A 72,089-nucleotide genomic window follows, 5' to 3' on the forward strand; every position below is an offset into this window, starting at 1 on the left:
CAAAAAACAAAAATATGAGACAAAGTAATTACTTTCTGCTGCCAATGAAATCGTCTTTTGTATTGCTGTTCCAAACTGCAACACTTATCTCTCTAAGGCCTTCAATTAACGAAAACACAAACTTCTCTTGGAATACCGGAGTATTATGACCATCTATACATACACACACACAAAAAACAAAATCAGCATAACTCACTATAACTCTATAAAAGCCTCAAAAATATAAAGAGAAATTAAAGGGGTTGAATTTGATATTTATGTTTGGAGAGAGAGAGTTTGTAGAAACTGTGGTTTTATATTTCTTAACATGAGAGAGGGGTAAGGTTGCTAGGGTTTTGAGGTGTTATAATGTTTTTATTTTTATTTTTTAAATATTGTGTTGACGTGGAAAATTGTGGTGTCAGCAGAGACTTCGGTTTTATATATATATATATAGATTATAAATATAACTGAAGTCTTTAATTTTTTTTAAAAAAATTCTTTTTTCAGCGTCACATAGGCTTTTAAAAATCTAGATTCTTTCAAGCCATTATATATATATATATATATATATATATATATATATATATATATATATTGTAGGTACTCAAGAATTTTTGCCTTTGACTTTGACTTTTTTGGCTTGATTGTCTTGCTTTGTCTTGGCTTGAATTCTTTTGTCCCACATTGAAAAGATAGCTTTCCTCTTTCTACTTTATTAGGGATGAGCCAATGAGAAAAAGTATCATTAGTTTTTCTTGAGTACCTACAATTATATATATATATATATATATATATATATTTTACTTTTTCATTTTTTATATAAAGTAAAATCAAGAAGACTCATTGTTTATTAGAATAATACAAGCCAATTTTTTTTTAAAAAAATTATAATTAAATTATGTTAAAATTTTCTAAATAAATATTAATTTAATTATGCAAGTTATTATTTTACTGATTTGTTTTATTATTTATGAACATATATATATATATATATTAACTATAATAATTTTTTTTGATAAACTTTATTGTGAACCACACAAATTAATGAGTAGTTAAATAAATAACTTTAGCTTAGTTTATAAGGGAGAGATATATTGTCTTACTTACCCAACATGAGATGAGATGATGGCAGCAAATGTTGCTAATTGGAATTACGGTTGGCCTCTTTACTCTTACCAAGATGCGGCTCAAAAGTCAAAAGGCATCACAGTCCAAATTTGTCAACCTCAATTTGTGTCTTCTAATTTGGTTTTCGTAAAAAAATTGTTAGTTGAAAAAAAAAAAAAAAAAAGTTTTTAACTTTCTTTTTACCGCTTGTCCCCAAAGACATCCTAATCAAGTCACGTGTAATAATATTCGTTTATGGATAATTATCTTCTTAATTCTTGTTAGATCTAATTTCCTAAGTATAATCATCGATGTAAATATCTTTCATGTCATGAGTGCTTCTTGCCCAATAGGCAATAGTGCTATATCTATATCTATCTATCTATATATATATATATATATATATATATATATATATATATATATATAAAGAGGTAAAGTTCAGAAAAAGTTGAATTAGAATTTGTAAAAATAGAATCTAATTTTGGACTATGTGTCTAAATTTATATAAACACTACACTAGAATTATCCATTTGATTTTGTGTCATGTGTCTGCTTAACTTTTTTATTTTTATTTATTTTTGTATCAAGTGAGTAAATGAGTACAAAATACTAAGAATCTAGTATTAATGAATTAAAAAAAAAAATCACATATACTCCATAAAAATCACCACACATTCTACCTTATTAAAAATTAGAAGAAAAAAATGATCATAAGTAGTATTAAATTTAGGTAAGAATTTTAATATGCAACTAATTACGTTTACTTTTTTTTAAAATATAATTTAACTAATTATTTATATTTTTATGATAAAATTAAATTGTATTTAATTTTAAATATATCTATATGTATGCATATGTTATATGCTATTTGTTTTTTAACAATTTGACTAAATATTTATATTTTTATAATAAAAATTATATTTAATTTTACATACATTCATGTGTTTGTATGAGTTATATGCTAGTTATTAATAATAATAAAAAGTGAGAGATAAATCAATGTGTCACAAACTTAAAAGTTTAATAAAGCTCTTTTTGCTCCCTATATTTAGAAACAAATGTTTTTCGTTTAAATTGATAAAAATAAAACAAAAAACCATGAATAAGTGAATAACCCGCTGTCAATTTGTTTTCTAAGAGGCATTAGTTACTCTTGAAAATATCATGTTTCTAACTTTGTCCCTTTTATTTTTGTTTTCATATATAATTCTTAGAAACTATTTTTTTAAATACAATAAAAAGCACTTAATTAACCTCAAAGTAAGCACCAAATTGGAACATACTCATTTGAATTATAATTTTATACCGTCATATAATTACCACGTAGATCTATTTTGACTTGGCACAACTTGGGTTGGGTAAACACTAAAGACAACAAAAACTTATATATAGAGAGAGTATTTTGCACTTGAAGACTATTTTGACCTACGTCACATCACTGTCAAATCTGTTTTGTTAGTCTAACCCACTTAAGTTAATCTATCATAATTACTTTATACACAAAAGATAGCCATGTTCATTCATTCTTGACTTTCTTTGTCTCTCTCTAATGGGACTTATCCAACTACTGTTATTGATAAAATGGTATATTTTCATTGATCATGTGAGCGATGCGATGACTATATGATTTTCTTGAGACAATTCGTGTAATCTGTCTTTGATTATTATAATTAATAGGGTATAAGATTGCTTTTGCGAGAAAGGGTACTTTATTATTTGTCAAAAGCACAAGGAATGCACATTTGAATCGTAATTTTACATCAACGTTTGAAAATGAAGCATATATAGAAGAACCTTTGAGATAGTATGTGTGCATTATGTTTATGTAGCTTCAACAAGCTCGACAGCAAAATGCCAATTCCAAATCTTCATATTCTTTCCTCGTCATAATTTAACTATAACATTAAATGCACCTCTTACTAGCAATTTCCGATATGGATTTACATTTTCTATACTTTTTTTTTTTCTTCCAGTTCATTAATAGTTTCTATGTAAGTTCGTCCTTTTTCTTCTACTTTTTTTTTTCTTCACATAATAGAAGGTAATTATCTCTCATCTTAAACAAACTATTTACTCTAGATTATGAGGTTGTAAGAGAGCATGTTGTATACAATGGGTACAAGATATTATTTCACCTATATTATAGGTAATAGGTGATATAAATTCCTAGTATTGTAAATTAAACTAGTTAACCCAAATATCTCACTAATTCTAAAACAAAAAGAAACTTCACCAACTAATTTAGCTAATGCATGGGTTGCACTTAGTTCAATTACTAAAATCCCTTTTTATTGAATAAGATATTTGAGGTTTGAACCTACTTATACAAAAAATCAATTAATATCTTACCTAACAATGAAATGCAAGTATTATGAAACAGATGTCATAGATTTAAACTTTATCTTATCTAAAAACTATAAATAAATAACTAATTTAGCTAATGCACAACTTGCTTTTTTTCCTTTTATCTTTTCCCCGGTTGCTCCCGAAACAGCTATTCAGCTAACAATTAGAGAATAGAGAGTTGCAAACTTTCAATTCCTATTTTCCCAACAATTGCAGGCCCAATCCAAAATGGGATAACTATTAGACTAACATCAGCGTTAACTCAAAATATACCTAAAGTTTGAATAGAGGGCCCAAAGCCTCTTAGGCCAGATTTAGTTTCCAAGCCCACATTCGAAGAGAAACAAAACAAGATTAAAAGTAAGATGCTCGAACCTCCATGTTCGAAATTATCCTTTTATAAAAATTGGTCGGGCCTAAAAGCGTTAGCATCGGACTATCTAGCCCAGCTAAAGTTTACCTAAATAACTAATACATTAAAAAGGCAATAGTCAAAACTAGCCTTAAACACGTGCTAATGTGTGTGTTCAAAAGCTCATCATATTTTTTATTTTTTTTTTGTCTACTGATACTTTCATTCATTAGGGATTACTACATTTTCTTCCTAAGATATTTTTGTAATTAGAAAATGTAGTAATTCTGAATTATAATGAATGAAAATTATTAATCTTTACCAAAAATAAAAAATAAAAAATGAAGAGCCTTTAAGTATACACATCCATAACAAAAATTTCAAATGTCTAAAAAAAAAATTAAAATTAAATAAGAAAGGCTCTCACTTTTTTTTTATAACAAGAGTTATCAAGTTTTTTTTTTAATCTTAAAAGTAGCAACTTAGTCCAATAATATAGCCACTAAGTAGACATTCATAGCAAAAATTTCAAATGCCTAAAAAGCCAAAAATAAAAAATAATTAAATAGGAAAGTTTGTACACGTTGATTTGTTTTGTTATCAAGTTTTTTTTTCTTTCTTTTAATGAGAGTTATCAATTTTTTTTTTTAATCCTAAAAGTTAGCCACTAGTACACATCCATAACAAAAAAATTCAAATGCCTAAAAAACCAAAATTAGTGAAGCTAAACCATAGGAGTTTCAATTAATGAATCTAACGTAGAATTACAATCCAACAAAATTATTGACATGCGACCCCTTAAAAAAGATACAAAAAAGAGAGAGCGTGTATTAAATATAAGAAAAACAAACATTAAGGGTCCGTTTGGTTAGAAGAGTGAAAAAGTGGGAGGATAAAAAATTAGTGGAATGATGGAAAAGGAGGAGAATAGAAAAGATTTAGTTTTCCCTTTTGCGTATTTGGTTGGAGGGGTGGAAAAGTGGGAGGGTGAAATAATCTTTTGTTTGGTTGAAGAGAAAAGTGGGAGGATAGAAAATGTAGTTTATATAAATTTGTAAAGTTGTGATTTATAACTATGTTTTATGTTGGTTTTATTCCATGACAAAAAGTATTGTATTTGCTTTAATTTTGTTCCTTGTATTTTGTGGGATTTTATTGTATTGAGTTTAGTATTATGTTGGTGAAGAATCGAGCATGTATTGGATGAGTAAGTGGATTTTATGAGTGTCTTGCGAGAAGCCTACCCGCGAAAGAGCTACATAAGAAGTACCTGCTAGTAGTTGAAGAGTCATGCCAAACTATCAGTTTTGTGAGTGTCTCGTGAGAAGGGCCAACCCGCAAGATACTCACGAAACTCTTTGCCTAGAGAATTTTAAATGTGACTTTCTTACCCTTCACCTTTACTATATATACCCTCATTACCCACAAAAGTATGAGAAGCCATTTAGAGAGAAAAACCCTAGATAGGTTTTCTACAACACACACACACCCATCTTTTAGAAAGAGAGCTACTTATCCTTAATGAGAAATCATTGTAGCCTCTTCTTATTCCCTCTCCTATTGCCATATCTTGAAAGGAGAGTTGTACCCAAACATAATCCACACCTATTCGGAGCGTAGAGAGTGTTTTGGAGCTTGGGAAGTTTTGGGGATTTGCCAAAAGAAGTCGGTGAGGCTTGGTGGATGCAATCGGGTGTATTGCAGGATTCGGAAAGTTAGAGAAGATATGACTCCGAGAAGTTTATTGGTAGCAGGAGCTTGGAGGACTCAAGTACATTGGGTAAACTAGGCTTTGAGGGTCTTTTATTATTTGTGTACTCTAATTTTATTCTCTAGTGAATCTGTAATACTTGGTTCCAAAAAATAAATAAACAAATAAAAAATGAGATTTATTTTTAGGGGTAATTTAGTAATTTTCAATATTGAAGTTAGTAATATTTATACCCTAATTGTATCATGTAAACCCTAGCCACCCTAAGGATTTTTCTTTTTGCGCCTAAAGATTTTCTAAGAGGAGTTGCCGTCCACCCCCCCCCCCCCCCTCCTCATCTTTTCTCCTATCTAAGAAGCCAACCAGTATATGTCCAGTTAAGCAAAAATTTCACCACCAAAAGCACGTCACTTTTATTCCATGATTCTTATTGGGGGCAATGTAACTAGATGTGTGTTCGCCACTATGGGCAATACTAACTTGTCATTAAGGTTCCTTATTGATAGATAAAGGATGAAGCCAATACCAATTATTTGAAGGTTTCCAAAGATTTAGTCTTTTCACGTGTAAAGCATCTTTGCCTTGTTGTCTCTGTGGTGTTGAGTGGCATTGAGATTTGAGGTCCAAGGATCTAAGTGACAAATTTGTTTGGAGTAAATTCTTTATTTAGTTTGCTAAAAGGTTTACATTGGATCGGTCTTGGGAAACTGTAAGGATTTTTGAATAGGCTTTGGATTGAGGTAAGTAACCTTATCCTAATTGGTTTTATTTTGCGTAATTTTAACTACTGAAAATTGTTTACAGTTGTTACAATTTTATTTCTATTGTATTATTGATTTCAAGTAAAGAATTATCACAAATATATCTGATTACTGAATATATGATGTATTTTATTTAACTGTTTTTAGCTATACTGATTCAAAGTAAAGAATAAAGAATTTTCACAAATATATATGAACATTGAATATAAGATTTATTTTAGTTAATTGTTTTTTGAGCTATATTGATTTAAAGTAAAGAATATAGAAATATCGCAAACATATTTGAATATTGAATATATGATTATATATATATATATATGTATTTGAATAAGATATATTTTTGTTAGAAACTATGATTTCATATATATGATTATGGACAACCTGACTATGAATTGATTTTGATATCCAAACCAATGGGGGTTATTTATTAGTATTCTGATACCCAAACCAATGGGGGTTATTTATTGGTACTCTGATACCCAAACCAATGGGGATTATTTATTGGTACTCTGATGTCCAGTCACGGGGATATAGCGTGACCATAGTCATAAGATTGTTAAGAATATGAATTTCATTTGAACATTTGAACTATTTTGAGTCCTTAAAACTACATATGTGATTTTGAAAATGTTTGAGTATTTGAACTATTTTGAGTCATTAAAACTGCTTATGTATTTTTAGAACCTATTGTAAGTTATAGCTTTTGATATTTGAAAAAAACTGACTACTTTCTAAACTATCTATGATATATTTATAAGGTTAAAGTATGTGATCTATTTGCAACTTATTATTTTAAGACTATGAAACTTCATTAGTTATTTTTGAAAACCCATAGCATATTATGACTTTTGAAGGCTCATACTACATCTTATTACTTTACAAATCTATTGCTTGATAGAACTTATTAGGATTTTGGTTACTTATTGAGTTGTCAGCTCACCCCCCTTTTTCCCCTCTAATTTCAGATTATGAAGAATAACAAGTTTTGGGAGCTTTGATGATTGTGTTGTGAGCGGGAAAAGAAGTTTAGTGATTTTGGGATTGGATGGTCTTCTAATAGTTTTATATTTATTGGCCAATTGGCATTATGTACGTAAGGTTTGGATTTTATTACTATTAAATTATTGGAGATCTATTCATAAAGAAATTGTTGAGGTATTTTGGATTTAATTGATTTAGTTTTTTGAGGATAAATTTTAGTTGCTAAGAAGGCCTTGCACACTTGTAGGGTGCTTACTTTATAAGCCTGCAGCAATTGTCACATGCCTATCTTTATAGTTGGGTTCGGGGCGTGACAGAATCGATTTTAACTTAGAGGGTTGCGGAGAGGTTTTTCGCTGAGTTCTTTGGTTTCCTCTTCGATAACATGTCTTGGTGTTATCTTGTGTTTGCAACTCTCTTCCCTACTCTTAAGCTTTACTTTATATCGTCGATAATGGATGAATATGGTTTAGGGTAGTGTTATTGGTTGTTTGTGCTCATTTACTCTTATTCCGCACTTAGTCTAAGTTAGAGTAAAAGCAATCTAGCCATAATTTTAATTTGGGGGTCTAAACAAGCTCTTGTGGTTTCACACAAATTCGAGCTTTCAATTGGTATCAGAGTGGGTACACTTGTTTTGATTTCATTACCTAAGTGTGATCCTTGACCCCTTGTGTGTTTTGCCATGGGTAGTGCTTTGTATGCTTCTATGGATATTATTGATTGTAACATGTCATGTGTTTGTGAAAATGCCTCTATGAGTGTTAATCCTCATAATTGGGATGACATATTACATGATCTATGGATGTTGTTGATGTTCCAAATGTCAAACTCTTGAAGAAAAATGCTAAGAAGTTTCATGAGAATTTTAGCAAGTTCATTTGTGAAAAAGATGATTTGATTGCTAAGCTCAATGAATCCAATAAATTGGTTGAAAAGTATAAGAAACTTGATGAATATTCTCTTGAAAAATTAAAGGAGTTTGAATGTTTGGATATGGACTTGGATGCTAAACTTGTTTTGTCTAACAAACTTGTTGATGATCTTAAATGTGAAAATGAATCTCTTAAGATGTATGCCAAGTGTTTGATTGTTGAACCTACTGCTAAAAAGGAAGAAAATCTTTGTTGCAATCATGTTGTGTTGTCCGATTTTGTGCCTAGCATAAGTTCTACCTCTAAAGACAAATCGGTGTACATTCCTCCACATAAAAGAAGCCAAAAAATGGAAAGAAATGCTCTTAAGCCTAAGCGTTCTTTTAGGTCTCATCCTAGGGATTTGAGTGGATCTAAGTTTGTTCTTACTTGCCACCATTGTGATGTGATTGATCATATTAGACTACAATATTCCATGTTGATCTGATTTTCTTGGGATCCGTGAATATGTCTTTGGGCTTTCTTTTCTCCTAACCCTAGACATATAAAAGGATTGTTTTAAAGGCCGTCAAACAGTTCACAAGTTGCACAAGCATTGAGCAAACTCTGTTCAAGCAAATTATGACCAGAGACGAAGTTCTTGCCCTAGTTCATCTCTTTCTCTTGAAGAAGTTGCTGTGTATGTGCACCGTAGGGTTTTGTGACCAAGCATCTTCTTGATCTTTATCGTGTCGATGAACTGAAGAACTTTGCAACCAACAATCTTCTTAGTTGGTGATTGAAGTCGCGTACTGGGATCCACACAATTGGTTAGTTACGTACTTGGGAATCGTGCATTAGAAAGGGGAACTGTCACTACAGAACAAGTCCAATTGTGTATTGGGGTAAGGGTTCAACTGTAGGTTGGTAAGGTACTTGGGATTCCTTTACTTGTAACTGCTTGTTATGATAATAGTGGAGTTTCAAGAGTGGTGACCTGAAAATCACTCGGTTGGGTTTTTGCCGTTAGGTTTTCCCCATTCGTAAACAAATCACCATGTTATTTATTTTCCGCTGCATAATTAGTTTATTGGTGATTTGTTTGTGCTACCACGCATTTGCATGATAAATTGATTAATTAATAACTTGACTAATTAATTAATTAATTTCTATCACAAGGGGTCATTCAGTTTGTGGCCTATCAATAGTTAATGAGGATAAAAATGATAAAGGCAAATCCATTCTAGGAGCACCTCCTAAAACTGTTAAGAAGGAGACTAAGTAGAATAATCATCACTCCTCTAATTAGAAGTCTTAACCAAAGAAGCCACACTTCTGTCATCACTGTGGAGCATCGGGACATACTCATCCAAATTGCTATAAGTGGTTTACTACTTAACAAAACAATAATGTATCATCCTTTGGAGGTCAAAATCAATTTCAAAACACTTTAGCTCCTTTTCAGACAAATTTCAATGGGTGCAATCCTCCCTCTTATCCACATAAGTAGTGGTCTGAGAAAAAGAAAACTTCTCCTTCCTCCAAATCTCCTATTTGGAAGGAAAAAGACTCCTCTAAGTGATTCATTTACTTATCTTGCATCTCTTGTGTGGTTTTGTTGTTTTTGAGTTAGTCTAGTTTTTATTGCTTTTTAATATGCTTGTTTGTTTGTGTTGTTTTTTTTCATTAAAAAATTTTGAAAAATATAAAAAAGTGTGTTTGTGTATACTGGTACTTATGTACCTTGGATGGCATTTGAAACAAAGTTTCCTAACTTTGTATCTCTTGTAGCTTAGATGAGCATCTTCATGCACAATTAAGCAATGTGAGCTTTGTGGCTCGTTATGTGATTTGTATGATTTGTTTAATCTTTTATCATCCATATATATATATATATATATATATATATATCACTCTTTTTGACGGGAATGACTAAAACATCCTAAGAGAAAGGCATAAATAGCTATCTCACCACTAAAAACTCTCTAATCATACAACATCTGTGTGCAATTCATAAAAGTCGTGCTCGTTAAGTTGTAGCACTTGTATAGCAAGAACAAGATGTTTGGCTAACATAAATAGGTATTTCTTTTCTCTCTTTTATATGTCCATGCATGATATGCCTTTTTATACTTAAAAGAAAAATATGCAAAGAACATCAAAAGCAAAAAGAATCAAAATGCTTTTATATAGTTGCAAGCATGTTTCCAAGAGATGTGGGAGTTATATGATGTGCCTCAAAGGTGATGGTCCCCATCAAAAGGTTATGATTATGTCTGAGTGTTCTTGATTCACTTATATCACTATTTTCATATGATGAAAACTTATGCTCTCTTGAAAAAGTTTCACACACAACATGCAATTCTTTGCTACTCTTGATACTATTATATAGGTACAATGTGATTTAGCCATCATAAGAAATACACACGGTAGTATAAGCTTACTAAACTATCTTAACTTGTTTTTGAAAATAAAATTGGTTAGACTTGTTTAGTGTTTATGGTTCTAAGAATGCTTTGCATCTAGATTTTTTGTTTTGTTTGAGTGCCTAACATGCTACTTTGATGTTTGGTATGCTGTTTATCTTGCTTGCATCATTTCATGTTGTTTCTCCCTTGAAATTTCATGTTTCTAGTTGCTCAATACTAGCTCGATAGCAGGCTCAATACCTTCTCAATACTTCTTAACACAAGCCTCTTCTATCAAGGTTTTCTAGGTTTTCTTGATACCTCTTGACACGTAGCCCGATCTATTATGCCATATTTCTAAACTTTTTGCTTTCTTGATAGAAGCTCAACACGTAGCCCGATCTATTATGTCATTTCTATGTGACTGTTGTGTACATCCTTAGGGGGAGAAATTCTATTTCTCGTGCACATTTGTAGGGGGAGAGATATTCCATAGGGGAAATGCATATACCAAAGGGGAGAAGACATTGTGTTAATTAGAAAACTTTGTTCTGTTTATTTTCTTGTTAGCTTTATGGTACTTTGAGTTATGCTTTGTTGTTCTCATTGCATCATGTTGTGTTTTGGACATGCATATATCCCTATGCTATTGTGCTTTATTGAATGCATGTTCAGATGATCATTTTTTTTGCTATCTGATCATTGTAGTCATTTCTATATGACTGTTTTGGTGTATGATCAAGTTGCTCACATGTTTCACATCATGTTTACTTGATCGCAATTTACTTGTTACATTATACTTGTCCTTTTATTACTTGCTTTACCTTGAGGGTCTAACGTGTTTTGTGCAAGTGTTTCAAGTTACAAGTATATATGTTCCAAGTGCATCACAACTTCTCATCATTTTGAAGGGGAGAAACTTTAAGCACTTTTAGTTTATATTTTTTAAGTTTATATTCAGTATTTTATATTCTGTGCCCATGTTGCTTTTGTAAGCTTTTAGGGTTTATTTCCATATGTTTTGTGGGCTTTTATGATTTGTACCATACTTATGCAGCCTTTATGTTTTGTTGCCTTGTACTTATAGCTAAATGTTACGTTTTTAGTATTCTCACTCTTGTGCCCTTGTAGGATTTTGTTCCTAGATACATATACTTTATGTATTGTGCATTGGTTGAGTGTTGGGCATGTAAGTGATTTGCATTGAGCTTATTGGCTTGTATGTTCGGATGTTCATTCCAAGTGTGAATGAGCATTGTGGTCATTATTTTATAGTGATTGCCTGTTTGGTCAAGCCATAATTTATTTCTCAATCCATTTTGCTTGATCGCGTTGTGCTTGCCTTATATGCAATTACAAGTTTTTCTACATACAATGATCATACTGTGTTGTTATGTTTCAGGAGATTCTTGTTCATATGATTCAAGAGCTTATCAGATTCTAGAGTTAAGTGTGAGTGAGTTTTGTTCAACTGTTCCCAACTCACATATTAAGTCTAGAGTTTGTTTTAGGGTTTTGTCACGGAATAGCCAAAGGGAGAGATTGTAAGGTTGAATTTTATCAACCATCTTGTTGGCTTTATTCAGTGTCAAATTTGCTTATATTTTAGCAATTAGTAACTCTGTATTTAGGTGGGAATCATGTAAGGATAGTGAGTGAGAGAGTGTGAAGAAATTCTTAAGATTGTGCAAGGATGCAGAGATTTGCGTTTGGGACTCGCGGCTAACTCACAACTGGCAATCCGCTAACTGCAGCACACGTGTGAAGCATGCAGGGGAGCTGAAGAGTCATGCCAGCTGTTGCACTACAGGACAAAAGTCCGAGGCTGGCCAGGCCGTTAACTCTTGACTTGAACTTGCGACTCAGTCCAGTCGCGAGGCCAAGTCACTAGACCACCCTGTTTGGGAAAAACTGACTCTTCGCATTCCTTTCTCACCTCACTATATATAGACCCTTATACCCACGAAATATAGAAAGCTTCTCGAGAGAATTTTGAGAGAGAAACCCTAGAGAAAAACAAGATTGATTTATCCCCAATCTTCACATAGAGACTCTTCAAATTCCTATACTCTCTTCCTCTCCATTGTCAAATCCTTGAGAGGTACATTACCAAAACCTTTTCTCACCATACCCATATCTATGAGAAGACCATTTAGTGTTTGGGAAGCAGTTAAGAAGGGACCAATTTCATATTGGTTGATACTATAGTCAAGTAGCGGAATCCGGTAAGCTAAAGAAGAGATAGGTTCGGTTACCCCTTCCTCGTTGGAGTAGGAGCTTGAAGGGCTTAGGTACATTGGGTAGATTAGGCTTGAAGGGTCTTCTTCTATTCATGTATCTCAACTATATTCTTTAGTGGATTGTTTACCACTTGGAGGGCGGCGGAGAGGTTTTACGCCGAAGGCTTCGGTTTTCTCTTCGATAACACATCGTGTGTTCTCCTTGTATTTTCATCTCTCTTCCCTTAATCTTTTCCATTTAATTTCTGCTGTGGATGTGATTTTATTTGATTTAGATTATTTATCAATTCCGTTTTAACCTTATGTTCATATTCCGCACATTAATTGTTTGACATTAAGCTTGAATTAGTAATTTGTAAATTGGGGGTCTAAACGCTCATAGTGTTTTATACACTAATTGAACTTTCACTGGAAAAGTGAAATTTTGAAAAACAGAGCAAGTTAATGCAGAAACTCCTCAAAGCACATTATTTTATGAATAAAGTACATGAGTATGAGATGAAAAGTTTTTCAACAACACTTTAATTCAACCAAGATCTTCAAAAAACAAGTTTTTCAATCAAATTGTCCTCAAAAACTTAAACATTAAGCACATTTTGCATCAAAATTAAGGAACTTTAATGTTGGATGGCCACAACAAGATTACACACAATATAATGTATCAAGTTTAGTAAAGAGTAACTTGTGTAGTGTGTGCAACTCGCTAAAACTTGAGATACATGTGAGGTGATATGTAAATAGAAATCAATTACAAAGTCTATAAAATTCATCACATAAAATTCGAAAGAGACTATCACCTAAAGAGTTACATCATATAACTCTCACATCTCGTAGAAAACAAGCTTGCAATCATGTAAGTTTCTTGATTTGCCTCATATTATACACACCAATTTTTAATTGTTCAGAAACTTATTAAAATAGCCGGGATAATGTACACACCAATTTTATTTATTTGATTTAGCTTTAAGTCCAATAATGTACACACTAATTTTAACATTTAAACTGAGGCTACACCTTATGTTTTTTTTGTGCATGTGCTACACTTTTTCGAGCACAAAATCTTACGATATGCACTAAGATGTCCATGATTGGCTAGTGAACAGTGGTAAGATTGTTATTTATGCCTTTTTCAAAAGGTTCAAGTCTGAAAGTCAAAGACATGTGACTTCAAAATCAAGACAGTGATCAAAACCATAAACATCTTTCCCACACAACATGCATTACAAAGTTTCAACTAGTAAAGTGTAATAAGTAAGCTTATCAAATCTAAACAAGGTACAAAAGACATGTTATGTAAAGATAATATGGCCAAACCTTGATTATAAATCCAAGATATGAAATACAAAACACAAAAATCTTTTTGGTTTTAAAAAATTTATGACCAAAAACAAAAAGCACACATTATGCTAAATGAACAATGCAAATGTAATGCATGACAGTGCTTAACTAAGTTATAGAGAGTACACAAACAAAAAATATCAATTTCTTAATTAACCCTTGAGTACATGTACAAACTAGTACATACTCACATAAAATTAAAAATAGCTTAGAACTTATATAACACATACTATTCAAGTTCCTCCACAATGTCAAGTATGTTCTAAATCAAGAGAAAGATATCATAATTTGTGTAATCCTCAAGAAAAATAAAACTAGACACAAAATAAAATATTTTTGTCTTTTTGAAATTTTCAATGTTTTTTTTTTTTTTTTTTAAAACAACCTAAAAAACAAAACAACCAAAAAAAAAAAAAAAAAACAAAATATGTTCACAAACAATTGAAAGAATTAAATCAGGGACAAGTCAGCAATACTCACCTTAGAGAATTTTTTCTCACCCATATAGCACGAGTCTTCGACTTTGTAGGTGAAAATCCATGTGAAGCAGAGTGTATTTGAAGGATTACACCAATCTTCTGAGAAAGACTAAAATCCTGCAAATTCCTTTCACAAGCCAACAAGCTCAAATTTTTCAAAAGAATATGAAACAATTTATATGGACTTATGGCAGGAGAAATATCATCACAAATCCTAGACTGAAACACAAAATGCTTAAATTTCAGTTTATGACAATTAGGACGAATGTGACCGGAAACACCACAAAAGTGACAAACAGAAACAAATTTAGGAATATCAGTATTCCTAACAACAAATCTAGTCTCAAATTTTGGTTTTTGCCTCAACAAAGAACAATTTGGTCTAATATGACCAACAACACCACAAAGATGACAGGTAGGCATAAAAACAAATTTGTTATGCTCTCTAATAGTAAGTTTAGACTTAGGTTTAGAAATTTCAGCATCTATATCAGAACTTTTACCTTTGTCTAACCTAGTAAAATAAGCCTTTTCTTTATTATTCCTCTTAAAATGAGGGATATAAACTTTCTCAGTTTTAGGCTTAAAAGAAACAGAAACATTTCTGTTATCAACAGCAGACTTCGTACAAGTCAAATTTTCAATTTTAGCTTTAGATTCAACTAACTCTTGTTCCAAGCTTTTCATCTTCTCATCTTGAGAGGAAATTTGATTTCTCAAAAATTCATTCCTTTTATTAGATTCATCTAATCTAACAATCAATTCATCTTTTTCAAGATTAGCCAATTTTAACTCTTCCTTGAATTTCTTAGCAAATTTCATAGATTTCAATAATTCCTTACGGAGAGTTTCATAGGCATCAATAAAATCAACAGAAGTATGAGTAGAAACATGATCAGAAAAACACTTCAAATTATCCATGACAACAGGGGTCAAGGATCAGCTCTTAGATCAAAAGAACTACCCGCTCTAACACCACTTGTATGTTCTTAGACCCCTTAAAACACAATTGGATTAATCTAGTTAATTAGCCAAGTTATTACTTAGTCCAAATTCTAGATCTTGGTTATCATAATCAAACAATCATATCATGCATAGCAGTGGAAATATAAATAACACAACGATATGATAACCTAGGAAAACCAAACGGGTAAAAAACCTAGGGAGGATTTAACCTAGCTATCCTCATGGTAAAAAGCAAATCCACTAGAAAGAATCGAAGTTTTACAATAGCAACTTAGACCACTAACATCCTATTGCTACCCACCAGTAGAAACTTATTGACACGACCACGTGCAAACTCCAAGACCACGGACTCCTTCTTTCTTTAGCCTTTGCAAAACACAAACACCCACATTTGTGACTTTGAGATCCCACTTAAAGGTTTAGCAATACAAACTCTCCTGTTTATGACTCCAAGACCACCCTTGAAGGTTTAGATCATCAGCACCTTTGATGACTAGAGAAGTCAGCAACTTCTACAATACCGGATTTTTAGATTCTTCAAGTAATAACACTGGTAGAAGATATGAGAGAGTTTTTTAGGACCAAAGCCCTAAATACAAAAGAGGCACTCTCTTCTCTCTTTGAAAAGCCTTATAAAAACGTGCTTAGGGTTTCCTTTATATATTGGGAGAAGTAGATCTGAAACCTTAATCCTTAATAGGCTTGAACTGCTATTTGGGCTTAATTAAAAATCTGCAGATACGACTTTCGATCGATCAAGCCTATCTTTCGATCGATCGAACCAGACAGATTATGAAATCTTCTTCCTGTAGCTTGTATGTTTTTGAATTTTGACTTGAATCACCTTGAGCATTGTCTAATAATACCTATAGACTCTAAGATCTATATCTAGACAAGTTTGTGTTCACGATTTGCCAATTGTTCTAAATATTTAGAACCTAACACCTATAGATGAACTCACAGCAGAAACCTTCTATCGCTTCAGAACCTCTGAACTCTTCAATATATGAACGCCACCCTTTTTGCACGGATCCCAGTATGTGACTAATTAATGATGCACGACTCCCAGTACGTGGCTAACACACCAACTTGAAGAAGATGTTGGCTACAAAGTTCTTCACTTCATCAACAATGAAGATCAAGAAGCACTTGGTTACAAAATCCTAAGGTGCAAAGACCCAGTAGCTTCTTTTAAAGTGAATAAGGCATCGGTCACCTTTTGCATTCATTCTCCTTGTATTCTCTTATGTGACAGTCTTTAAAATAAGCCTTATATATGTCTAGGGTTGTGAAAAAAGAAACCCTACACAAATACATATAAGCATGGGCCAAAAATCAGATTTGAAAAACTGATTTTCGTAGATCTCAATAGATTCTCGATTTGTCGAGAATCTGTGGAGCTTCATTCAATAAATCTCTATAGATAGCTATCTGTCGAGCATCTGTCGAGATATCTGTCCAGCTTTAATGAACAGCTTTTCTTCACTTGTTTCTTGGTCCAATCTTCATGGCTTTAATAATAGACTTGAACAACATGTTTCTTGAAGTATTAAACACATCCTAGATCTACCCAATTACAAATAAAGTGCGTTTTGTCAAAGGATTAGCCAATTACATAAAATGTTGACATATGTTCTTAATATAAATCATATATGTCCTAACAATCTCTCCCTTTGGCAATTCGTGGCAAAACCACAACAAACAAATGAACATATGAGAGAAGTCATAAATCACTTAACTCATAGTCACTTGTTGAATACAATAAAATCTATCCTAGCACAAACTCTCGAAAAACTTTGCAAGAAGAGAGTTCATGGCAAGGTAGACTTTGACAACCTGTATTTCTGAAATACTTTAAACAAAACTCATCAAGGCATCTTTGTGTGAAATAGAAATAATATATTGCATACAAGTAAAGAAACATGTGTATAAAGAGAGAAAAGAAACAACGCATGTAGAGTTAGGTGAAGAAAACATACATCATATATATATATATATATATATATATATATCAAAGATAAGCACAATGTATGAAAATATGGTCACATGACTAGTGTACAAGAAGAAGAAGCTAAAAGAAGCTCCCCCTAACAAGATGAAATACATCTCCCCTTTACAAAGGCATGTATTTCTCCCCCTAACATGTAGAATCTTAAAAAAAGAAATCACAATTTCTCCACAATTTCTCCCCCTTTTTGTCATGATTGACAAAGGGTATAGGAAGCTATAAAGCTTCACCTAAGAAACATAAAGATGATCAAAGATGATCAAGGGGCTACAAGGAATCCATAAAAATGCATGAATGTAATGAAACAAGATGCTATGGATGACAAGATAATAGAAAGATGCAAAACATGTGAAAAACAATGTATGCAAGAGGATCTCGATGGATTGAGAGGTGTCGAGAAGCTATCAAGTAAAAGCCAACCTTGATGGATCGAACAGCTATCGAGAAACTATCGAGGGAACAGAAAGTTTCTCAATCGATCCACCTACCTATTGAGAGGTGTCGAGATTGCGATAAAAAGCAACTAAAGAGCTCGATAGATAAGCTAGGTGTCAAGAGGTATTGAGGAGCTGCCAGGATTGCTTAAAAACAGTTTTTCAAGAAAAGAAAAACATAGATATGAATACAATCAAACATGCAACTCAACCAATGATCCAAACAGCATTTTGAACCCTCAAAATCATCTCTTAACCAAAAAATTAAGCATCTAGATCCCAAAACACACACATATACTAAATAAGTCTAACCAATTTTATATTTTAAAAACAAGTCAAGACAGCTTAGTGAGCATACATTAACACATGTAAACCTTGTGATGGCCAAATCACATTGTACCTGTACATGTATCAAGAGTAACAAAGAATATTGCGTGTTATGTGTGAAAAACATCGCAAGATTGCAAAGGTGTGTACATGTTATGATGATTTGAGATATGAAAAAATCACTTTAATTCACATACAATCATAACTGTTTGATGGGAACTCTTACCTTTGAGGTACATCCTATAACTCCCACATCTCCTAGAATACATGCTTGCAATCAAATTTAAAGCATTTTATTCTTTTTGCTTTTTAATTTTTCTTTGCATATTTTTCTTTTAAGCAAACCATGCATGGGCATATAAGCGATAGAAAAGAAATACCCAACGATGTTAAGCTTTTGACATTGCACTTTTGCTATGCCGAAGTATACAGATGTCATTTTATGATCGGCGGGCAACAGTGGTGAGATGGTTATTCATGCCTTTCTCTTAGGATTTTCTAGTCCTTCCCATCAAAAAGAGTGATACGAGTGTTAAGTACAAGAGATTACTTAATCTTACTTATCACAAATACGAGCCACAGAACTCACTTGCTTAGTTGTGCATAGAGATGCTCATCTAAGCTACAAAATATACAAAGTTTAGATTGTTTTAATGGCCATCCAAGGTACACAAGTACCAATGTACACAAACACACTGTTTTTGTATTTTTATAATTTTTCCTTTTTATTTTTATTTTGAAAACAAAACAAAATAAAAACTAAATAACCAAACAAAAACAGACAAACAACATGAAAGCATGAAACAAAGATGCATATGCATGAAAGCATGATTACAAAGCAGATAAGAAATCAAGCAAAAAGAGTCCTACTTTAGATAGAAAGAATTAAAGTAGAGGACACACAAAAAAGACAATGAAGTCTTAGGCTCATTTCTCACCCACACAGCACGAGTCAGTCCCTGATCTAGAAGCCGTGGAAGAGGAGGGGCCAGAGGAAACAGCTTATCCTAAGTCAGACATATTAGAACTAGGCTTTTGAGCACTCAATACCTCATCAAGCTTTGCACTAGACATCCTCTCTATTTGAGTTCTAGCTTGACTGAGCTCAACCTTAAGATTCTTGACCTTCTCTTCTAAGGAGGTGTTCTCCACAACAAGAGTCTTAACTAACTTTGTAGTCTCATCTAGTTCGACTAACAGATCAGTTTTTTTAGTTTTTACCTCATTAAGCTCTTTTCTACAAAGGCGAAAAGACTTTTCAGATTTTATGAATTCAATGCATAGCTTATCATATGCTTCCTGAAGGATTAATTTCTTGGGTACTTCATCATTAGAAGAATCCTCACTGTCACTAGCACTCTCCACAATTACCTTATTGGTTGAGGCAGTAAAAGCCTTAAAGTCACCACATTCATCCACACATTCATCAGAAGAGTCATCCTCAATATCACTCCAGGTAGCAACCAACCCTTTATCTTTTGACTTCTTGGTCTTTTCCTTCATAAGGTAGTTTGGGCACTCTATCCTCATATGACCAAAAACTTTGCACGCATGGCATTGGATGATGGGTTTCTCATTCTTGCCCTTACTTGAGGATTTAGATTTCCTAGGAGGTTTGCCCTTATCATTTTTCCTAAATTGAAAAAGCTTAATAATCTCATTAGTTATGAAGGTTAGATCCTCATCCTCATCATCATCTTCATCTTCATCTTCAGAGTCCTCAATCTCTTCCTTTATACCCTTAAAAGCCAAGTTTCTACTCTTTCTACCTTTTCCCATTAAGCCTAATCCCATCTCATAGGTTTGAAGGTTCCCCACAAGCTCAGTCAAAGGAATTTGATCAATGTCCTTTGTTTCTTCAATGGCAGTGATCTTGGCATGGTATCTTTTAGGTAAGGACCTAAGGATTTTCCTAACAATTTTGGATTCTGCTATAGATTCTCCAAGGTTGAAGGCAGAATTCACAATATCCTTGAGTTTAGCATAGAATTCATCAAAGGTCTCATCCTTCTCCATCCTTATTACTTCAAAACTACTAGTGAGTCTTTGAAACTTCACAGTCTTTATTGCCTTGGTACCTTCATAGGTGGTATCAAGAATGGTCCATGCTTCCTTGGCAACTTCTATGGATGATATTTTCTTGAATTCCTCATTGGTCACCCCACAAAACAAAGCATTCAAGGCCTTACGGTTGAAATTTTCCGCTTTGATTGTTTCTTCATCCCAATCCACCGGCACTTCTTTAGGCTTAATCCAGCCAACTTCAGCAGCTTGCCATACTTGTTCACCTAGAGTCGGCAAAAATACTTTCATACGAACTTTCCAATACATATAATTAGTGCCATCAAATAAAGGAGGGATCAAAAGAGATCGTCCACGATCCATGACAACAGGGGTCAAGGATCACACTCAGGAAATTAATCCAATTAGAGTGAACTTGCTCTGATACCACTTGTTAGGAAATTTAGACTCTGGTTGATAGAATTAACAAATTTTAAACCCAAGTTGTTAATTAGATTAATTATGAATAAACCTTGTTAAAACAAACAAACATCAAATATCATGTCAAAATCATGCATAACGGAAAATTAAATAAGACAAGATATGATAACCTAGGAAAACCAATGAAATAAACTAGTTTCACAGTAAAAAACTTGGGGGGAAGCCTTCCCGAAAATAAATTCACTATACTAAAGAGAAGTTTCAAATATAGTACAAAACCTTTGTCCCTAGACTCTACAATCCCCGTAGATGAACTTACAGCAGAAACCTTCTACCACTTCAGAACCTCTGAATTCTTCAATATATGAACGCCAGCCTTTTTGCATGGATCCCAATACATGACTAACCAATGATGCATGGCTCCCAGTACGTGACTAACACACCAACTTGAAGAAGATGTTGGCTGCAAAGTTCTTTACTTCATTAACAATGAAGATCAAGAAGCACTTGATTACAAAACCCTAAGGCACAAAGATGCAGTAATTTCTTTTAGAGAGAATAAGGCATTGGTCACCTTTTGCATTTGTTCTCCTTGTTTTCTCTTATGTGACGGCCATTAAAATAAGCCTTACATATGTCTAGGGTTGTGAGAAAAGAAACCCTATACAAATACATAAGCATGGGCCAAAAATCAGATCTGAAAAACTGATTTTCGTAGATCTCAATAGATTCTCGATCTGTCGAGCTTCATTCATTAAATCTCGATAGATAGCTATTTGTCGAGTAGTTGTCGAGATATCTGTCCAGCATTAGTGAACATTTTTTCTTCACTTGTTTCTTGGTCCAATCTTCATGGCTTTAATACTAGACTTGAACAACATGTTTCTTGAAGTATTAAATACATTCTAGATCTACCCAATTACAAGTAAAGTGCGTTTTGTCAAAGGATTAGCCAATTATATAAAATGTTAACATATATTCCTAACATAAATCACATATGTCCTAACACACTATCAGATAAAATTTGGTGTGTACAGCATCTTTGCTATTTTAATAAGTTTCAAATCAAATAAAATTGGTGTGTACATTATGAGGCAAAACAAGAAACTTACATGATTGCAAGCTTTTATTCTAGGTAATGTGAGAGTTATATGATGTAACTCTTTAGGTGATAGTCACTTTCAAACTTATGTTATGAATTTTGTGGAAATTGTGATTGATTACTATGTACATATCACCTTACATGTATCTCAAGCTATTGCTTGTTGCACACACTACACAAGTTACTCTTTGCTAAACTTAGTACATTATATTGTGTGTGATCTTGTTGTGGCTATCCAAGATTAAAAGTTTCTTGATTTTAATGCAAAATGTGTTTTTAATATTTTAGCTTTATGGACAAATTGATTGAAAATTTTGTTTTTGGAAGATCTGGGTTGAACTCAAGGGTTTTTGAAAAACTTTTCATCTCATACTCATGCATTCTGTTCATAAATCATTGTGCTTTGATGAGTTTATGCATTAAAATGCTCTGTTTTCAAAAAAAGAAAAAAATCCAGATTTTCGATCGATCGAACTTGTTACTCGACCGATCGAAATTGCGATAAAAAACTTGGTTTGAATCTGGCTGGCTCGATTGATGCTGGATCGATCGAATGTGATTTTCAATTGATCGAATCTAATTTTCTACCAATCAAAAATCGTTAAGAGAGTTTTTTAAAACAAGCTTTTTCACGTGTTCTTCATTGTTTCAAACTTTTCAAAAGGCTTCTCTCTCTCTCTCTCTCTCTCTCTCTCTCTCTCTCTTCGACTGATCCAAATTTAAATCAAATTTTGGTCGTTTTCCTTCCAAATTTTTCTCAAGGTTTTTGTCTTCTTGTGCCGGTAATACATTTCTACCCCTTCTTTTTCATTTTATTCTCATATTTCATGCATTTTAAGGGATATTTTCAAACCTATAGGAATTTGGGGTCTTTGATTTTTGAGTGGGTTCCTTTCCAAATTGATCATTGGGTTTTTTTTCTAAGATGATGTAAACATGTTTCCCTTGCTTTAATTTTATTAATTTGGTGATTTGAGAACAATTTGAAATTCTAGGGCTTGTAACTACATGAATTTGGGGATTTTGTTCAATTAGGCTTAATCGGGTAAAATTGACTTGTGAAATTGATTAATTATGTCATTATATGATGATTTCTATCTAGTGTAATGATTAATTACTCAATTTGGTTATGTTTTTGAAAGTGGGTTTTTCAAAATTTGGGGTTTTTTTTTTCGACTCTATGTTCAAGTCAAGTTCTTGGTTTATGAAGTACAATTAAACTGTTCTCAATGAATTAGAGCATGCATCATTTGTTCATTCTATTCATGCATCATATAGATTGCTCTTTTCTATATTTTTGTGCTCTAACTCTGTCTGATGCAGTCTGCCCTTGGTTTTCTTTGTTTTCTGTCTTTTGGTTTTTGTTTTGGTCTTTCTTTCCTTCCTTTAGCATCATGGTTAGGAAGACTAGAGCCAATAAGAAAACCACCTCCACCTTTGCCCCTACCTTTGATAGTGAGCGGTTTTGGTTTGAGAAAAACCAAGAAGCCTATGAGAAGTTGAACATCTTTAGGTTTGTTTGGGCTGAGAGGAAGGTAGTGTTAGATGAGCTAAATCCGAAAATTAGGAGGAACTTTGAGCATAGGGGTTGGCTTCCTTTGTTAGATATTTCTCATCCCCCTCCAGCTGCCTTGATTAGAGAGTTCTACTCGAACCTTTCTGTCTACTCCGATGACTCCAACAATCACTATGTGATGAGTTGGATAAAGGGTGAAGAGTATATCATTACTCCTTTAGTAGTGGCCTTTGCTTTTGGGGTACCTTTGGTATGATAGCCAGTCTAGCCTTATGATGAGACCCCTCCTTTTGATGACATTATGTCATATTTCACCGGTACTTCCATTCAGTGGGGTACTGATATTTACCTCCCATGAGATTACCAAGATTCATTATTTGTTTTTCTAGATTTCTTGTCATTCCATCTGGCCCATCTCTCACTTGCACACCATTCCTATTGAGAGATGTGCATTTTTGTATACCCTTGTGACTGATGCTCCTGTGAGTTTTCCTACTCTTTTTATTCAATCCTTGGTTGAGGTTCATAGGAGTAGTTCTACAGCACATGGTCTTTTCTTCCCTATTTTTATTCATCGGATTTTGTTACATCTAGGATTACATCGATGCCATCTTCCATAGGCAAAGAGCTACTACTCAGATGAAAGCTAGCTCTAAACGCCCTAGAGTAGAGTCTTCCTCTGGTGCTGCACCTCCTCTTCCTCCTTCTTCAAGTGATCCTACAGCTAAGGAGTATGCTGATCCGACGGTCACTGTTGATCCTCCACCTTCTGTTTCGGATGATTCTAGCATTCGGAGTATGTTGGATATTGTCATGACCATTCAGGCGACTCATGGTTAGCTTTTGGTGGATGTACTCACGGAGCTTCAGGTCTTACGTGCGGATTTGGCGAGCATTCGGTGGTCACCTCCACCACCTCCTTTTGATGATGAGTCTTGATTGCCCTTTGGCAATTTGTCACAAAAAGAGAGAGTACATATGGATGAGGATAGGGGGAGATTTTTGAGTTTTTGGAGTTTTGGAGCTTTAGATTGTATCTAGGTGCTTCATATTGTAATTATTTTTTTGGCTCATAATGTATTTATCTTGATGTATTTTTTTTATGGGATGTGTAAGGTTGAATTTAATCAACCATCTTGTTGGCTTTATTCCATACCGAATTTGCTTGTATTTCAGCATTTAGTAACCCTGTATTTAGGTGGGATTGTTGTAAGGGTAGTGAGTGAGATAGAGTGTTGAAATGCTCAAGAGTGTGTAAGAAAACAGAGAGTCGTGACTTGATCTCGCAGGTTACTCGCGGCTTCAAGCCGCCAGATGCAGCACACGTGCCAAGCATGCTAGAAGTTGAAGCGTCATGCTAGCTGGAGCACTACAGGACAAAATAGGACAACTGGCCGTTCTGTTATCTCGCGGTTGGATCTCGCGACTCAGTTAAGCCGCGAGGCTAAGCCGCGAGCCACCCCTGTTTTGTAAAACTTGACTCTTCATATTCCATTCTCACCCCAGTATAAATACCCCTTATACTCATAAAAGAAAGAGAGCTTCCAGAGAGAAACCCTAGAGAAAAACAAGATTGATTCATCTACAATCTTTACATAAGAGTCTCTTCAAATTCCTCAACTCTCTTCCTCTTCATTGTTAAACCATAGAGAGGTCTTTTACCAAAACCTTTTCTCACCATATCCATTACTGGAGAGGGCTGTTTGGTGTTCTGGGAAGCAGTTAGGAAGGAACCAATCTGCATTGGTTGATGCTATGGTCAAGTAGCGGAATCCAGGAAGCTAGGAGGGCTTAGGTGTACTACGTAGATTAAGCTTGGAGAGTCTATTGCTGTCCATGTATCCCAACTATATTTTCTAGTGGATTACTTACCGCTTGGAGGGCGGCGGAGAGGTTTTACGCCAAGGGCTTCAGTTTCCTCTTCGATAACACATCATGTGTTTTCCTTGTGTGAAAGTTCAAAAACGTGTACAAAAACACTTTTGAACGTTTAGACCCCCAAAAACCAATTTAATCAACACATGCAATATGTTAAACAACTAGTGTGCGGAAACTTAACATATGCTATAACATGGAATTGATTAAACAACTATCTAAGCCACATCAAAATAAACCACAGCAGATTAATGTAAAGGCAGAGATAGAGAGGAAGGAAGATGCAAACACAGCGATAACACCAGATATGTTATCGAAGAGGAAACCGAAGACCTCGGCGAAAAACCTCTCCGCCGCCCTCCAAGCGGTAATCAATCCACTAGAAAATACAGTTGGGATACAAGGACAGCAATAGACCCTCCAAGCCTAATCTACCCAATGCACCTAAGCCCTCCAAGCTTCTTGCTCCAACGAGGTTGCGCCGAACCTTTTTCTTTTCTAGCTTTCCGGATTCCGCTACTTCACCGTAGCATCAACCAATGAATATTGGCTCCTTCCTAACTGCTTCCCAGAACTCCAAACGTCTGTCTCACAGAGATGATAATGGTGAGAACCAGGTTTGGTATAAAGGCCTCTCAAGGATTTGACAATGGAGAGGAAGAGAGTGAGGGAATTTGATGAGACTCTAAGGTAGAGATTGTGGGTGAAACAATCTGGTTTTTCTTTAGGGTTTCTCTCTCAAAATTCTCTCTGGAAGCCCTCTTTCAATCGTGGGTTAAAAGGGTATTTATACTGAAGAGGAGTGGAATGCGAAACGTCAGGTTTTTCCAAAACAGGGGTGGCTCGCGGCTTGACCTCGCGGCTTGACTAAGTCGCGAGTTAACCGTATGGCCAGTTGTCCTGTTTTGTCCTGTAGTGCTCCAGCTAGCATGACTGTTCATCTTCCAGCATGCTTGGCACGTGTGCATCTTCTGGCGGGTTGAAGCCGCGAGTCCAGTCGCGAGTCCCAGCCGCGACACTCTGTTTTCTTGCACACTCTTGAGCAATCTTCACACTATCTCACTCACTACCCTTACAACAATCCCACCTAAATACAGGGTTACTAAATGCTGAATTACAAGCAAATTTGGCACGGAATAAAGCCAATTAGATGGTTGAATAAATTCAACCTTACAATCTCCCCCTTTGGCTATTCCGTGACAAAACCCTAAAACAGACTCTAGACTTAACATGTGAGTTGGGAACAGTTGATCAAAACTCACTCACACCTAATTCTAGAAGCTGTGAAGCACTTGAATCATATGAACATAAACTCCTGAAACACAACAATACACCATGATCATTGTAAGCAGAAAATTATAAATGCATATGAAACAGGCAATATAAGATCAAGCATAAGATGGAGTTAATGAACAAACCATGGCTTGATCAACCAAGTGAACACCACAAGGTAGTGATCACAGTGTTCATTCACACTTGGAATGAACACAAGGACATACAAGTTAACAAGCACAAGGCAAGACACTTGTATGTACAACACTCAACCAATGCATAGCACACAAGGCATATGCATCTAGGAACAATCCTACAAGGGCACAAGAGTGACAGTACATAAACCACAATGCAGAACATTTAGATTTAAAATACTGATTTCACATAGCATAAAGGTTGCACTTAAGCATGGTACATACCACAAGGCCTACAAACTATGCATAAAACATAAACCCTCAAAGCTTACAAAAGCATATGGGTACAAATTAACAAATACCTGAATAACAGTTTTACAAAACATAATATATCAACTTAAAGAGAAGAAGGAAACAAAAAAAATAAAGACACTCCCCCTTAGATAGTGACACTCCCCCTTAGGGTAATATCCTCCCCCTCTGATTATGCCTATCACTCCCCCTTTTTGTCATGGAATAGGCTAGTCATCCTCTTCTAGTTTTCTCTGAATTTGATCCAACTGAGTCTGAAGAGAAGTAAACTTCATATCCCATCGGTTGCTTTGATGGTGTAGAGAAGCAGTGAGTCCAGACATCTTTGTATTCACCTCGTGGACAGAGGAAACAATGCGATCAAGTTTCTCATCGAGGGAGAGATTGCTGAACTGAGAGTCACTGTGAGATGCAGAAGTTTCTGGTTTGGCTCTCTTCCGACTATGTCCAACACTTGCATTGTATGTACGCATGTTGATCGGACTCGGTTTGGGGATAGGAGACTCATCAGCCGTTGGATAGATCCCCTTGAGCTTCAAGATCCGTGAAATGAGACTGCAGAAAGGAATGCAGATCCGAGACTCACTGCGAAGAACCGTTTTGCGCAGAACATGAAAGATGTGAGCACAAATGTCGATTTCTTCATCAGAGACCAGATCATGAAGAAGCAAAGCTCGTCCGAGATTCATATACCCAGTACTTGATAAAGGGTACAAATTGTGAAACATCACAATTGTAAGCACTCGCAGTTTCGGAGAAAGGGAGGAAACACTGATGGATTTGCCATTGGGTGAGAACTCCAAGTCTTGACCAAGACTTTGTTTGAGAAGCTCCTCATCAGGACATAGATCATCATAGACTGGTGAATGACGAAAAATGGGTCTGTTGATGTGAAGAATTTCTGCCAGGTATGTAGGAGAAACAGAAAAGCTCTTTTGCCGAACCCAGCACTTAAGTTCATCTCCCTCCACAATTGCATTAGCATAAAATTCTTTAACCAACTCTTCATACACGATATCCGGATCCGAGAGAAGGTAATTCCAATCCTTGTGAGCAAAGCATATCGGAATGTCAGTGTTATGAAGTGAAGGCAGATCCACCGCTCTCTCTAGTAGTGGTGTGGCATGAAGAAAGAAGTTCTCATATGACTGATATGCTGAATAGGATCTGAACTTATTGGGATCGAATCGCTGTGATGAAGAGCGAGTCACTTTCGGGAGAGGTGTGTCTTCATCAACATCAATTACGGGTTCCTTCCCTTTGGAAGAACCTCCTTTCACAGCAGCCTTTTTGAATGGAGACATGACCAGTCTGTATTATAAACAAGGGAAATGACAAAAACACAATCCAACAGACTATATCAGCAGAGGGTTAGTGAAAATGTAGGAACAATGAAGAAACCCTAACAGCTGGATGAGGATGGACAGAAAGTAACAATGAGGGACACTAAAGGCCTAAATTAGAACAACACAGTAGAGAGATCAAATATGCCCACAAAAACAGCTGTAAAGGGACCAAAATCAACACCACATCAACAAGATACCACACAAGATCAAAGTGAAATATGATAGCAACAACAGATCAGACAAAAATTAGCTAACCCTAGCTAAGCACATGATGAAGAACACAGCCAACAAAATAACTTAGCTCAAAACCAGAAACACAGGTTACCATAAGCTAAGAAAGGACAACTATGACAGCAAAAACCATCACAAAACCCACACTCAAAAGAGAATAATCCAGAGGAAAGACCATAACAACAGGAAAATTAGAGTGCAAGACAAGGAACCATACCTGTGAGTCGACGATTTTTAGCTGAGAAGAAGCAAACAATGGAGATCGACAATGGAGGCACGGTGAGAAAGGGAAAGTGCAGAAGAAAAAGACAATGAACAGTCACAAAAAGATCGAGGGAAAAACAGAAAATTTTAAAAACTGCCCCTGTATGACCAAAACACGCGATTTTCGCGACTGAGACAAGTCGCCACACAGTCGCCAGATTAAGCCGCCAAAGAACACAAAAACAAAATTTTGAGAAATTTTTCTAAGTGTTTTTCGCGACTGGAAGGTCTACCCGCGAGTGAGTCGCGAGCTGAGCCGCGAAAATCTCTGAGTGAATCTCGCGACTGGACCTTCCACTCGCGAACAAGTCGCCAAAACTGACCAGCGAAGATGCGACTGAGTCTCGCGACTTGACATACCCGCGACTGAGCCGCCAAAACAGGGCAAAAACTGGATTTTTTTTTTTTTTTTTTTGAAATTTTCAGATTTTTCAACAAAATACTTTCCAAAACCACCTAAAACACTCAAAAATCTTTTTGTGCTTGAATTAACAAAGATTGAGCATGTGGAATCACATTTTATCAAGTACAATTACACAAATGAATATGGCAATTATTGAACATAAACTTGTGTGTTGTGTGTGGATATCAACAATGAGATAGTCCTTTGTCTAATGTGAAGCTTCAATGATCAATTCAACCAAGACATACACAATTAGCACTAGGTCATGTGACCAATCTCAATTATAGAAATATGAATATATGACCTCCCACACAACTTGATAACATAACCTGGAGCTTTTCATTGGACTCCACTTTCAGCCTTAACATTTGATCTTTTGAGGCAATCATCTCTCATTGTGAGAGGGATATATAACATTTCTCTTTTGAAGAGCAGGCCTTTGGCCTTTTTGAAAGAAATTTCACTTTTGATATAAGGTCGCTTACCCTTTTTCCTAGTCAAATACTAGAATGTGCGACAGGCTTTTGCAACTCAATATCTCTTTTCATTTGGAGATTTACATTTAGTGAGCTCTTTTTAGCAAAAAAAATAAAAAATGGGAAGAGTTCACTAATCATTCATGACAAGCTTGAAGATCTATTTACAACAATCACATGGATTTCCAGATTTTTCCCATAGTGATATGAGTGCATGAAAACAAGCAATGCTCGAAAATGCACAAAGCCATTAGCACAAAGGTACAAGGCAAAACGAGTTTTAAGACAAAACTCAACAAAGTCAAACAAGCGTTTTGATTTTCAAATTCTTTATGTAATTTTTGGATTTTTTGACTCAAGAAACAAAAAGAATGAAACAAACACAAACATAATCAGCAGCAAACACAAAAGAACAAGCAAACAAGAAACAAGTTGCAAAAAGAAGTGTGTGCTCCAACACAGACAGATATATAAACAGTGAAGCACACAACACACAAGAGAGTCAAGGAATTGTACCGACACCAATGGTCTTACGGAGGAATTCAAACCGTGGACCATCGAGAGGCTTGGTGAAGATATCCGCCTTTTGATTGTCAGTGTGTATGAACTCAAGACACACAACTCTTTCCTCTACCAAATCCCGAATGAAATGGTAACGTATCTCTATGTGTTTGGATTTTGAATGCTGAACAGGATTTTTGGAAAGATTGATGGCACTGGTGTTGTCACAGAAGACACACATCGTTTCTTGAGGAATTCCATAGTCATGAAGTAATTTCTTCATCCAAAGAAGCTGAGTGCAGCAACTTCCAGCAGCTATGTACTCTGCTTCTGCAGTAGATAGAGACACTGAATTCTGCTTCTTGCTCATCCACGAAACAAGATTGTTACCAAGATAAAAACAGCCACCTGAAGTGCTTTTCCGATCGTCTACACTTCCAGCCCAGTCAGCATCCGAATACCCAGCAAGACACGCATTTGAGTCTTTTGAATACCACAGACCATAGTTTGCAGTACCACTCACATATCGAATGATTCGCTTAGCAGCTGTCAGATGAGATTCCTTCGGATTAGCTTGGTACCTGGCACAAACGCCCACACTGAAAGCAATGTCCGGTCTACTTGCTGTAAGGTAGAGCAAACTTCCAATGATGCTCCTATACAATGTGGGACTTACTTCAACTCCTGATGAATCCACATTCAGTTTAGTGGCAGAGCTCATGGGAGTGGAGGCATGTTTTTTGGATTCTAGGCCAAACTTCTTGACAATATTTCTGGCATACTTCTCTTGAGATACAAATATACCCTCCTTCTGTTGTTTGACTTGAAGACCCAAAAAGAATGTGAGCTCCCCCACCATGCTCATCTCAAACTCCTTCTTCATCTCCTCAGAAAATTCAGTAGCACGATCTTCGATAGTTGCTCCAAACACTATGTCATCAACATAGACTTGTGCCACAAGGAGATAATCTTCATCATTTTTGACAAATAGAGTTCGATCAGCATACCCTCTCTTGAAGCCTCTATCTAGAAGATAATGTGTAAGACGATCGTACCAGGCTCTAGGCGCTTGTTTTAAACCATACAGTGCTTTCTTCAATCTTAATACATGATCTGGAAAATGAGGATCCTCAAATCCTCTTGGTTGCTCAACAAATACCTCTTCATTTAGATATCCATTCAGAAAAGCACACTTAACATCCATTTGATAAAGTTTGAACTTCAAAGTGCACGCAATGGACATGAGGATTCGAATGGATTCGAGTCTTGCCACCGGAGCAAATGATTCATCAAAATCCACCCCTTCGACTTGTGTGTAGCCTTGAGCCACCAACCGAGACTTGTTTCGAATTATCTCTCCATCTTCATCAGTTTTGTTTTTGAAAATCCACTTTGTGCCTATAACATGAACGTTCTCAGGCCGTGGAGCAAGTTCCCACACGTCATTCCTCACAAACTGATTCAGCTCGTCATGCATTGATTCAACCCAATTCTCATCTAGAAGAGCCTCTTCAACCCTCTTTGGTTCAAACTGTGCAAGATAACAGTGATATGTTACATGATTGGCTAGCAGAATATTTCCTTTCCTGAGGCGAAGACCGTCATCAAGTGATCCGATGATATTACTTTCCGGATGATTCTTGAGAATTCTTGAGGAAGGCCTTTTTGAAGTGGAAACTTCATCACTACGAGAGATAGGAGGATGAACTTCTGGAGGAGTAAGAGGACTTGAAGTTCTAGACATCGATCTCGTTTCCCTTCTTGGTTGATGGGAGTAGATTCTACTTCTGGTATAGGTTCTTCACCTTCTATATCCAAAGCTTCTACCTCAACATCAGGCTCTTCGGTGCTTGGCCCTTCTACATCATCAATCATTTCCACCTTAGGTAAGGCATCATCAATCTTGACATTTATGGATTCCATCACAGTCTTTGTTCTCTTGTTGAACACTCTATATGCTTGACTTGTAGTAGAGTAGCCAAGAAAAATACCCTCATCACTTCTTGCATCAAACTTCCCAAGATTCTCTCGATCATTTAAGATATAACATTTACTTCCAAATACCCGGAAATACTTCACTTTAGGCTTCTTCTCATTCCATATCTCATATGCAGTCTTCATTGTACCAGCTCGAAAGAAAATCCTATTGCCAATATGACACGAGGTGTTGACAGCTTCTCCCCAAAAATTTTGAGGTATTTGCTTATTAAGCAACATGACTCTTGCCATCTCCTGAATCACACGATTTTTCCTCTCTACCACTCCATTTTGTTGTGGAGTTTTAGGAGCTGAAAACTCTCTTTTAATACCATTCTTCTCACAGAAGGACTCGAATCTTGCATTCTCAAATTCTCTCCCATGATCACTTCTAACTTTGGCTATCGGAATCCCCTTTTCATTTTGTAGTTTCTTGCACAGAATCTCCAGCCTCTCACAAGCTTCTGATTTTTCTCTAAGGAATTCAACCCAAGTGTATCTTGAGTAGTCGTCCATAATGACCATAATATATCTTTTTCCCCCTAGGCTTTCAGTTCTGGTGGGCCCCATCAGATCAACATGAAGTAACTCCAAACAACGAGAGGTGGCTATCACATTTACCTTGTGATGACTTGCCTTAGTTTGCTTCCCCATTTGACATGCACCACAAATGGTCTTCTTTACTTTTCGAAACTTAGGAAGTCCCTCGACTGCTTCAAGTTTGGAGACTTTGGCTACTTGTTTGAAGTTGACATGCCCAAATCTGTGATGCCACAGCTCCAACATATCCACCCGAGCACTTCTACATGATATTGATGCCGTGGGAACTATTCCATAACAGTTATCCGTAGTCCGATTTCCTTCCAAAACCTGAATCCCCTCTTTATTGATGATCAAACATCCTTTCTTGGAGAATTGTACCAGGAAGTCGTCATCACAAATTTGAGTGATGCTCAGCAAATTCGCCTTCAGCCCTTTTATGAACAGCACATCTTTCAACAGAGGCAAACCGGGTATCTCGATGGTTCCTTTGCCTAGGACTTGAGCATGGCTTCCATCCCCAAAGGTCACATAGTCACCCACCTTTTCTTTGAGTGACTTAAACAATGACTTATCCCCTGTCATATGGCGAGAACACCCACTATCAAGATACCACAAACATGCATTAAACACCTTTAATGAGGTATGCACAAATAGGTTCACATGTGACAGACAATCTTGACCTTCAAACACAAACTCATCATCAGGTTTCATGCTAATTTTAGATTGATTTTTCATTTTCAGATTCTCAATCATCTCACACAACATTCTATTCTTTCTTTTATATTTCTTAATCAATGATTTTGATTCAGATATGCTACTGTGTAAGACAAGATTCTGATTCTCAAGAACTTTCAGCATGTGAACAAAAACTCTAGCATGTTTCTTAGTTTTTAATAACTCTACAAGGTCATCAGTAAGACACCTTTCAGTCGTATGCATAGAGACATTTTCACAAACACTTGAGCTACAGTTCAGCATGGTATAAACCAAAAATAACAACCACAACTCAGGGGTCTAGGATCACACAAATGGTAATGAAACCAAACAGATGTGTACCCGCTCTGATACCAATTGAAAGTTCAAAAACGTGTACAAAAACACTTTTGAACGTTTAGACCCCCAAAAACCAATTTAATCAACACATGCAATATGTTAAACAACTAGTGTGCGGAAACTTAACATATGCTATAACATGGAATTGATTAAACAACTATCTAAGCCACATCAAAATAAACCACAGCAGATTAATGTAAAGGCAGAGATAGAGAGGAAGGAAGATGCAAACACAGTGATAACACCAGATATGTTATCGAAGAGGAAACCGAAGACCTCGGCGAAAAACCTCTCCGCCGCCCTCCAAGCGGTAATCAATCCACTAGAAAATACAGTTGGGATACAAGGACAGCAATAGACCCTCCAAGCCTAATCTACCCAATGCACCTAAGCCCTCCAAGCTTCTTGCTCCAACGAGGTTGCGCCGAACCTTTTTCTTTTCTAGCTTTCCGGATTCCGCTACTTCACCGTAGCATCAACCAATGAATATTGGCTCCTTCCTAACTGCTTCCCAGAACTCCAAACGTCTGTCTCACAGAGATGATAATGGTGAGAACCAGGTTTGGTATAAAGGCCTCTCAAGGATTTGACAATGGAGAGGAAGAGAGTGAGGGAATTTGATGAGACTCTAAGGTAGAGATTGTGGGTGAAACAATCTGGTTTTTCTTTAGGGTTTCTCTCTCAAAATTCTCTCTGGAAGCCCTCTTTCAATCGTGGGTTAAAAGGGTATTTATACTGAAGAGGAGTGGAATGCGAAACGTCAGGTTTTTTCCAAAACAGGGGTGGCTCGCGGCTTGACCTCGCGGCTTGACTAAGTCGCGAGTTAACCGTATGGCCAGTTGTCCTGTTTTGTCCTGTAGTGCTCCAGCTAGCATGACTGTTCATCTTCCAGCATGCTTGGCACGTGTGCATCTTCTGGCGGGTTGAAGCCGTGAGTCCAGTCGCGAGTCCCAGCCGCGACACTCTGTTTTCTTGCACACTCTTGAGCAATCTTCACACTATCTCACTCACTACCCTTACAACAATCCCACCTAAATACAGGGTTACTAAATGTTGAATTACAAGCAAATTTGGCACGGAATAAAGCCAATTAGATGGTTGAATAAATTCAACCTTACATTGTGTTTGCATCTTTCTTCCCTTTTTTCTTTGTCTTTTATTATTTGCTGTGGGTTGTGATTTTAAATTGGCTTAGATTGTTTACCAATTTTGTTTTATAGCTTTTGTTCATTTTCCACACACTAGTTGTTTGACATAAAGCTTGAATTGGTTATTTTATAATTGGGGGTCTAAACGTTCAAGGGTGTTTTACACATTATTTGAACTTTCAATTGGTATCAGAGTGGGTGCACTTGTTGTGGTTTAATTACCTAAGTGCGATCCTAGACCCCTTTGTTATGGATGCTGTTATGGAAAAGGTCATGCTGAATTGTAGTTTAAGTGCGTGTGAAAATAACTCTATAAGTATGTTTGAAGGGTGTCCTAACAATGAACTCATAGAGCTGTTAAAAATTAAGAAACATGCGAGGATATTTGTTCACATGCTGAAATATTTTGAAAATGAGAATCACATCTTACACAATAGCATATCTGAATCTAAATCTTTGATTAAGAAGTACAAAAGAAAAAATAGAATGTTGTGTGAGATGATTAATAATTTGAAAATGAAATGTCAATCTAACAGAAGCATGAAAACTGAAGCTAAAATTATGTTTGAAGGTCAAGAATGTTTATCTCATGTGAGCTTATTTGTGCATACCTCATTGAAGGTATTTAATTCATGCTGGTGGTATCTTGACAGCGGTTGTTCTCGTCACATGACAGGGGATAAGTCACTATTTAAGACACTCAAAGAAAAGGTTGATGACTATGTGACTTTTGGTGATGGAAGTCATGCTCAAGTTCTCGGTAAAGGGACTATCGAGATACCTGGATTACCTCTGTTGAAAGATGTTTTATACATCAAAGGGCTGAAGGCAAATCTTCTGAGCATCACTCAAATATGTGATGAGGATTTCCTGGTCCAATTCTCTAAGAAGGGATGCTTAATCATCAATGAAGAAGGGATTCAAGTCTTGGAGGGAAATCGGACTACAGACAACTGCTATGGAGTAGTTCCTATGGCACCCATTTCGTGTAGAAGTGCTCGTGTTGACATGTTGGAAATTTGGCATCACAGATTTGGGCATACGAATTTCAAACAAGTAGCTAAAGTGTCCAAACTTGAAGCAGTTGAGGGACTTCCTAAGTTTGGAAAGGTGAAGAAGACTATTTGTGGTGCATGCCAAATGGGAAAGCAAACAAAGGCAAGTCATTACAAGGTGAATGTGACTGCTACTTCTCGGTGTTTAGAGTTACTTCATGTTGATCTAATGGGGCCTACCAGAACTGAAAGTCTAGGAGGAAAGAGGTACATTATGGTTATTGTGGATGATTACTCAAGATACATTTGGGTTGAATTTCTTAGAGAAAAAACAGAAGCATGTCAAAAGGTTGGAAATTCTATGCAAGAAACTACAAAACGAGAAAGGGGTCCCTATTGCCAAGATAAGAAGTGATCATGGGAGGGAATTTGAGAATGCAAGATTTGAGTCTTTTTGTGAAAAGAATGGAATCAAAAAGGAATTTTCAGCCAAAACTCCTCAACAAAATGGAGTGGTAGAGAGAAAGAATCGGGTGATTCAGGAAATGGCAAGAGTCATGTTACTTAACAAACAAATACCTCAAAAGTTTTGGGGAGAAGCTGTAAACACCTCGTGTCACATTGGCAATAGAATATTTTTTCGAGTAGGAACAAAGAAGACCGCCTATGAGATTTGGAATGGAAAGAAGCCTAGAGTAAAGTATTTCCGAGTGTTTGGAAGCAAGTGTTATATCCTAAATGATCGGGAGAATCTTGGGAAATTTGATGCAAAAAGTGATGAAGGTATTTTCCTTGGGTACTCTACTACGAGTCGGGTGTATAGAGTTTTTAACAAGAGAACTAAGACAGTGATGGAGTCCATCAATGTCAAGATTCATGATGCCTTAACTAAGGTAGAGATGATTGATGATGGAGAAGGGCCGACCACCAAAGAACCCGATGTTGAGGTCGAAGCTCTTGATATAGAAGTTGAAGAATCTACACCAGAAGAAGAATCAACTCCCATTAACCCAAGAATAGAAACAAGATTGATATCTAGAACATCAAGTCCTCTCACTCCTCCGGAAGTCCATCCTCCTATCTCACGGAGTGATGAAGTCTCCACATCAAAGAAGCCATCATTAAGAGTGATTAAGAACCATCCGGAAAGCAAAATCATAGGGTCTTTAGATGAAGGTCTTCACCTCAGAAAAGGAAACATCCTTTTGGCTAATCATGTAACATATCATTGCTACCTTGCTCAATTTGAGCCAAAAAGGGTAGAAGAGGCTCTTCAAGATGAGAATTGGGTTGAGTTAATGCATGAAGAGCTGAATCAGTTTGTGAGGAATGATGTGTGGGAACTTGCTCCAAGGCCTGAAAATGTTCATGTCATTGGCACGAAATGGATATTCAAAAACAAAACCGATGAAGATGGAGAGATAATACGGAATAAATCTCGGTTAGTAGCTCAAGGATACACTCAAGTAGAAGGAGTAGACTCTGATGAATCCTTCGCTCCTGTGGCAAGACTTGAGTCTATTCAAATTCTCATGTCCATTGCATGCACTATGAACTTCAAACTCTATCAAATGGATGTAAAATGTGCATTTCTGAATGGATACCTGAATGAATAAGTTTTTGTTGAGCAACCAAAAGGATTTGAGGATCCTCATTTTCCTGATCATGTGTTGAGATTGAAGAAAGCCCTTTATGGCTTAAAACAAGCACCTAGAGCTTGGTATGATCGGCTTACACATTACCTCCTAGATAGAGGATTCAAAAGGGGATATGCCGACCAGACTTTGTTTGTCAAAAATGATAAAGATTATCTCCTTGTGGCACAAGTATATGTTGATGACATAGTGTTTGGGGCTACCATTAAAGATCGAGCTATTGAATTCTCTGAGGAGATGAAGAACGAATTTGAGATGAGTATGGTGGGGGAACTCACATTTTTCTTGGGCCTTCAAGTCAAACAACAGAAGGAAGGTATATTCGTTTCACAAGAAAAGTATGCTAGAAACATGAAAGTTCAAAAACGTGTACAAAAACACTTTTGAACGTTTAGACCCCCAAAAACCAATTTAATCAACACATGCAATATGTTAAACAACTAGTGTGCGGAAACTTAACATATGCTATAACATGGAATTGATTAAACAACTATCTAAGCCACAACAAAATAAACCACAGCAGATTAATGTAAAGGCAGAGATAGAGAGGAAGGAAGATGCAAACACAGCGATAACACCAGATATGTTATCAAAGAGGAAACCGAAGACCTCGGCGAAAAACCTCTCCGCCGCCCTCCAAGCGGTAATCAATCCACTAGAAAATACAGTTGGGATACAAGGACAGCAATAGACCCTCCAAGCCTAATCTACCCAATGCACCTAAGCCCTCCAAGCTTCTTGCTCCAACGAGGTTGCGCCGAACCTTTTTCTTTTCTAGCTTTCCGGATTCCGCTACTACACCGTAGCATCAACCAATGAATATTGGCTCCTTCCTAACTGCTTCCCAGAACTCCAAACGTCTGTCTCACAGGGATGATAATGGTGAGAACCAGGTTTGGTATAATGACCTCTCAAGGATTTGACAATGGAGAGGAAGAGAGTGAGGGAATTTGATGAGACTCTAAGGTAGAGATTGTGGGTGAAACAATCTGGTTTTTCTTTAGGGTTTCTCTCTCAAAATTCTCTCTGGAAGCTCACTTTCAATCGTGGGTTAAAAGGGTATTTATACTGAAGTGGAGTGGAATGCGAAACGTCAGGTTTTTCCAAAACAGGGGTGGCTCGCGGCTTGACCTCGCGGCTTGACTGAGTCGCGAGTTCCAGTCGCGAGTTAACCGTATGGCCAGTTGTCCTGTTTTGTCCTGTAGTGCTCCAGCTAGCATGACTGTTCATCTTCCAGCATGCTTGGCACGTGTGCATCTTCTGGCGGGTTGAAGCCGCGAGTCCAGCCGCGAGTCCCAGCCGCGACACTCTGTTTTCTTGCACACTCTTGAGCAATCTTCACACTATCTCACTCACTACCCTTACAACAATCCCACCTAAATACAGGGTTACTAAATGCTGAATTACAAGCAAATATGGCACGGAATAAAGCCAATTAGATGGTTGAATAAATTCAACTTTACAATCTCCCCCTTTGGCTATTCCGTGACAAAACCCTAAAACAGACTCTAGACTTAACATGTGAGTTGGGAACAGTTGATCAAAACTCACTCACACCTAATTCTAGAAGCTGTGAAGCACTTGAATCATATGAGCATAAACTCCTGAAACACAACAATACACCATGATCATTGTAAGCAGAAAATTATAAATGCATATGAAACAGGCAATATGAGATCAAGCAAAGATGGAGTTAATAAACAAACCATGGCTTGATCAACCAAGTGAACACCACAAGGTAGTGATCACAGTGTTCATTCACACTTGGAATGAACACAAGGACATACAAGTTAACAAGCACAAGGCAAGACACTTGTATGCACAACACTCAACCAATGCATAGCACACAAGGCATATGCATCTAGGAACAATCCTAAAAGGGCACAAGAGTGACAGTACAACAATCACAATGCAGAACATTTAGATTAAAGTACTGATTTCAACATAGCATAAAGGCTGCACTTAAGCATGGTACATACCACAAGGCCTACAAACTATGCATAAAACATAAACCCTAAAAGCTTACAAAAGCATATGGGTACAAACCAACAAATACCTGAATAACAGTAATACCTGAATAACAGTTTTACAAAACATAATATATCAACTTAAAGAGAAGAAGGAAACAAAAAAATAAAGACACTCCCCCTTAGATAGTGACACTCCCCCTTAGGGTAATATCCTCCCCCTCTGATTATGCCTATCACTCCCCCTTTTTGTCATGGAATAGGCTAGTCATCCTCTTCTAGTTTTCTCTGAATTTGATCCAACTGAGTCTGAAGAGAAGTAAACTTCATATCCCATCGGTTGCTTTGATGGTGTAGAGAAGCAGTGAGTCCAGACATCTTTGTATTCAACTCGTGGACAGAGGAAACAATGCGATCAAGTTTCTCATCGAGGGAGAGATTGCTGAACTGAGAGTCACTGTGAGATGCAGAAGTTTCTGGTTTGGCTCTCTTCCGACTATGTCCAACACTTGCATTGTATGTACGCATGTTGATCGGACTCGGTTTGGGGATAGGAGACTCATCAGCCGTTGGATAGATCCCCTTGAGCTTCAAGATCCGTGAAATGAGACTGCAGAAAGGAATGCAGATCCGAGACTCACTGCGAAGAACCGTTTTGCGCAGAACATGAAAGATGTGAGCACAAATGTCGATTTCTTCATCAGAGATTAGATCATGAAGAAACAAAGCACGTCCGAGATTCATATACCCAGTACTTGATAAAGGGTACAAATTGTGAAACATCACAATTGTAAGCACTCGCAGTTTCGGAGAAAGGGAGGAAACACTGATGGATTTGCCATTGGGTGAGAACTCCAAGTCTTGACCAAGACTTTGTTTGAGAAGCTCCTCATCAGGACATAGATCATCATAGACCGGTGAATGACGAAAAATGGGTCTGTTGATGTGAAGAATTTCTGCCAGGTATGTAGGAGAAACAGAAAAGCTCTTTTGCCGAACCCAGCACTTAAGTTCATCTCCTTCCACAATTGCATTAGCATAAAATTCTTTAACCAACTCTTCATACACGATATCCGGATCCGAGAGAAGGTAATTCCAATCCTTGTGAGCAAAACATATCGGAATGTCAGTGTTATGAAGTGAAGGCAGATCCACCGCTCTCTCTAGTAGTGGTGTGGCATGAAGAAAGAAATTCTCATATGACTGATATGCTGAATAGGATCTGAACTTATTGGGATCGAATCGCTGTGATGAAGAGCGAGTCACTTTCGGGAGAGGTGTCTCTTCATCAACATCAATCACGGGTTCCTTCCCTTTGGAAGAACCTCCTTTCACAGCAGCCTTTTTGAATGGAGACATGACCAGTCTGTATTATAAACAAGGGAAATGACAAAACACAATCCAACAGACTATATCAGCAGTGGGTTAGTGAAAATGTAGGAACAATGAAGAAACCCTAACAGCTGGATGAGTATGGTCAGAAAGTAGCAATGAGGGACACCAAAGGCCCAAAATAGAACTACACAGTAGAGAGATCAAATATAACCACAAAGACAGCTGTAAAAGGACCAAAATCAACACCACATCAACAAGATACCACACAAGATCAAAGTGAAACATGACAGCAACAACAGATCAGACAAAAATTAGCTAACCCTAGCTAAGCACATGATGAAGAACACAGCCAACAAAATAAATTAGCTCAAAACCAGAAGCACAGGTTACCATAAGCTAAGAAAGGACAACTATGACAGCAAAAACCATCACAAAACCCACACTCAAAATTGAAGAATCCAGAGGGAAAACCATAACAACAGGAAAATTAGAGTGCAAGACAAGGAACCATACCTGTGAGTCGACGATTTTTAGCTGAGAAGAAGCAAACAATGGAGATCGACAATGGAGGCACGGTGAGAAAGGGAAAGTGCAGAAGAAAAAGACAATGAACAGTCACAAAAAGATCGAGGGAAAACAGAAAATTTTAAAAACTGCCCCTGTATGTCCAAAACACGCGATTTTCGCGACTGAGACAAGTCGCCACACAGTCGCCAGATTAAGCCGCCAAAGAACACAAAAACAAAATTTTGAAAAAATTTTCTAAGTGTTTTTCGCGACTGGAAGGTCTACCCGCGAGTGAGTCGCGAGCTGAGCCGCGAAAATCTCTGAGTGAATCTCGCGACTGGACCTTCCACTCGCGAACAAGTCGCCAAACAAGACCAGCGAAGATGCGACTTAGGCTCGCGACTTGGCATACTCGCGACTGAGCCGCCAAAACAGGGCAAAACTGTATTTTTGAAATTTTCAGATTTTTCCAACAAAACACTTTCCAAAAACACCTAAAATACTCAAAAATCTTTTTGTGCTTGAATTAACAAAGATTGAGCATGTGAAAACACATTTTATCAAGTACAATCACACAAATGAATAAGGCATTTATTGAACATAAACTTGTGTGTTGTGTGTGGATATCAACAATGAAATAGTCCTTTGTCTACTGTGAAGCTTCAATGATCAATTCAACCAAGGCATACACAATTAGCACTAGATCATGTGACCAATCTCAATTATAGAAATATGAATATATGACCTCCCACATAACTTGATAATCATAACTTGGAGTGTTTCATTTGACTCCACTTTCAGCCTTAACATTTTATCTTTTGAGGCAAACATCTCTCATTGTGAGAGGGATATATAACATTTCTCTTTTGAAGAACAGGCCTTTGGCCTTTTTGAAAGAAATTTCACTTTTAATATAAGGTCGCTTACCCTTTTTCCTAGTCAAATACTAGAATGTGCGACAGGCTTTTGCAGCTCAATATCTCTTTTCATTTGGAGATTTACATTCGGTGAGCTCTTTTTAGCAAAAAAAATAAAAAGTGGGAAGAGATATAGACACAAGTCTATGCATGTTTCAAGATCAACATAACCATTCACTAATCATTCATGACAAGCTTGAAGATCTATTTACAACAATCACATAGATTTCCAGATTTTTCCCATAGTGATATGAGTGCATGAAAACAAGCAATGCTCGAAAATGCACAAAGCCATTAGCACAAAGGTACAAGGCAAAACGAGTTTTAAGACAAAACTCAACAAAGTCAATCAAGCGTTTTGATTTTCAAATTTTTTATGTAATTTTTTGGATTTTTGACTCAAGAAACAAAAAGAATGAATCAAACACAAACATAACCAGCAGCAAACACAAAAGAACAAGCAAACAAGAAACAAGTTGCAAAAAGAAGTGTGTGCTCCAACACAGACAGATATATAAACAAAGAAGCACACAACATACAAGAGAGTCAAGGAATTGTACCGACACCAATGGTCTTACGGAGTGATTCAAACCGTGGACCATCGAGAGGCTTGGTGAAGATATCCGCCTTTTGATTGTCAGTGTGTATGAACTCAAGACACACAACTCTTTCCTCTACCAAATCCCGAATGAAATGGTAACGTATCTCTATGTGTTTGGATTTTGAATGCTGAACAGGATTTTTGGAAAGATTGATGGCACTGGTGTTGTCACAGAAGACACACATCGTTTCTTGAGGAATTCCATAGTCATGAAGTAATTTTTTCATCCAAAGAAGCTGAGTGCAGCAACTTCCAGCAGCTATGTACTCTGCTTCTGCAGTAGATAGAGACACTGAATTCTGCTTCTTGCTCATCCACGAAACAAGATTATTACCAAGATAAAAACAGCCGCCTGAAGTGCTTTTCCGATCGTCTACACTTCCAGCCCAGTCAGCATCCGAATACCCAGCAAGACACGCATTTGAGTCTTTTGAATACTACAGACCATAGTTTGCAGTACCACTCACATATCGAATGATTCGCTTAGCAGCAGTCAGATGAGATTCCTTCGGATTAGCTTGGTACCTGGCACAAACGCCCACACTGAAAGCAATGTCCGGTCTACTTGCTGTAAGGTAGAGCAAACTTCCAATGATGCTCCTATACAATGTGGGACTTACTTCAACTCCTGATGAATCCACATTCAGTTTAGTGGCAGAGTTCATGGGAGTGGAGGCATGTTTTTTGGAGTCTAGGCCAAACATCTTGACAATATTTCTGGCATACTTCTCTTGAGATACAAATATACCCTCCTTCTGTTGTTTGACTTGAAGACCCAAAAAGAATGTGAGCTCCCCCACCATGCTCATCTCAAACTCCTTCATCTCCTCAGAAAATTCAGTAGCACGATCTTCGATAGTTGCTCCAAACACTATGTCATCAACATAGACTTGTGCCACAAGGAGATAATCTTCATCATTTTTGACAAATAGAGTTCGATCAGCATACCCTCTCTTGAAACCTCTATCTAGAAGATAATGTGTAAGACGATCGTACCAGGCTCTAGGCGCTTGTTTTAAACCATACAGTGCTTTCTTCAATCTTAATACATGATCTGGAAAATGAGGATCCTCAAATCCTTTTGGTTGCTCAACAAAAACCTCTTCATTTAGATATCCATTCAGAAAAGCACACTTAACATCCATTTGATAAAGTTTGAACTTCAAAGTGCACGCAATGGACATGAGGATTCGAATGGATTCGAGTCTTGCCACCGGAGCAAATGATTCATCAAAATCCACCCCTTCTACTTGTGTGTAGCCTTGAGCCACCAACCGAGACTTGTTTCGAATTATCTCTCCATCTTCATCAGTTTTGTTTTTAAAAATCCACTTTGTGCCTATAACATGAACGTTCGCAGGCCGAGGAGCAAGTTCCCACACGTCATTCCTCACAAACTGATTCAGCTCGTCATGCATTGATTCAACCCAATTCTCATCTAGAAGAGCCTCTTCAACCCTCTTTGGTTCAAACTGTGCAAGATAACAGTGATATGTTACATGATTGGCTAGCAGAATATTTCCTTTCCTGAGGCGAAGACCGTCATCAAGTGATCCTATGATATTACTTTCCGGATGATTCTTGAGAATTCTTGAGGAAGGCCTTTTTGAAGTAGAAACTTCATCACTACGAGAGATAGGAGGATGAACTTCTGGAGGAGTAAGAGGACTTGAAGTTCTAGACATCGATCTCGTTTCCCTTCTTGGGTTGATGGGAGTCGATTCTACTTCGGGTATAGGTTCTTCACCTTCTATATCCAAAGCTTCTACCTCAACATCAGGCTCTTCGGTGCTCGGCCCTTCTACATCATCAATCATTTCCACCTTAGGTAAGGCATCATCAATCTTGACATTTATGGATTCCATCACAGTCTTTGTTCTCTTGTTGAACACTCTATATGCTCGACTTGTAGTAGAGTAGCCAAGAAAAATACCCTCATCACTTCTTGCATCAAACTTCCCAAGATTCTCTCGATCATTTAAGATATAACATTTACTTCCAAATACCCGGAAATACTTCACTTTAGGCTTCTTCTCATTCCATATCTCATATGCAGTCTTCTTTGTACCAGCTCGAAAGAAAATCCTATTGCCAATATGACACGAGGTGTTGACAGCTTCTCCCCAAAAATTTTGAGGTATTTACTTATTAAGCAACATGACTCTTGCCATCTCCTGAATCACACGATTTTTTCTCTCTACCACTCCATTTTGTTGTGGAGTTTTAGGAGCCGAAAACTCTCTTTTAATACCATTCTTCTCACAGAAAGACTCGAATCTTGCATTCTCAAATTCTCTCCCATGATCACTTCTAACTTTGGCTATCGGAATCCCCTTTTCATTTTGTAGTTTCTTGCACAGAATCTCCAGCCTCTCACAAGCTTCTGATTTTTCTCTAAGGAATTCAACCCAAGTGTATCTTGAGTAGTCGTCCATAATGACCATAATATATCTTTTTCCCCCTAGGCTTTCAGTTCTGGTCGGCCCCATCAGATCAACATGAAGTAACTCCAAACAACGAGAGGTGGCTATCACATTTACCTTGTGATGACTTGCCTTAGTTTGCTTCCCCATTTGACATGCACCACAAATGGTCTTCTTTACTTTTCCAAACTTAGGAAGTCCCTCGACTGCTTCAAGTTTGGAGACTTTGGCTACTTGTTTGAAGTTGACATGCCCAAATCTGTGATGCCACAGCTCCAACATATCCACCCGAGCACTTCTACATGATATTGGTGCCGTGGGAACTATTCCATAACAGTTATCCGTAGTCCGATTTCCTTCCAAAACCTGAATCCCCTCTTTATTGATGATCAAACATCCTTTCTTGGAGAATTCTACCAGGAAGTCGTCATCACAAATTTGAGTGATGCTCAGCAAATTCGCCTTCAGCCCTTTTATGAACAGCACATCTTTCAACAGAGGCAAACCGGGTATCTCGATGGTTCCTTTGCCTAGGACTTGAGCATGGCTTCCATCCCCAAAGGTCACATAGTCACCCACCTTTTCTTTGAGTGACTTAAACAATGACTTATCCCCTGTCATATGGCGAGAACACCCACTATCAAGATACCACAAACAAGCATTAAACACCTTTAATGAGGTATGCACAAATAGGTTCACATGTGACAGACAATCTTGACCTTCAAACACAAACTCATCATCAGGTTTCATGCTACTTTTAGATTGATTTTTCATTTTCAGATTCTCAATCATCTCACACAACATTCTATTCTTTCTTTTATATTTCTTAATCAATGATTTTGATTCAGATATGCTACTGTGTAAGACAAGATTCTGATTCTCAAAAAATTTCAGCATGTGAACAAAAACTCTTGCATGTTTCTTAGTTTTTAATAACTCTACAAGGTCATCAGTAAGACACCTTTCAGTCATATGCATAGAGACATTTTCACAAACACTTGAGCTACAATACAGCATGGTATAAACAAAAACAACAACCACAACTCAGGGGTCTAGGATCACACAAATGGTAATGAAACCAAACAGATGTGTACCCGCTCTGATACCAATTGAAAGTTCAAAAACGTGTACAAAAACACTTTTGAACGTTTAGACCCCCAAAAACCAATTTAATCAACACATGCAATATGTTAAACAACTAGTGTGCGGAAACTTAACATATGCTATAACATGGAATTGATTAAACAACTATCTAAGCCACAACAAAATAAACCACAGCAGATTAATGTAAAGGCAGAGATAGAGAGGAAGGAAGATGCAAACACAGCGATAACACCAGATATGTTATCGAAGAGGAAACCGAAGACCTCGGCGAAAAACCTCTCCGCCGCCCTCCAAGCGGTAATCAATCCACTAGAAAATACAGTTGGGATACAAGGACAGCAATAGACCCTCCAAGCCTAATCTACCCAATGCACCTAAGCCCTCCAAGCTTCTTGCTCCAACGAGGTTGCGCCGAACCTTTTTCTTTTCTAGCTTTCCGGATTCCGCTACTACACCGTAGCATCAACCAATGAATATTGGCTCCTTCCTAATTGCTTCCCAGAACTCCAAACGTCTGTGTCACAGGGATGATAATGGTGAGAACCAGGTTTGGTATAATGACCTCTCAAGGATTTGACAATGGAGAGGAAGAGAGTGAGGGAATTTGATAGACTCTAAGGTAGAGATTGTGGGTGAAACAATCTGGTTTTTCTTTAGGGTTTCTCTCTCAAAATTCTCTCTGGAAGCTCTCTTTCAATCATGGGTTAAAAGGGTATTTATACTGAAGTGGAGTGGAATGCGAAACGTCAGGTTTTTCCAAAACAGGGGTGGCTCGCGGCTTGACCTCGCGGCTTGACTGAGTCGCGAGTTCCAATCGCGAGTTAACCGTATGGCCAGTTGTCCTGTTTTGTCCTGTAGTGCTCCAGCTAGCATGACTGTTCATCTTCCAGCATGCTTGGCACGTGTGCATCTTCTGGCGGGTTGAAGCCGCGAGTCCAGCCGCGAGTCCCAGCCGCGACACTCTGTTTTCTTGCACACTCTTGAGCAATCTTCACACTATCTCACTCACTACCCTTACAACAATCCCACCTAAATACAGGGTTACTAAATGCTGAATTACAAGCAAATTTGGCACGGAATAAAGCCAATTAGATGGTCGAATAAATTCAACCTTACAAAACATTGTCAAGAAGTTTGGACTAGACTCCAAAAAACATGCCTCCACTCCCATGAGCTCGTCTACTAAACTGAATATTGATTCTTCTGGAGTGGAAGTGAGTCCTACCTTATATGGGAGTATCATTAGGAGTTTACTCTATCTTACAGCTAGTAGACCAGACATTGCATTCAGCGTTGGTGTTTGTGCCAGATATCAAGCAAATCCAAAGGAATCACACCTGACTGCGGTTAAGCAAATTATTCGATATATCAATGGAACTTCAGACTATGGTCTGCGGTATTCAAAAGACTCAAATGCTTGTCTTGCCGGGTATTCAAATGCTGACTGGGTTGGTAGTATGGATGATCAGAAGAGTACTTCAGGAGGCTGCTTCTGAAAGCTTTTGCGGAAGAAATATAAAACAAAAATCATATTTTCATTTAAAGATCGTTGTACCACACAACCATGGATTCTAAATAGAACAAAATTGCGTACCTCTCTTAGCAACTCAAGCGTGTTGCCTCCCAAGGTATTCACGTCTCTCTCTCTATATCTTTTGAGTTTTCAGAAGACTGCAGTATCACACAGTAGTTCTGATGGCCAACCAGTGAATATGATATTATAAAATCTTATTTTATAGTAGACTTCTAAAAACCCTAGAGAAAGATTGGACGTGGGATTCTTAGGGATCCTAATCTTCAGCCGTAGGATTTTATCAATAACTTTTTGAACGTTATTGACTTATCTTGAAACTCTTTCCAAAATTATTTCTTAATTTTCTCAATCATATCAAGAAAATATCTGAACTTCTACATATTGCAATAATGTCCATCAACACATTGCAATTGACCCCTGAAGATTAGAGAATTACAAATGAGGTCCCATTTCATACAATTTTATATCTATGTCCTTCCACCATACTATATTCCCACAAGCCACTAGGACTGGATAAATATCATTGTCATATCCCTAGCTTATGTGACCCTTAATTTCTTGATTTCATAATTTCTATTGGACTCCAAAATATTTATAAAAACTCTTTAAATATATATATATATATATATACAATATTATATATATGAAAAAACATTTTTAAAAAATGTCACCGGCCGGTTTTGTTTTGAGTCCAATTTCAATATGAAAATCAATTGAATATACTATCTTCTTTAGAGACTGGTGGATTCATTGTTGAGCATTTATATATTTTACTCATTACATACATAACCCAACGTGTCTGTATATAGCCTTTAAAATTGGCATCACCAGTTGACATTGTCAAAGTTATGTGCATAATAAATAAATATACACAAACCCCTCATGTTTGAGGACAATAGAAAAATTGCGATAGAACAACCTTTTAAATAACAATGATCACTCCATAAGTTGTTCTTGATCTGATCCAATTCAGTGTATGTACTTGTTACATTACACCCACTTGTTTGCTTAAAGTCACTACTTCAATGATGGAGTAAATCATCCTATCATATAGCAGCACAACAAGTGTAGGCTTCAATGGTAATATTCAATTAATATCCACAGCCTAGAACAATTTAATAATATATGAAAAAACATTACTCCCTGTTTTTGGTTCCTTAACCATTAACATGATTTTTCCTACAGAGGTGACATCACATGCCACATTTAAACAATGAAATATACCTATGAAAGTTATGAATGTGAAAATAGAATTTTATCATCAAATAAAAATGCACAGTATTGTTTTTGAGGGCACATAATTCTAACAATCTCCCACTTGCACTCAAAACCAATCATACATGTATTTATATGCATTGCTTCCAAATGTTTCTCAAACAATTTTTGAGACAATGCCTTTGTGAGTGGATCTGCAACATTATTGGCAGAGGCAATCTTTGTTATTGCTACATCACCTCTTTGTATAATATCACGTATCAAGTGATATTTACGTGCAATATGTTTTGTCCTTTGATGAGCCCTTGGTTCTACTGCATTTGCAATAGCCCCATTATTGTCACAATAGATAGTAATGGGTGACTCAATAGAAGGAACAACTTCAAGTTCTTGAATGAACTTGCAAATCCACACAGCTTCCTTTGCAGTTTCACTTGCAGCTATATACTCTGCTTCTGTAGTAGAGTCTGCAGTAGTATCTTGCTTGCAACTTCTCCAACTTATTGCTCCCTTGCCAAGAGTGAACACAAATCCATAAATTGATTTTCTATCATCAATATCAGATTGAAAATCAGAATCTGTATACCCTTGGACAGTCAAATCCTCACCACCAAACACCAAGAAATAATGTTTGGTCCTATTTAAATATTTGAGGATATGTTTCACTGCTGTCCAATGCTCAGAACCTGGATTGGATTGATATCTACTCACAATGCTCACTGCATAACAAATGTCTGGCCTAGTGCAAAGCATTGCGTACATGAGACTTCCTATAGCCGAAGCATAAGGACAGTTTCTCATTTTCTCTCTCTCTTCTTGTGTTTTAGGACACATTTGATTAGAGAGATGAATTCCATGTCTAAAAGGTGAAAACCCTTTCTTGGAATCTTGCATGCTAAACCTAGCCAATATCTTGTCAATATAATTGACTTGTGAAAGTCCCAATAACCTTTTCTTTCGGTCTCTAAACAATTTGATTCCGAGTATATAGGACGCTTCACCAAGATCTTTCATTGCAAAGTGACTAGATAACCATATTTTTATAGATGACATTGCTCCTACATCATTGCCAATGAGTAGTATGTCATCTACATAAAGAACTAAAAATTTAATAGTGCTCCCACTAACCTTTTTGTAAACACATGGTTCATCCATATTTTGTGAGAAACCAAACAATTTGATTGCCTCATCAAAACGGATGTTCCAACTGCGTGATGCTTGCTTTAGGCCGTATATAGATCTCATCAACTTGCACACTTTTGATTCTTGACCATGAGATATGAAACCTTCTGGCTGGTCCATAAAAATTTCTTCTCGAATGTGTCCATTCAAGAAAGCTGTTTTAACATCCATTTGCCATATCTCATAATCATAATGTGCAACAATTGACAATAGAATCCTTATGGATTTTAGCATGGCTACTGGCGAAAAAGTTTCCTTATAATGAATTCCAGCCTTTTGATTATACCCTTTTGCCACTAGCCTAGCTTTATAGGTCTCCACCTTACCATTAGGTCCTATCTTCTTTTTGTAGACCCATTTACAACCAATAGGCTTAATACCTTCTGGTTTGTCTACTAAGGTCCAGACCTGGTTGGTATACATTGAGTCCATCTCTGATTCCATGGCCCTTTTCCAATTCTCAACGTCCTTATCAGTCATTGCTTCTTGATAAGTAAAAGGATCATTATCATGCTCCTCTGACTCCATTAGATAAATCTCATTTAACAAAGTGAGTCTAACTGGAGGCCTGATAGTCCTTTTACTACGTCGAGTTTCTTGTATTTTGCTTGGTTTAGTAGGCACTATTACTTGCTCTTCATTATTCTCATTCAACTCAGCCATTGGGTTATCAATTTGTTCATCAAGAGAAACTTTTGCTCTACTTTCATTTAAGCTATAATCTTCCTCAAGAAAAATAGCATTCCTGCTCACAAACACTTTTTGCTCACTAGGATTGTAAAAATAGAAACCAGTAGACATCTTGGGATAGCCAACAAATAAACATCTATCACTCCTAAGTCCTAGCTTATCCATATTAGACTTTCTAACATGTGCTGGACAACCCCATATCTTTAAGTGATTTAGACTTGGTTTCTTACCAGTCCATAACTCATATGGGGTATTAGGAACTGATTTGGTAGGGACTCTATTTAATAAATAAACAGCAGTCTCCAAAGCATAACCCCAAAATGAAATTGGCAACTCTGACATGCTCATCATAGAACGAACCATATCTAATAAGGTTCTATTTCTTCTTTCAGCTACACCATTATGTTGAGGTGTGGCAGGGGGAGTCAATTGAGAAATAATCCCATTTTCCTTTAGATATTGCTTAAATTGATCCAAGAGGTATTCTCCTCCTCTATCAGAGCGAAGAACTTTTATGCATTTTCCAGCTTGTTTCTCAACCTCATTACGAAATTCTTTGAACTTTTCAAAGGATTCAGATTTATGTTTCATTAGGTACAAATAGCCATACCTAGAATAATCATCAATGAAAGTAATGAAGTAATAGAAACCACCTTTTGCCATGTGATTCATAGGACCACAAACATCAGTGTGTATTAATCCTAATACATCAGTGGCTCTAGCTCCCTTTCCTGTAAAGGGACTTTTGGTCATTTTCCCTTGTAAGCAAGGCTCACAAATTGGATAAGGCTCTACCTTCAAAAGATTCAATGGCCCATCCCTTACCAATCTATTGATTCGGTCAATATTGATATGACCAAGCCTTAAGTGCCACAAATAGGTAGGATTAACATCTCTTTTTCTTTTAAGAGATAACACACTGGCAGCAATATCATTCTCAATACAATTAATAGAATTATCAATAGAACTCAAAAAATAAAGACCATCTTGTAAAATGCCAGAAGTTACAAATTTATTATTAAACTTAACAACAAGTTTAGAAGTAAAAAGAAATGAATATCCTGAAAAACCAAGTTTTGAAACTGAAACTAAATTTCTTCGCACTTCTGGCACATATAAGCAATCTTCTAAAACAAGAGTTCTACTAGAAGATAATTCTAAATAAAAGGTTCCAATGGCAGTGGCTACAACAGTTGCACCAGTCCCCATCTTTAGGATCACCTCCCCTTCATTTAGCCTTCGGGTCTCCTTGAACCCCTGCAACACATTGCAAATGTGTGAGATTGTACCAGAATCTACACACCAAGAATCAAATGGACCATCCATTAAATTTGTTTCAATAACGAGCAAATTAGGCATACCTTCTGCAGGTTTGTCATTCTTCAAAGAAGCCAAATAATGGCAACAGTTTCTCTTCCAATGACCAGGCTTACCACAATGGAAACAATTTCCTTTTGCTTTCTTTTTCTCAGTGTCCTTATTCACTTTGTCACCTTGAGCCTTATTGAATGACTGAGACCCTTTTCTCTTAAAGTTCTTACCCTTAGGCTTAAACTTAAGAGAAGAATCAGATTTTTCAGCCAACATTACAGTAGGCTTTTCTTTCTTGATGAGATCCTCAGCTGCTTTCAACATATTGAGCAGCTCTGACAATGTCACTACCATCTTATTCATGTTATAGTTCATGATAAACTGATTAAAAGAATCAGGTAAAGATGCTAGGATCACATCAACTTGGGTCTCACTATCAATTTCTGCACCAAGCATATCCAGTTCATTGATGAAAGAAATCATCTTCAAGAGATGTTCCCGAACTGGAGTTCCTTCCACCATTTTGGTGGACATGATTTTTCATAGCAGTTTGCCGTGCACTTCTGCTTTGTTCTCCAAACATCTCTTTGAGGTGCAGCATCATATCTTATGTTGTAACTAGGCCTTGGCATTGTTTTTGCAACACATTGGTCATAGAGGCCATTATGTAGCATTTAGTCATTTCATCAACCTCATGCCACTTATTAAATGCATCTCTTTGCGCCTCAGTGGCATCAGCTAAAGCAAGTTCTGGTGCCTCAGTATTAAGGACATGAGCTATCTTATCAGCAGTGAGAACAATGATTAGGTTCCTTTTCCAATCTACATAGTTTGGTCCAGACAATCGATTTTCATCCAAAATCTTAGCTAAGGGATTAAAATTGGTCATAATGAATCTGCAAAATAATACAAAATAATATTTTCACATACATATATCCATCATATTCAGGTTTTTGAATAACTAATGGTACCTCCCACAAGAACAAAATATCATAGATTTCCAGAACAGAATATAACAATTATATTCATAAATAGTTTGAAGTGGGCATCGGGAACCCTTACCTTGCATGCTCCAATAATTTCTTTTGAAATATACTGTGCACACCATATAAAGGCAAATAGATACTATTCATCATAATTTCATCTCATGTTTCTAATTTTATTTAATTTATCTATGACTCTCGATTTACTTTTGGCCTCCAAATCAAACATGTTTTACACTATTTTAGTGGTCATGTTTATTTGGATAAGTGCAAACCATTATCTAAGTGTGATATATGTACTAGTATGATTATGTTGCTATTTTAGCCACACTCCCACCAGTCATACGCACACCTGTCTTCCCAAGAAGTAAACAAGAGGAACTACTAAACCAAAATCAAGTCTATCCTTTTGGCTTCAACAAAATTTTAATTTAAAAGAACCTTTATTCACCGACAATGGAGGGCCATAGGAATTATTCTATAAAATTATCCTATTTAGCACTTAACATATATCAACACTGGGATACAACTGTAAAGTGAGTCCATGCACTAAATATCATTCTTTATGTGTCTAACACAACTCCCACCAACTGAGATTCAATACCTTAATTCGGCAATACTCAAGATTTTATCAATATAAAAGGGTGAGTCAATGAACCAATATATATCAATATAGGTTACACAGATAAGCACATATACATGCATGTAGGTTCATAATAGACAATCTATCAAAGACAATCTATAACATAAAAGACAATCTATGAAGCCTACATATGAAACCATAAAAGGACAATCGGTAAAGCATGTATAGGCTACGACGCACAAAAGCAATATACAATATATAAGGCATAAGAGACAATCCATGAAGCCTACACATGAAACCTAATCTATAAAGCATTTGGAGGCTTACAACACTACTACGGCGCACAAAAGCAAGGTATTTTAATTGATGTTCTCCACTTCACCGAATGAAAATATTTAACATATCACATATGTATATCAATCACGGCATATAGGAAACATATCTCGGCAAGCATATTGATATTAAATAATAAATTAAAATCCATGATTAATTGTGGTTTGCTCTGATACCACTGAAAGCTTTTGCGGAAGCAATATAAAACAAAAATCATATTTTCATTTAAAGATCGTTGTACCACACAACCATGGATTCTAAATAGAACAAAATTGCGTACCTCTCTTAGCAACCCAAGCGTGTTGCCTCCCAAGGTATTCACGTCTCTCTCTCTATATCTTTTGAGTTTTCAGAAGACTGCAGTATCACACAGTAGTTCTGATGGCCAACCAGTGAATATGATATTATAAAATCTTATTTTATAGTAGACTTCTAAAAACCCTAGAGAAAGATTGGACGTGGGATCCTTAGGGATCCTAATCTTCAGCCGTAGGATTTTATCAATAACTTTTTGAACGTTATTGACTTATCTTGAAACTCTTTCCAAAATTATTTCTTAATTTTCTCAATCATATCAAGAAAATATCTGAACTTCTACATATTGCAATAATGTCCATCAACACATTGCAATTGACCCCTGAAGATTAGAGAATTACAAATGAGGTCCCATTTCATACAATTTTATATCTATGTCCTTCCACCATACTATATTCCCACAAGCCACTAGGACTGGATAAATATCATTGTCATATCCCTAGCTTATGTGACCCTTAATTTCTTGATTTCATAATTTCTATTGGACTCCAAAATATTTATAAAAACTCTTTAAATATATATATATATATATATACAATATTATATATATGAAAAAACATTTTTAAAAAATGTCACCGGCCGGTTTTGTTTTGAGTCCAATTTCAATATGAAAATCAATTGAATATACTATCTTCTTTAGAGACTGGTGGATTCATTGTTGAGCATTTATATATTTTACTCATTACATACATAACCCAACGTGTCTGTATATAGCCTTTAAAATTGGCATCACCAGTTGACATTGTCAAAGTTATGTGCATAATAAATAAATATACACAAACCCCTCATGTTTGAGGACAATAGAAAAATTGCGATAGAACAACCTTTTAAATAACAATGATCACTCCATAAGTTGTTCTTGATCTGATCCAATTCAGTGTATGTACTTGTTACATTACACCCACTTGTTTGCTTAAAGTCACTACTTCAATGATGGAGTAAATCATCCTATCATATAGCAGCACAACAAGTGTAGGCTTCAATGGTAATATTCAATTAATATCCACAGCCTAGAACAATTTAATAATATATGAAAAAACATTACTCCCTGTCTTTGGTTCCTTAACCATTAACATGATTTTTCCTACAGAGGTGACATCACATGCCACATTTAAACAATGAAATATACCTATGAAAGTTATGAATGTGAAAATAGAATTTTATCATCAAATAAAAATGCACAGTATTGTTTTTGAGGGCACATAATTCTAACAGCTTCTACCTTGGTAACAATCTTGTCTCGTGGATGAGCAAGAAACAAAATTCCATGTCTCTCTCTACTGCTGAAACAGAGTACATAGCCGCTGGAAGTTGCTGCACCCAGCTTCTTTGGATGAAGAAATTACTCCATGACTATGGAATTCCTTGAGATGATGTGTATCTTCTGTGACAACACCAGTGCCATCAATCTTTCTAAGAACCCTGTCCAACATTCAAAATTTAAACACATAGAGATATGTTACCATTTCATTCAAGATTTGGTAGAGGAAAGAGTTGTGTGTCTTGAATTCATACACACCGACAATCAAAAGGCAAACATCTTCACCAAGCCTCTCGATGGTCCACAATTTGAATCCCTCCGTAAGACCATTGGTGTTGGTACAATTCCTTGAATCTCTTGTGTGATGTGTGCTTCACATATTTACAATGTGTTAGTTTGTTTACTGGGGCACACACTACTTTGTTGGCTTTTTGAATAGCACGATTTTGTTGGATGTTAACTGCTTTGTTTGTTTTTGTTGTTTTTACATTGTTGCTTTTGATCAATCTTTTCCTTCTTATGTGTCAAAAATCCAAAAACCACATAAAAAGTAGAAAATCAAAAAGTTTGATTGACATTGTTGAGTTTTGTCTCAAAACTTGTTTTGCCTTGTACCTTTGCGTTAATGGCTTTGTGCATTTACGAGCGTAGCTTGTTCCTTTGCACTCTTATTACTGTGGAAGAAATCTTGAAATCTATGTGACTATTGTAAATAGATCTTCAAACTTGTCATGAATGATTAGTGAATGGTTATGTTGATCTTGAGACATGCATAGCCTTGTGCCTATATATCTTCTCACTCTTTTTTTTTTTTTTTGCTAAAAAGAGCTCACCAAATGTAAATCTCCAAATGAAAAGAGATATTGAGCTGCAAAAGTCTGTCACACATACTAGTATTTGACTAGGAAAAAGGGAAAGCGACCAAAAATTAAAGTGAATGATTATTCAAAAAGCCAAAGGCTATCTCATCAAGGTGAAATATCAAATATCACTCTCACAATGAGAAGTGATTGTCTCAAAAGGATCAAAAAAATCAAATGTTGTGATTGAAAGTGTAGTCAAATGTAAAGCTCCATATTATGTAATCAAGTCTTGTGAGAAGTTATATATGCATTCTTCTATAATTGAGATGGGTCACATGATCTAGTGCTAATTGTGTATGCCTTGGTTGAATTGATCATTGAAGCTTCACATTAGACTAAGGACTATCTCATTGTTGATACCCACACACAACACACAAGTTTATGTTCAATGAATGCCATATTCATTTGTGTGATTGTACTTGATAAAATGTGTTTTCACATGCTCAATCTTTGTTGATTCAAGCACAAAAATATTTTTGAGTGTTTTAGATGTTTTTGGAAAGTATTTTGTTCTTCAAAAACAGTGTTGCCCTGTTTTGGAGACTCAGTCGCGGGTAAGTCAAGTGGCATGCCACAGTCGCGAGCTCGCGGGTCAGTTTTGGCGACTTGTTTGTGAGTGGAAGGTCCAGTCGTGAGGGGTACACAGAGATTTTTGCGGCTCAGCTCGCGACTCCCTCATGAGTGAGACTTCCAGTCGCAAAAAACACTTAGAAAATTTTTCAAAAATTTTGGCTTAAAGTGTTTTGGCGGGCGTGTTTGGCGACTTACCTCAGCAGCGAAAATCGCGTGTTTTTGCAAAATGAGCTCATTTTCAACACTTTTCTCAAAAAGGGTCTTCATTTGCTTGTCTTGCATTCTGTGACTATTCACTTTCTGGTCTTACTTTCAATATTTCAACATCACTGTGGTAATCTTCAAAGTCTTTCACCATTTTGTTATCATTCTCTCAATCTTCAAAGAAAGGTATGGGTTTTGTCCTCTACTCTTTATTTTTCACAGTTATTGCCTTTTCATCATGGATTTTATGTTCTATTTGGTATTCGTATATCTCTTAATCGTGTTTGGTTATTTGAGTGTCTGATGTTCTCATTTTTTTGTGGTTTTAATCTGATCCACTCTATATTGTGGCAACATTGGGTCATTATTGTCCCTCATTGTTATTTTCTGGTCATTTCCATCTAGCTCTTAGGGTTTTCTTCATCATCCCTAATTTGAAACTAACCCACTGCTAATAATGTCTGTTGGATTGTGTTCTTTCTTTTCCTCTATTACATGATCCAGATTGGAAATGTTTCCATTCAAGAAAGCAGCTGTGAAAGGAGGTAGTTCCAAAGAAAAGGAACCTGTCATTGATGTCGATGACTACTCACCTCAAACAAAAGGGACTCGTTCTTCATCAAGAGTGTTCGATCCCAACAAGTTCAGATCCTATGCTGCCTTTCAGTCTCATGAGAATTATTTCCGAAATGCTTCACCATTACTGGAAAGACCTGTTGACCAATCGTCACTTCATGACACTGACATTCTGAAATGGTTTGCTCACAAGGATTGGAATTACCTTCTCTCTGATCTGGATGAAGCATATGAGAATTTGGTAAAGAAATTTTATGCCAATGCGATTGTGGAAGGAGAAGAACTCAAGTGTTGGGTTAGGAAAAAGAGCTTTACAGTTTCTCCTGCATATTTGGCAGAGATCCTTTACATCAACCGACCAATGCTTAGACACTCACCGGTTTATGATGATCTTTGTCCTGATGAGAAACTCCTCAAGGAGGGTCTTGGACAAGACTTGGAATTCTCATCCAATGGAAACTCAGTCAGTGTTTCCTCTCTTCCTCCAAAACTGAAAGTGCTTACAATTGTGATGTTTCACAATTTGTACCCCTTATCAAGCACTGGGTATATGAACCTCAGACGTGCCTTGTTTCTTCATGACCTAATCTCTAATGTAGAGATTGACATCTGTGCTCATCTCTTTCATGTTCTACGCAAAACAGTTCTACGAACTGAGTCCCGAATATGTGTTCCTTTTTGTTGTCTCATTTCAAGGATCTTGAAGCTCAAAGGAATTTATCCAACGGCAGATGAATCTCCTTGCCTAAAACCGAGTCCAATCAACATGCGTACATTCAACGCCAGCATTGGTCATAGTCAGAAGAGAGCCAAACTGGAAACTTCCACATCTCACAGTGGTTCGCATTTCAGCACCCTTTCCCTTGTCGAAAAACTTGATCACATTGTATCATCTGTCCACGAGTTGAATACCAAGATGTCCGGACTCACATCTACTCTACACCATCACAGCACTTGATGGGATATGAAGTTTACCTCACTACAAACTCAATTGGATCAGATTCAGAGGAAGCTAGAAGAGGATGTGTAGCTATTCCATGACAAAAAGGGGGAGATGATGTCATAAGGGAGGGGAATGCAATGAAAGGGGGAGTGATAGCTTGATCAGAGGGGGAGGAAATTACCTAAGGGGGAGTGTTTCTGCAAGTAGTTTCAATACTTTACTTTAAGTTGTTTTTCAGTTTAAGTTGTTATTCTGTTTATAATGTGTTTTGTACCCATGTTGCTTCTGTAAGCTTTAAGGGTTTTTGTTTTGTAGGCTTTATGGTCTGTACCATGCTATATGCAGCCTTTTATATTTTGTTAAATTAGTACAGTTAACTAAATGTCATGCATTTTCTTATTAAGTACTGTCACTCTTGTACCCTTGTAGGATTGTTCCTAAATGCATATACTTAGTGTATTGTGCATTGGTTGAGTGTTGGGCAAGCAAGTGACTTGCATTGAGCATGTTTGCTTGTTTGTTCAAGTGTTTATTCCAAGTGTGAATGAGCATTGTGGTCACTACCTTGTAGTGATTGCTTTGTTGATCAAGTCATGGTTTGTTTCTTAACTCCATCTTTGCTTGATCACATATAGCCTACTTCATATGCATTTCATGCTTTTCTGCATACAATGATCATGGTGTATTGTTGTGTTTCAGGAGTTTCATGTTCATATGATTCAAGAGCTTCTCAGCTTCTAGAGTTAGGTGTGAGTGAGTTTTGCTCAACTGTTCCCAACTCACATGTTAAGTCTAGAGTCTGTATTAGGGTTTTGTCACGGAATAGCCAAAGGGGGAGATTGCAAGGTTAAATTTAATCAACCATCTTGTTGGCTTTATTCCGTGCCAAATTTGCTTGTATTTCAGCATTTAGTAACCCTGTATTTAGGTGAGATTGTTGTAAGGGTAGTGAGTGAGATAGAGTGTTGAAATGCTCAAGAGTGTGCAAGAAAACAGAGAGTTGCGACTTGATCTCGCGGGTTACTCACGGCTTCAATCCGCTAGATGCAGCACACGTGCCAAGCATGCCAGAAGTTGAAGTATCATGCTAGCTAGAGCACTACAGGACAAAATAGGACAACTGGCCGTTCTGTTATCTCGCGGCTGGATCTCGTGACTCAGTCAAGCCACGAGGCCAAGTCGTGAGCCACCCCTGTTTTGTAAAACCTGACTCTTCACATTTCATTCTCACCACAGTATAAATACCCCTTATACCCACAAAAGAAAGAGAACTTCCAAAGAGAGTTTTGAGAGAGAAACCCTAAAGAAAAACAAGATTGATTCATCTACAATCTTTACATAAGAGTCTCTTCAAATTCCTCAACTCTCTTCCTCTCCATTGTTAAACCCTTGAGAGGTCTTTTACCAAAACCTTTTCTCACCATATCCATTACTATGAGAGGGCTGTTTGGTATTCTGGGAAGCAGTTAGGAAGGAACCAATCTACATTGGTTGATGCTATGGTCAAGTAGCGGAATCCGGGAAGCTAGAAAAGAAATAGGTTCGGTGCAACCTCGTTTGAGCAAGAAGCTTGGAGGGCTTAGGTGCACTGGGTAGATTAGGCTTGGAGGATCTATTGTTGTCCATGTATCCCAACTATATTTTCTAGTGGATTACTTACCGCTTGGAGGGTGGCGGAGAGGTTTTACGCTAAGGGTTTCGGTTTCCTCTTCGATAACACATTGTGTGTTGTCCTTGTGTTTACATCTTCCTTCCCTTTTATCTTTGCCTTTTATTATCTGCTGTGGGTTGTGATTTTAAATTGGCTTAGATTGTTTACCAATTCTGTTTTATAGCTTTTGTTCATTTTCCACACACTAGTTGTTTGACATAAAACTTGAATTGGTTATTTTGTAATTGAGAGTCTAAACGTTCAAGGGTGTTTTACACATTATTTGAACTTTTAGGATGTATATGTTAGGGGGAGACATTATGTTTTTTTTTTTTATCTTTTTTATTATTTCTTGTTTCACATGTGCTACATTGGCTATTGATTTATATTATGAGGTTATTCATGATATATGTCTTTTATTTTTTGTTTTGTGAAATCAAGAATTTATTTTATTTTAACTTGTATTTTCCACACGTGCGTTTATGTGTTTGTTGAGTGTTACAGGAATATACTGGTTGATTCAGTCATGCTGCTATCTACACTGGCAACTGATAGATAGTAGTTAGGTTGAATTTTTTTAGGTATATTATTGTAATGGGCTGTTTTGTAACTTTGAGCATTTTTTTATTATGTGTTTTGTCACGGATTGCCAAAGGGGAAGTTTGTTAGGTTCTAAGGATTTAGGATATAAATGTATTAGAACTTCAATATGTAATGTTAGCAAACCATGATCAAAACTTAGAGTCTAGATTTAGGCTACTCAAAATATGTTTATTGTAAAGTTGGAATCGAGTAATTGTAGAAAATTACTGTTCAATTTCTACAAGGCTCGATCGATAAAAAATTAGACTCGATCAATCGAACCTCGTGTAGAATGTTTTTTTGCAGAATTTTCCAGCTCAACCTCAGCCCAAATGACGTGTAGGGTTTTATGTTTTTCCTAAGTATAAAAGGAGAAACCCTAGCCACATTTTAGTGGTTGTTTTTTATGCTGTGTGTGTGAATCTCTTGTGAGATCTAGAGGTGTTTGCCTTCATACATACTTAGGGTTATCAAGATCAAGATTGATGTCGAGGGCTTGGTGATCGTTTCAATTGCTGCATAAAGAGCTTAAAGAAAAATACAAGTGGGAGTACTTGTGGTTGCTATAAATCCAAGAAATAAGTAGTCCGTGGACTTGGAGCTGTCATGTGATCGTGGTAGTAAGTTTTCTACTCGAGGTAGCAATAGGATGTTAGTGGTCTAAGTCACTATTGTAAAACTTCAATTCTTTCATAGTGGATTTGTTTTACCTTGAGGATAGCTAGGATAAATCATCCCTAGGTTTTTTGCTGGTTTGGTTTTCCTGGGTTAACATATCGTTGTGCTCTTTATTTTCCGCATTGTTTACTTGATATGATTTACTTGTGTTAACCTAGTTTTGAATAATTTACCTAAGTAATCACTTGGCTAAATAACTAGGTTAATCAAGTTATGTTTTAAGGGGTCTAAAAATGTACAAATTACGATTTTAGAAATCTCAGATATGAAATTCAGCTCATGATGACTTGAATGATTAGGGTTCTCTTCTTACAACCCTAGTCATATGTAAGGCTTATTTTAAAAGTTATCAAGTACAGAAACAAAGACCTAGAACTTATATACTTTGTGTGAAGCTACTATGTTTGTACACCTTAGGGTTTTGTAACCAAGTGCTTCCTAATCTTCATAGTTTATGAAGTGAAAAGCTTTGCAGCCAACAACAATCAATCAAGTTGCTGGAGTTAGTCACATATTGGGATACATGCAAAAGAGTTAGTCACAGATTAGAGATTTATGCAACAAAGGAAAGAAGTTTGTTACAAGATCAAGTTCAATTGGGTATTGGAGCAAAGGTTCAGCTGTAGGTTGGTATTTTAGGATAGGTCAGGGTAGTGGTAATATTCCTTATACTTGTAACCGCTTGATTATTGATTAGTGGATTCTTGGGAATGATGATCTTAAATTCACCCAATGGAGTTTTTGCCTGCGAGGGGTTTTCCCCATTTGTCAACAAATCATCGTGTTAATTTATTTTCTACTGCATATTAGTTATTTGGTGATTTGTTGGTGCCTCCACAAATGGTATGTATTTTTACTTAATTAATCAACTTGGGTAATTGAATTAATTAACTGGGGTCAATCTATTTTAACCCAACATAATCTTTCTTTAAATTATCATTTTGTTCAATTATTAAAATTGTGTGTTTAAGCTTCAACATATTATTTACGTTTTATTTATCAACTTCCATTTATTTGCTAATATTTTAGTTGCATTATGATTTTTATTATTAGATATGGATTCAAATACACTTGATTCTTAAGGTCCTTCTAAACGAAAGTGGATTCCTATTGAAGATTTGAAACTAGTGGAGACTTTGGTAGAATATTAGCATGAAAGGGAAGGTAAGCTAGAGAATAAGTTTAAGCTTGGATATTTGAAAGTCTTGGAGGGAAAGATTTCTACCAAATTACCTAATGCTGGGTTAAGAGCACAACCATATATTGAATCAAGATTGAGGACTTAAAAAATATTAAGTATTTTACCATTGTTCAAGTAAGATTGTCATTTGTTGGTCAAATTATACAAGTGTAGGATACTTGATTGAAGACCTACAAGAATTTTTTATAGACCAATTGATTATTGATGTAGCTACTTCTTAATTTTAATGTAAAGAAATGAAAGCAATTTTATTTATAGAAAAAAATAAAAGAGATATTGGGTTTGTTGAACCAATCCTTATTAGTTATTTGTAGTGTATTTGTAATTTTAGAATAAGGGTGTTTTAGACAATTTAATTTAAAATGCTTTCATTCCATTGTTTTTAAGGTGCTATTCTTGTGTTGTCACCAAAAAAAAAAATAGTAATAAGTATTAAATTACAACATCTTGTATTCCTTGTAATATCTATTCCTATTCCTATGCAATCACCATTACAATCCATCAAATATGCCTTGAGTTTGAAAGCCAACGTGAGTGTGGTCCTATTTTGTAAATAGTGTTTTACGTGGGAGTTAAAGAAGTTTTTTACCAGGTTATACCCAAGTTTTGCCCCTACTTAATGTGGTATAGGTGTATTTTTGAACCAAGGAAATGTTGATCCAAAATAGGGGTATTTTTTAGTTAGTTTTAAAGGTCAAGTGCTTCTCACATGCTTTTATTTCGTTAGTGTTTTAACGTGAAACTAACTGGAGTATTGATTTGGCAGGTGTGTATAGTTTAGGGAGTAAATTGGCTACTAAAAAAGTTCAAGGGGTGTATGGATATTTTCCTCTATCAAAACACTACAAACACTAATAATAAAGACACATAGAAAAAGACGATCAATTGGTCAAAGACTCAAAATTCAACCAAAAAAAAAAAAATCAAAACACTATAAACCTCCCCCCCCCCCCCCCCCCACACACACACACACGATGATTCAGTGAAAAATTCTATCAAAACACTAAAAACAAAGTGTAAGAAAGAGAGAAAGAGAGATGATACCGGATTTGTAAGGGATAACCCAAACTTAACCAATATGATAAATGGAAATAAGCTGGATGAATATATATATATATATATATATATATATATATATATATATATTATATTTTTTGGTTTTATGGGATAAGAAAACACTCAATAATTTAAAGAATAGATAAGCTCACCACCAAAGTAAAACCAAAGGGATACAAATAACACCATCCAAAGGAATTTAACTAAGGATAAAAAACTATTTTGGCTCACCATTCTATGGGATACTAATTATCACCACTCAAGAGATACAGAAATCGAGACTCACCACCCAAAGGTATCCACCCAAGGGATAAGAGTAAATTTAGAAGAAATCCATCTTTTGAAAACACACAAGGTTTTTAATTCTGAAAATACACTCTGAATTTTATTTGATTCAACCAAAAGCTTAAATAGAGCTTGGAAAAACCCCCTGAGCATAGGAAAATGAAAATAATAATAAATACATTTACTTACTTAACCTGACCAAAGTCAGATATGACATTTAGGAACTTAGAAACACAATAAAGTACTTGTCTACATAGGAGAAATAAAACATAAAGTCTAATTGATCCTAGGAGACACTAAATAAAGACAATTTCAATTAATTAATAAAAAAATGTTTTAAAATAATATGTTGTTATTCTGATCTTCAAGGAAAGCTTTTGGGTCGGATTGACATCAGATCGGGCATGTTGGATCTTGGGTCACTCCAGCTAGAACTTGGGACGCTCTGATGTCAGGAAGAATAAAACATAATGGCTGAATGTTTCCTATGAAACCAAAGAAAATGACTTCAAATATCTTCTGCATTGTTGGGCAAATAATGGCTTTATTTGCTAGGCTTGAAAATCAACATGGTTAGGCTTAAGAAATTGATTAGATTGGGTTGTAGGCTTTTATCAACTCATTACAACAAAATGTATTTTTGGCAATGAAAATTTTTGTCACTAAAAGTCCAATTTTTCATCGCATATGACTTTTGGTGATGAAATTTGCTTTTTGGCAATGAACTTCGTTTCGTCGCTAATAACCTGTCGTTGAGAGTCTTGGCAATGAAAAGTTTCATTGCCAAAAGGTCCGATTAGTTTTTTTTTTTTTTTTTTAAAAAAGCTTTTGGCACCAAAACTATTTCATTGTCAAATGTACGTTATTTTTTAAATCAGTTTTGGCGACGAAAGATTTCGTCACCAAAACTATGTTTTAATTTTTTGTCACAAAAACTATGTTTTAAAAGTTTTGGGTACATATAGGGACAAAATATTTCGTCACCAAAACTATTTCTTGAAAATTTGGCTTCATTTAGTGATGAAATTTTTGTCGCTAAAACAATTTTTTTTTATTTCTTCCATTTTTGGCAAAACAAATTTTTTTTTTTGCTATATTTGGTGACGGAAAAATTCGTTGCTAAAACTAATTTTCTTTTTTCAATTTTTTCTTTTCTTTGATATTAACCTGTAACCTATCATTAAATCGTTAAAACCTTATATTTGAATAACGCATTTATTTCAACAACACATTAATAAGAAAACGATCCATACATTCCAAAAATAAAAATAAAACAAGTATTTGATTCATTCCATCCATACAAATTGTTTGCAACACATACAATAACACAAGATGTTTTATAACAATACAAAAACTTTAGTATAATATAATTAGGGCCAAAAGAAAATGTCCTCAACTGTCTTCAAGTAGTGCCAAAATAAAATACCCTAAAAGCCACCAATAAGAAATTTGCATAAATATAAAAACGATACTACATTAAAATTGTTATAAGAAACATTTCTAACAACGTATAAAGAATAGTCACACCAATGAATTATGTACATTTTTAGACCCCTTAAAAGACAAGTTGTTTAACCTAGTTATTTAGTCAAGTAATTACTTAAATAAATTATACAAATCTAGGTTAACACAAGTAAATCATATCATGTAAATAATGTGGAAATATAAAGAATACAACAATATGATAACCTTAGAAAACCAAACCGGTAAAAAACTTGGGGAGGATTTAATTGTTAGGACATATTTGATTTGATGTTAGGAACATATGTCATTTTAGAATTGGCTAATCCTTTGATAAAATGCACTTTACTTGTAATTGGGTAGATCTAGGATGTGTTTAATGCTTCAAGGAACAAGGTTTCAAGTTTAAGCGTTAAAGCCATGCAAGTCTGTCCAAGAAACAAGTGAGAAAGTGTTGGATTTTAAAACTCGACAGCTAGCATCTATCGAGGTTTAAAAAAGCTGCTGAAGCCCGAAGCTCGATAGATACCCTATCTGTCGAGGTTTATGAAATTCAGTTTTTAAGAGCTGATTTCACTCCAATCTGTGAGTATATGCTTAGGCTTTCTTTTCTCACAACCCTAAACATATATAAAAATTATTTTAAAGACCATCAAAGGTTGCGCAAGTGTGAAGCAAAGTTGTATTCATGCAAATTGTGATCGGAGATAGAATTTGCCCTAGTTCATCTTTTGTAAGGTTGAATTTAATCAACCGTGTGTTGGCTTTATTCCATGACAAATTTGCTTGTAATACAGCACTTAGAAACCCTGTATTTAGGTGCGAATCATGTAAGGGTAGTGTGTGAGAGAGTGTGAAGAAATGTTCAAGACTGTGCTGTGAAGCAGGGACTCGCGGCTGGATCTTGCGGGAGGCTCGCAGCTTACAAGCCGCCAAAAGTTGCACACGCGTAGAGCATGCAAGGTAGCTGAACAGTAATGCCAGCTAGAGCACTACAGGACAAAAATCCAGATTGGCCATTCAGTTAGCTCGCGGCTTGAACTCGCGACTCAGTTAAGTCGCGAGGTCAAGTCGCCAGCCAACCCTATTTTAGAAAATCTGACTCTTCGCATTCCATTCTCACACCAGTATAAATATCCCTCATTCCCACAAAATATGTGTGGCGATTCAGAGAGAAAAACCCTAAGAGAGGTTTCTTCAAAACAGCCACCCAATTAGAGAGAGCTACTCATTCTTAGAGAGAAATCTTTGTAGTCTCTTCTCATTCCCTCTCTCATTGTTATACCTATTGAGACGAGATTTCTATCCAAACACTACCCACACCCATTTAGAGTCTTGAGTGTTTTTGGAGCTTTGGGAAGCATTGGAAGATGCCAAGGATGGCGGATGCTATGGATTATAGTGGAATCCGATAAGCTAGAAAAGAAAAAGGTTCGGCGCAATCTCGTTGGAGCAAGAAGCTTGGAGGGCTTAGGTACATTGGGTAGATTAGGCTTGGAGGGTCTATTGCTGTTCATGTATCCCAACTACATTTTCTAGTGGATTATTGACCGCTTGGAGGGTGGCGGAGAGGTTTTACGCCGAGGGCTTCGGTTTTCTCTTCGATAACACATCGTGTGTTGTCCTTGTGTTTGCATCTCTCTTCCCTTTATCTTTACCTTTTATTTTCTGCTGTGGATGTGTTTTTAATTGGTTTAGATTGTTTATCAATTCTGTTTATAGTTTTTGTTCATTTTTCGCACACTAGTTGTTGGTCATAAAGCTTGAATTGGTTATTTTGTATTTGGGGGTCTAAACGTTCAAAGGTGTTTTATACATTATTTGAACTTTCATCTTTCTTTTGAAGAAGCTGTTGTGTTTGTACACCTTAGGTTTTGTGACCAAGGAGCTTCATGATCTTCTTCTTGTGATGAACTGAAGAATTTTGCAGCCAACATCTTTCTCAAGTTGGTGATCAAGTCACATACTGGGATTTGCGCATCGATTGATTAGTCATGTACTGGGAGCCATGCATTGAAAAAGAGAGATTGTCACTACAGAACAAGTCCAATTTGGTATTGGGGTAAGGGTTCAACTGTAGGTTGGTATAAGGTATTGAGATTCCTTTACTTCTAACCGCTTGTTTTGATTATAGTGGATTCTCGGGAGTGGTGACCTTAAATCATCCGGTGGGGTTTTTGCCGTGTAGGTTTTCCCTATTCATAAACAAATCACCATGTCAATTTAATTTCCGTTGCACTTAAGTTAATTGGTGACTTAATTAATTTATCACAAGAGGTCAATTCATTGGTTAATTTACTTGGCTAATTAATTGGTTAATTTAATTAATTAATTTACTTGGCTAATTAATTGGTTAATTTATCACAAGAGGTCAATTCATTCTTGGCCTATCAAGTGGTATTAGAGCAGGCGCACTCTGATTAGGTGTTAATCTTTGCTGTGTGATCCATTGACCCCTATTTGTCATGGATAGAGGACAATCTCTTATTATACATCCTTTATTTGATAGCACTAACGATGCATACTGGAAAGTAAGCATGAGAGCTTTCTTGCAGTCATTAGATGAAAAAGTGTGGCAAGATATGGAGATAGGTTGGACCAAGCCTATGGAAGCGTCGGCCGTATAAGCTGATGCCAAGATCAAGGCGGCAAATTTCAACAGCAGTGCATTGAATGCTTTATTCAATGCAGTCACGAATGAGGAATTCAAGAAGATATCCTCTACTGAAACTGCTAAGGAAGCTTGGACCATTCTCCAAACAACCTATGAAGGAACCAAGGTTGTCAAGGATTCAAAGCTTCAGAGATTTACTACGAGCTTTGAAGAGATTAAGATGGAGGAGGATGAGTCATTCGATGAGTTCTATGCCAATCTCAAGGACATAGTGAACTCAACCTTTAATCTTGGGGAAATCATTCTCGAACCCAAGATTGTGAGAAAGGTGCTTAGATCTCTACCCGAGAGATTTCACGCCAAGATCACCATGATTGAGGAATCAAAGGATATTGACAAAATTCTGCAGACCTATGAGTTGGGGTTAACAAGGATTGGGAAAACAAACAACAACAAAAGCATGGCATTGAAGGCCAAGAGTAGTGACACTGATGAGTCTTCAAATGATGAAGATTCTAAGATGAAATCCTATATCACGAGGCAGTTCAAGAAGTTTATGAAGAATGCCAATGCGAAAGGATTTGACAAGGACTGAAAGTAATCCAGTTCTTCGTAGTTCAAGAGCCAAGACAAAGGGAAGAAGGATGCTAGAGATAGCGGTCAAAACATTGTTCTCTCAGGACCAAAGTGCTTTGGGTGTCAGGGCTTCGGTCACATGAAACAAGAGTACCCTACGTATCTTAAGACTATTGGGAAGAGCAAGGCACTTGTTGCTACGTTGAGCAACACTGAGCCTGAGGATGATTTTGATAATGAGGATGATCGAATCCTAAATGTCTTCACTACCGCTGTAAATCCAACAGAAGGGATTGTAGAAGATGTGGATGTAAAATAGGAATTGGTGGAGTGATGAACAAGATGATATCCATACAGCCTATGCAAAGTTATACAAGGTCTCAGAAAAGCATGAGAAGTTGTATAGGTTGGCCACCAAGAAGCTTAATGAAGTGGAGCTTGAACGAGAAGAAATCTCTACAAAGTTTGATGAAGCAAATCAGACCATTGGAGTACTGAGATTTGAGAATAATTTCTTGGCTGAAACAACCAAGAAGCTTGAGGCAGAATTGTTCCAAGTTAGAGCCCAGTTGGAAAGGACTTCAAGTGCAAAGCTCGATGAGATGCTCAGTCTTCAGAAATCTGCATTCGATCGAACCAATTTAGAGTATGATTTTTCTTATGCTAGCAGTGCTTCTACTAGTACTACTGTTTTTGTACCTCCTACTGATAATATTGAAACTGAGAACAATGAAGTTAAAAATGAATTAGCTAGTGAGAAAATAGACAAAGGACTATGTTTTATGTTAGCTTTAATCCATGACAAAAAGTGTTGTAATTGCTTTAATTTAGTTCCTTGTATTTTGTAGGATTTTATTGTATGTGGTTTAGTATTAAGTTGGTGAAGACTCAAGCTTAATTGAAGATCAAGTGGATTTTGCGAGAAGCTCACGAGAAGCTAACCCGTGAAGTAGCCACGTAAGAAGCATATGACTAGAAGCTGAAGAGTCATGCCAGGCTATTAGTTTTGCGAGTGTCTCGTGGGTAAGGCCTTCCCACGAAATAATCATGAAATAGTCTGTCTGGAGGATTTTTAAGTGTGACTTCCTTACCTTTCACCAATACTATATACACCCTCATTACCCACAAATGTAAAGGAGGCCATTTTAGAGAGAAAAAATCCTAGATAGGTTTTCTACAACACACACACCCATCTTTTAGAGAGAGAGCTACACATCTTTAGAGAGAAAACATTCTAGCCTCTTCTCCTTCCCTCTCCCATTGTCATACCTTGAGAGGAGATTTGTACCTAAACACAACTCATACCTTTTTTGAGTGTAGAGAGTGTTTTGGATCCTTGGAAGCTTTAGGGATTTGCTAAAAGAAGCCGGTGAGGCTTAGTGGATGCAATCGGGCGTATTGCGGGATTCGAAGAGCTAGACAAGACATAGTTCCGAGAAGCCTTGTTGGAGTAGGAGCTTGGAGAGCTTAGGTACATTGTGTAGATTAGGCTTGGAGGGTCTCTTGCTATTCATGTATCCCAACTTATTGTCTAGTGGATTGATTTACCTCTTGGAGGGGGCGGAGAGGTTTCTCGCCGAGTTCTTCGGTATCCTCTTCAATAACACGTTGCTGATTTTCTTGTGTTTGCATCTCTCTTCCCTTACTATTGTACTTTACTTTTATTGTTTGTTGTTCATGTTTTTAAACTAGAGTAGTTTCAGTTGATTGCGCTTCATTTACTCTTATTTTCACACTTAGATAAGTTAGAGTAAAAGCAATCTAGTTGTAATTTTTAATTGGGGGTCTAAACAAGCTCTTGTGTTTTTCACACATTTTCAAGCTTTCAATTGGTATCAGAGCAGCTACACTTGTTTTGGTTTCATTACCTAAGTGTGATCCTTGACCCTTTGTGTGTTTTGCCATGGATAGTGTTTTGTATGCTTTTATGGTTGTTGACGATTGTAGCATGCTATGTATTTGTGAAAATGCCTCTATGAGTGTTTATCCTCATGATTACGATGCCATGTTACATGAATTTTTGGGTGTTGTTTATATTCCGAACATCGAACTCTTGAAGAAAGATGCTAAGAAGTTTCATAAGAATTTGAGCAAGTTTCATTGTGAAAAGGATGATTTGATTGCTAAGCTCGATGAATCCAATGAATTGGTTGAAAAGTACAAGAAGCTTGCTGAAAATTCTCTTGAAAAGCTGAAAGAGTTTGAATGTTTAAATATGGACTTGGATGCTGAACTTGTTTTGTTTATCAAACTAGTTGATGATCTTAAATGTGAAAATGAATCTCTTAAGATACATGGCAAGTGTTTGATTGCTGAACCTATTGCTAAAAAAGATGAAAATATTTGTTGCAATCATGTTGTAGTACCTGATTTTGTGCATATTGTGAGTTCTACCTCTAAAGACAAATCGATGTACATTCCTCCACATAAAAGAAACCAAAAAGTGGAAAGAAAGGCTCTTAATCCAAAGCCTCCATTTAGGTCTCAATCTAAGGTTTTGGATGGATCTAAGTTTGTTCCAACTTGTCACCATTGCGGTGTGATCGGTTACATAAGACCTCAATGTCCAAAGTTGAAGAGAGAACAAAACCATGTCACTAGATCCCATCCCAAAAAGTCTAGTGGACCTAAACACATTGTTTATCATCATTGTGGTGTCTTTGGTCATCTTAGACCTCATTGCTCTAAGTTTCAAGCTCTTTAAAGAATCAAAAGAAAAGAGAAACTTAAATTTCTTGGAAGTTGTGCTTTGCAAGCTAAACCAGTTTTAGGAGAAAATGGTAAGTTGTTGAAGAAAGTTATTGATGTTCTTACCTCCTTGTCTATGTGCATCTCCAGTTCTCATTCTTCCAACTCTCGTCTCACTTCTCATGAGACACTCATTTCAAACAATCATTCCGTTTGGATGAGGAAGGGATCCTATGGTTGAGCTTATGCTCTTTTGGTCCTTGATCTAATTCTTTCGATCTTTGTAGGACTCGTAATGCATTAGATGCTTCATTGTCATGCATTTGTGCATCATG

The 72,089-nt window shown here is 36.4% G+C and overlaps 1 protein-coding gene across 1 annotated transcript; it reads right to left on the minus strand.

Annotated features, from left to right (window-relative positions):
• Nucleotides 1-25,181: 25,181 nt before the first annotated feature.
• On the minus strand, nt 25,182-41,023 carry LOC126699267 (uncharacterized). The gene is made up of 3 exons (XM_050397001.1): nt 40,835-41,023; nt 27,604-28,220; nt 25,182-25,187 (listed from the first exon to the last, which is right to left on the minus strand). Exons 1-3 carry the CDS (start codon nt 40,866-40,868, stop codon nt 25,182-25,184), a joined length of 657 nt encoding a protein of 218 aa, XP_050252958.1. The 5' UTR covers nt 40,869-41,023.
• Between the last annotated feature and the right edge of the window lie 31,066 nt (nt 41,024-72,089).

This window comes from Quercus robur, chromosome 2, assembly GCF_932294415.1.
Source record: "Quercus robur chromosome 2, dhQueRobu3.1, whole genome shotgun sequence".
NCBI classification, from domain to species: Eukaryota; Viridiplantae; Streptophyta; class Magnoliopsida; order Fagales; family Fagaceae; genus Quercus; species Quercus robur.

What these genes read in the sequence shown, in the direction of transcription:
- LOC126699267 (XM_050397001.1), bottom strand. Translation starts at nt 40,868, where the DNA reads ATGTCTCCATTCAAAAAGGCTGCTGTGAAAGGAG. An exon ending in AAAGGCTGCTGTGAAAGGAG is followed by an intron (nt 28,221 to 40,834) that starts GTTCTTCCAAAG and finishes CTGTGAAAGGAG; the next exon opens with GTTCTTCCAAAGGGAAGGAA.